At 36.6% G+C, this 72,089-nt stretch overlaps 3 protein-coding genes and 1 pseudogene across 5 annotated transcripts; 1 reads left to right on the top strand and 3 right to left on the bottom strand.

Annotated features, from left to right (window-relative positions):
* Window positions 1-20,932: 20,932 nt before the first annotated feature.
* LOC132613479 (CBS domain-containing protein CBSX6) lies at window positions 20,933-28,632 on the bottom strand. Of its 2 annotated transcripts, none has more exons than XM_060327504.1 (3): window positions 27,662-28,632; window positions 27,155-27,516; window positions 20,933-22,081 (listed from the first exon to the last, which is right to left on the bottom strand). In XM_060327504.1, exons 2-3 carry the CDS (start codon window positions 27,496-27,498, stop codon window positions 21,181-21,183), a joined length of 1,245 nt encoding a protein of 414 aa, XP_060183487.1. In that variant the 5' UTR covers window positions 27,499-27,516; window positions 27,662-28,632; the 3' UTR covers window positions 20,933-21,180. The 2 variants fall into 2 exon arrangements, with proteins under 2 accessions (XP_060183487.1, XP_060183486.1); XM_060327503.1 differs by having other exon boundaries at window positions 27,640-28,630.
* A 7,068-nt stretch (window positions 28,633-35,700) lies between these two features.
* On the top strand, window positions 35,701-38,415 carry LOC132615109 (receptor-like protein CLAVATA2). Its single transcript, XM_060329664.1, has one exon. The coding sequence runs from the start codon at window positions 35,874-35,876 to the stop codon at window positions 38,082-38,084; it is 2,211 nt and encodes a 736-aa protein (XP_060185647.1). The 5' UTR covers window positions 35,701-35,873; the 3' UTR covers window positions 38,085-38,415.
* A 1,110-nt stretch (window positions 38,416-39,525) lies between these two features.
* On the bottom strand, window positions 39,526-48,632 carry LOC132613803 (protein TRIGALACTOSYLDIACYLGLYCEROL 3, chloroplastic). 2 transcript variants are annotated; one of them, XM_060328044.1, is made up of 10 exons: window positions 48,116-48,632; window positions 45,844-45,972; window positions 44,871-44,966; window positions 44,674-44,751; window positions 44,505-44,566; window positions 44,271-44,346; window positions 43,858-43,965; window positions 40,645-40,820; window positions 40,476-40,560; window positions 39,526-40,073 (listed from the first exon to the last, which is right to left on the bottom strand). In XM_060328044.1, the coding sequence occupies exons 1-10, from the start codon at window positions 48,338-48,340 to the stop codon at window positions 40,032-40,034; spliced, it is 1,077 nt and encodes a 358-aa protein (XP_060184027.1). In that variant the 5' UTR covers window positions 48,341-48,632; the 3' UTR covers window positions 39,526-40,031. The 2 variants fall into 2 exon arrangements, with proteins under 2 accessions (XP_060184027.1, XP_060184026.1); XM_060328043.1 differs by having other exon boundaries at window positions 45,844-45,975; window positions 48,116-48,631.
* LOC132616265 (U1 spliceosomal RNA) lies at window positions 46,321-46,444 on the bottom strand (annotated as a pseudogene).
* Window positions 48,633-72,089: the final 23,457 nt, after the last annotated feature.

Raw genomic sequence — 72,089 nt, 5'->3', positions numbered from 1 at the left:
TTTTTCATATAAAAAGACTTTATTAAAGCCCTCAACATAATCTCAATAATTAAATTTGACGGGGATCTTTTGATCAGGATGTATATGATCCCTTTCCTTTAAAGTACTTAATCCCCATTCATTTAGAGAGAAAATCTTTTTTATAATGATTTTAGAAAAGTTATAAACTTTTTTACTATTAGCAGGGCAGAAATGTTGAAATTTTGCTGATCCTAAAGATGAAAGAACCAACTCATAATTCATACGGTATTTATAAGTAATTGCAGCGTATGACGCTTGATCAAAATACCTTTGCATTATTTGCCACGGTTCATTTCTCCATTGAAGGTCTTTATTTTCTATGAGAATTATTAACTCTCTATTGTCATTTTGTTCATATAAATCAGTATCCTCATGATCATCATCAGTAAGGGCACTGGAATATGAAGGTAGCATATTATCCTTCTTTTGTTAGGCTTCTATAAAAGCCAAATATTGTTCATATATAATTTGCTTCCCATTATTACTGGAAGATCCTGTAATATTATCAGCTATTAGCTTTTTGCTTCCTATTTGCGCGAGAACAGTGCCTTTGTCTGTTCCTTTGGATGTTGTTCCTCTACCTCCCCATCCTCTATTAGAGTTGGGGCTAAATTGCGGCCTCATCCTGCAAATAAGATGAATAAGAGTTATCAACTCAAATATTCTCTGGTGAGAAAATCAGGGAGACTATTATCTGACCCTTTTTTATAATGAATTTCGAAATCAAATGGGGCTAATAATGCCTACCATCTTGCAAACATTTGTTTAGAAACATCATGCTTACAATCTTTATTAAGCATAAATTTAGCTACTTGGCAGTCAGTTTTTATTAAAAACTTTTGATTATATAGATCTCCTTGAAATTTAAGAATACATTTTACTATAGCTAGAATTTCTTTAGCCACAGTAGCATAATTTTTTTGGCTGTTATTCCATTTACCAGAATAAAATTGGATCAAATATTCTTGTTTATCATCTGGAGAATATTGTTTCAATATTCCTCCATATCCAATATCAGAGGCATCTATTTCAATAATTTTTTGCCAACTAGGATTAGCTAGTGTTAGACAGTGGCAGCACTTTCAGAACCTCATTCTTAAAGCTGAACTTAGCACTCCACGGTTTAACAATGACAGGCTTCGAATTTATCATATGGGGTCCTGTATAGAGCAGCTCATCCCTATCATCAATGGACTTGAATTTTACAACAAAGTAGTCATCGTTGTGATAAAGATATCAGGCTTACTCGAGAACTCCATGGTTCCTAGGAACCGAGCAATGGCAGTAATTGTTGGGGACATCCCTACCACATACAGAATCACAGCAGATTTCCATTGTGTTTCTTCTTTTATGGTCTCCTCTTTATCCAATTGCACATATTTTATCCCATCCCGCACCACCGGTGGAATAAACTGAAGCTCCATGCCCTTTGCTCCCATCGTGTTCCCGTAAAAAAGGCTAATCCATGGTTTATCAGCATTAGGCAGGTTGAGTTTCCTTTGCGCAACTGGCGGCACCAGCTCCTTTTCAACAACTGGCTCAATCGGAGGGTTTGGATGCTGCGCCGACGCCACCACAGCTTGGGCTATCGGTGTAGCATAAAACGCCATCGGTGTTGTTGTACTCGTACTAACTACTGTCACCCCTGGTGTCTTCCCTGTATTTTCTGGTAGAGTATGAGTTTTCCCCACCACTCACTCGACCGGGATCGTTTTCTTAGCTCGCCCCCTCGCCATTGGCGGCGGTGAACAATTGCAATCATTGCTATCGTATACCTATGCTAACATGTGCCGGTAGAGAGAGAAAACGTTTTATTTGAGACTGATTATTATAAAAGCCTTACTGCTAAGCATATTAATAATATGCTGAAACAACAAAATTATGCTAATATTTACATGAATATTTATTTGAGAGTGATTATTATAATAGCCTTACTGCTAAGCATATTAATAATATGCTGAAACAACAAAATTATGCTAATATTTACATGAATATCTTGGGCGAACAAATTCTTTCACTTCATGATAGAATTGACAAACTATTTTCTCATATACAATTACATGATTCTACCCTTAATACGGGAAAAAAAAGCAGGAAATTGTTGCTACTCCAAGTGTACAGCCTCTACCTGAAATCAAAGATTTTAAATTAAAACCTTTTTCAGAATTAGAGCAAATGCTTGATGAGAAATTCAAAGGTTTAAATATTAGTCCTTTAATAGCAAAGGATGATGATAATTTTCCTAATATGGATTACAAGGTCAAGGTTGCAACAGATATTAATAAAATTGATGAATATTAAGCCGATAAACCTATGCAAAGGATGTACTACTATCCTAGGCATATTCCTCAAGATGTCTTATTAGAGGAACATGAGTTTATCATTACCAATAGTTATAATGGTATCTATGAATGGAACATAGATGGTTATAGTGAAAGAGAGATTTATTGTACCATACATAGAATGTTATGTGTAGTACGATCAGTAAGGTTAATAAATATAATGAGCGAACTATCGCAGATATGATTATTGCTGGTTTAACTGGCCAATTAAAAGGTTGGTGGGACAATTATCTAACCTAGGAACAACGTAGTAATATCTTCAATGCTATAAAAAGGGAGCAAGGAACTTCTCAAGAACCAATTATAGTTCCAACTGTTGTTTATTCATTGCTTATTAGTATTATAGAGCATTTTTCAGGTTGATAGTCGGATAATAATGAGACCATTAGGACCATGCTTCAGAGTTTAAGATGCAAAACCCTTACCTCATTTAGGTGGTATAAGGATGTATTCCTTTGTCGGGTTATAGAATTACCTGAGTGCAATGACACTTATTGGAAATCCAAATTTATAGTTGGATTACCAGCCCTTTTTGCAGAAAGAATTAGAAAGGCTCTTAGAAGAGGAGAAGCTAGCAGCAATTATGATGACTACACTTATGGTAAGTTAATAGGGACATGTATGCAGGAAGGTTTAACCTTGTGCAATGAGATCAAGCTGAATCAACAGATTAAGAGACATGGTCTGAATGAAAGACAACAATTAGGAGAATTCTATGGACAATTTGGTATGGATATGCCACAGACCAAAGCAACTCATAGGCACAAGAAAAAAAAAAAGAAAGATTTCCAAGTATGGAAAGAAAAACGCTTGCGAAAGAAAGCAAGGTGGAAAAAAGAATTCAAGAAAAGAAAGATTATGTTAAATCCAAAAGCCTGTTATAAATGTGGCAGAGTTGGTCATTATTACAAAAATTGTAAAGTCAAGGAAAAGATTAAGAACCTTGATATTGATGATGACCTAAGAGAATCGTTATACAAACTTTTATTGAATTCAGAACCAGAAGATTCAGGTTTTGAGTCTGATAATTCGGATGACTCTTCATCAAATGAAGATCTTAGAGTTATTGAAAATGAGAGTTATACCTCTACCAGTTCAGATGAAGAATGTGCACCATGTCAAATAAGGCAGCCATGTACTAGCAAGGGTAATAAAGGAGAGGATGAATTTTATAATCTCTTCTCCCAATGTCAATGTTTTAGACGGTAATAACCTGAAAATTCAGACTGGTATTCAGATACAGAAATCACCAGGTTTATCCACCATGTCAGAAGTTAAAAAACTTCTTCAACAAAGGAGAAATATCATAACTACTCCAGCCACAACTAAAGATTTGGAAAAAGAGATTGATAATCTCAAACATGAGATTTCCACCCTTAAAAAACTTAATATGATTCTAGATGAGAGAATTTCTAGAATCAAGGACTGCGGGAAGCAAGTTATGGAAATTCCAGCAGATAATATTCTAGAAAACACATCTGTGGAAGGAAGTACCAGTAAAGAAGGAGAATTTTTTAAAACTCTGAAATTTATTACTTCCCAAAAGTTTTTTTTTTATATATAAAAGTTACTCTTTTAATTGATTATAATTTCAAAAAAGAATTTACTGTTCTCGTTGATTGCGGAGCTGATTTAAATTTTATTCAAGAAGGATTAATTCCTTCAAAATATTTTCATAAAACTACCCATAGTCTTAGATCTGCTAATGGGTAGCAAATGGGAATTACTTTTAAATTACCCAAAGCTTATATTTGCCAAGACAAAGTCTATATACCAGAAAGTTTTGTGTTGGTAAAAGATGCTTCCAATCAAATAATTTTGGGAACCTCATATTTTCAAAAAATATTTCCTATCCAGAGATGAGATACTAAAGGTATTATAGGAACCCTTGAAGGAAAAGCTGTTGAATTTCAGTTTATAACTGAACCATTTTCAAGGATTATAAATAAATTCAAAGATAGGTTGATGAATAAACATCAACAAGTCTATTTTCTAAAACAAGAAATTTATACTTCTAATATTGAAGAGATTTTGCAAAATCCTAAATTACAGCAAAAAATAGATTTTCTAAAAAATCAGTTTTCATTACAAATTTGTAGTGATCATCCTAATGCTTTTTGGGATAGAAAAAAACATATTATTTTTCTTCCATATGAAGAAACGTTTTTGGAAGAAAATATTCCTACTAAAGCAAGACCATGTCAAATGAATTCCGAATATATAGAATTATGTAAAAATGAGATTTCTTCTCTTTTACAAAAGGGTCTTATAAGACCTTCAAAATCTCTATGGTCATGCACATCTTTTTATGTTAATAAACATGCTGAATAGGAACGTGGAGTTCCTAGATTAGTTATTAATTATAAACCTCTTAATAAGGTTTTAAAATGGATTCGATATCAGATTCCTAATAAAAAAGATTTATTGGATCGTCTTCATAATATTATTATATTTTCTAAATTTGATTTAAAATTGGGATATTGACAAATTCAAATTGCCGAAGCAAATAAATACAAGACTGCTTTTAATGTCCCTATTAGGCAATTTGAATAGAATGTTATGCCATTTGGATTGAAGAATGCCCCTTCAGAATTCCAAAAAATTATTAATGATATTTTTATGCCTTATAGTAACTTTATCATTGTTTATATCGACAATATCTTAGTATTTTTAAATACTATAGAAATGCATTTTAAACATCTTGACATATTCAAGAAAATCATCATTCAAAATGGATTGGTCATATCCAAGCCAAAAATGTCTCTTTTTCAAATAAAGGTCCCTTTTTTAGGCCATAATATTGAAAAAGGAAAATTTATTCCTATTAATAGAAGTATTGAATTTGCTTCTAAATTCCATGACATTATTACTGATAAGACTCAGTTACAAAGATTTCTTGGAAGCTTAAATTATGTTTCACCATTTTATAAAGACTTGGCGAAAGATACATCTATTTTGTATGATAGATTGAAAAAGATTCCAAAGCATTGAACTGATGATCATACTCAAGCAGTTCGCAAAATCAAGGAAAGGGTTATAAATAAATCGGTCGAAAATTCAACCCAAAAGTTATCCCCGAGCCCCCAAGTTCGAAACTAGAATTTTATCAAAACATCATCTTATGTAGCCCATAGGCTCTAAATTCCAAAAATCATCCAGTTCCATCAATGAATCGATGCCCAAATCAAAATTTTGCATTATCTTAAGTTAAGGGCTCAAAACCCCAAATTCTCAATCAAATCCATGGATAAAAACGTTAATTAACTGAAGTAATCATGGGGAATCATCAAAATAAAGATTATTATCTTACCCCTCCGCGAAAACAAGAAGATAGCCTCCAAGATCGCCTAATATCGAGCTCTAGAACACCAACAACGGTGAAATAATCTCAAAAATTCATCATTGCCCATTTTTAACACCTGAAGCCCATTTAGCGCGATCATGGTCACCCAGCGCGATTGCTCTCAACCCGGCTTCAAATGCTCATTGCGGTTGCGCTGCCTTCGCGCTTAAGAGCCCCCCCACCACGGGAGGTGAAAGTCTGGGTGGATGGATTATATATAAAAAATACTTCGGATCAAATCTGGTCCAAGATAAAAGACAAGGATCTTAACAACACCATGCAATGGGGAACCATTCTATTGTTTTGTATGTGGCACATATGGCTTACCAGAAATGAAAATCAATCCAATACTTCCAAAATTGCCATAACTACTAAAATGTCATCATATGTGTCACCGAGAACGCTATTTTTACCAAAATGGTGAAAAAATTCACAATACCAAGATCGTCAATTTAAAATGGCAATCACCTCAAAGAAACTAAATCATGCTCAACTTTGATGGCTCTGTAATGGGAAATCCAGATAAAGATGGAATTGGAGGTGTTTTTAGAAATGAAAATGGAGATTAGATACTAGGTTGCACGAAGGGCCTCCAAATCAACAACTAACACGAGCATAAACACTTGCACTACTACAAGGCTTATGCATAGTAGCTAAATGAAATTTTTGCTCACTAGGAATACACACTGATTCTAGAGAGGTAAGAAATCTTCTGTTGAACCCCAGTGACACTTTCAAAGAATAATTAAAGGAATGCAGGTTGCTACTGAAGAGGTTAAGGGCAATTTAAAATTGATACATGGACGATAATTTAGAGAGACAAAATAATGGGAGAATTCTTTCTACTTTGTATTCATCATAATGACCTCCTCGTATACAAGTAAGGTCCTCCTTATCCTAGTCTAATAAGGTAACCCTATTAGAATAAAACCACAAATCCTATATTACCATAATTACAAATTCACCATAAATAGACCAAACATATTACAATTATACTAGAATAGGGTTTCTACCGACGTAGGGACTCACCGATGTGACCGGACAAAATGGTCTGGTCACATCCAGTCTCAATACCCTCCCCCTCCCCCCCCCCCCCCCCCCTCAAGTTGGAGCATGACAGTCCAGAATATCCAACTTGCCAAGCAAATATTGATGCTGCGATTTTCCCAAAGCCTTTGTAAACACATCGACCAATTTCTCACTGGTTGACACATGACTGGGAAGTACTAGACCGGATTGGAGTGCGTCCCGGACATAGCGGCAATTGATTTCAATGTGTTTAGTCCATTCATGAAAAATTGGATTTTCATGAAAAATTGGATTTCATGCAATATATAATGCCGCTTAACTATCACAGTATATTTTTCACCGGAGATTTATGTTCAACGCCTAAACTATGCAAAATCCCCTTTAACCATTTATATTCACGGACTGTCATTGTCGTTGACCGGTATTCTGCCTCCGCTGATGAGCGAGAGACAACGTGTTGCTTCTTGGTTTTCTATGATACGGGTGAATTCCCGAGGGAGATAAACCAACCGATAAGTGATTTTTGAGTCAACAGACATCCGGCCAGGCCAAATAACACCATCCATACAACTGAAGATCACAATATTTTCTCATCACAGTGCCTTTTCCTGAGTTTTTCTTCAAGTAGCGCACCACATGGAGAGTCGCGTTCCAGTGTGTTTCCTTCGGTTGTTGCATGAATTAGGACAGAACATGTACGTAATACGACAACTCAGGTTGCATAAAACTGAGGTATATTAATCTACCGACAAGACGTCTGTATGGTTCCAAAGCTTCCAAATTGGCTCCTTCGGCCAGCGCCAAACAGTGATTCTGTTCCATGGGAGTATTGATTAATTTATCTCTAGTAATCCACACTCAAAGATGATATCCAAGACACATTTCTGTCGACAAAGAAATAACCCAGTTGGTCCATGTGCAACTTCAACTCCCAGAAAATACTTCAGAGGGCCCAAATCCTTTATGTGAAAGCATGCGTGAAGGTAGTCTTTGAATCGTTCAATGGCACTATGGTCGTTTCTGGAGATAATCAAGTCATCCAAATCGACTAAGACATTAAGTTGCATACCTCCTTGGTGCATCGTGAAGAGAGAATAATCGAGTATGATTTTTTGAACCCATATTTCATCAAAGCACTTGACAATTTCGTAAACCAACACTGTGGGGGTTGTTTCAAACCATACAAAGATTTTTGGAGTCGACATACTTGGCTTGGAACAAGATCACGAAATTTCGATGGCAATTTCTTATAAACTGTTACACCCCGAAAAATTTCGTGTTACCAGGACTGTAGACTGCTTAGTATGAGCTTAAGGGAGAGCAAAGTTATACAAGGATATATATATTCTTATACTCAGATCATATAATCTTCATCCCTAATCCTTGTATAAAATATATATATATATATATATATATATGACATTTGGAGACCGTATGGAGTAAATCAGTTAACACGTTACTTGATGAATAGCCCTCGTAACTGTAAGATAAGGTGGGGCCCGCATGTCGGAGTTTGATAAAGGACATATGAAAAGTGATATGAGTAGTAAATGGGAATTTGATCAAGTCTTAAGAAGGACCCTTAAGCCAAATATGTGCATAAGCCCTCCAAAAGGATGATTTAAGGATACGTTTTCGGATGATCTGTATTGGAGGGGCCAAAATGCTATTATAAGTTAGGAATTTGGAAACACGCCAAAAATTAAAGTTGTAGATAATCGAAATAGCTTTCCAACCATAGGTCGTGGGCCCTCATAAGATATCGGTATCAAGACTTATGACCATTTTAAGATAAAGACTCCAAGCTACCAAATGGCTTCCGCGGGTCCCACTTGAGAAGGTCGGTGGAACCGACTTATGAGGAGTATAAATACCCCATTAACTCCATTTTTTCAGCATTTTAAATTCTCAATAGTCCTAGAAACTTCTCAACACAACCCCCAAACATTTATAGCCAATTAAATCAAGAATTTAACAACATTACACCAAACTAGTCCATGAAAGGTGATTGTTCTTGCTTCTACTTGATGTTGTGGTAAGTTTGGTCTTGAAGAAAGTCGGTGTGGTTGAATTTATTCAAGTATAAGGTATGTTCTTCATCCTATCTCTTATGTTGAGTTGATTTGAAGGTTTAGCAAGTCTTAAAAGTGAAAATAGTTATGGAGGAAAGGTCATAAAGTGTCGTGTTGTAGTTGTTGTGTTTATGGAATATTTTGAGCATGTTGTGGCCGTGTGGCTGGGCGGATTTACATGTATAGAGATGGTATCTAATGTTGTTGGTGTGTTGATGAGATTATGCTCCTTGATTGGGAAGAAAGGAAGTGTATATTGTTGTTGTATGTTGAAAAACATCGTGTGGGATGTTTTATGCAATATATTGGTATTGATAATATTGTTGTTGTTGTTGTTGGTTGCCGAATTGTGATTTCGGGCTAGGCATATAAACAGGAGAGATGCTGCCCGATTTTCGGCAGGATATAATATAGTTTGATTTGAAAACTTAGCACAAGTATACAACAATAAGTCTAACGATAGTTGAATCCTCTTAAATATAGATCGACGAGCTGGGAAAGACAAGCGTGCAGTAATTAGAGTAAGGCGACCGGGAAGGTATGTAAGGCTAAACCCTTTCTTTCTAAAGGCATGATTCCTATGTTAAGATTCCATATATGTTTCCATAACCTTCTTCTTCCAAAAGTTAGAAGTTCGTTATTCTTGAAAGCTTCTTATGATACTAAAGATGATACGTTTTCTATGATGATGATGATTTTAATTCTAGAAATTCCAAAGCTTATGATTTAATGCTATTATGAGATTATTGAGCTTATGTCATGATTTCCTCGATTTTATTCATTGTTGTTGATCTCACCTTATGTTACTTGTTCCTTCAAGGTGAGACATAGCGATGATGGTTGTTCCATAATATAAATCGGAGATTACCGACCTTACATCACTCCGCTAAAGTGGTAGCATATGTTTGAACCCTCATGCATGCTATGAGTATAATATGTGTGTAAAGCTATTTTGTGACATTACCAAGTTCTACTATTTCATTTTGTTGATGCACTGCACTCATTCTCATTCTTCATGTACATATAAAAGGCACAGTTGACAGGGGGTGACGCTGTGGCCTTTGTTGTGATGTATATATATAAAAGACACAGTTGACAGGGGGTGACGCTATGGCCTTTGTTGTGATGTGTATATATATAAGGCACAGTTGACAGAGGGTGACACTGTGGCCTTTGTTGTGATGTATATATATAAGGCACAATTGACAGAGGGTGACGCTGTGACCTTTGTTGTGATGCATATATAAGGCACAGTTGACAGGGGGTGACATTGTGGCCTATGATGTGATGTTTATCTATAAGAGGCACAGTTGACAGGGGGTGATGTTGTGGCCTATGTGGTGATGTTTTAGAGGTGACGATGTGGATTATGTTGTGGCATTTCTATAGATATATGTGTTTTCTTGATATAGCCATACTGATTCATTTATCTTGCACATTTATTAACATGTCTCAAATGTCTTCCATGATTTTATGTACATGTTGATCTCATGCCTTACATTCTCAGTACATCGTTCGTATTGACGTCCCTTCTTGTGGGCGCTGCGTTTATGCCCGCAGGTGTAGATAGACAAGACGAGGATCTTTCATCGTAGGCTGCCTTCAGGTACCAGTTCTGATTGGTGAGCTCCACTTCTTCCTGGAGCACTGCCGAGTCTAGATGTATATTTATTTGTATGATTTTTGTTCAAGGCATGTCGGGGGCCCTGCCCCGACTTGTATACTTCAGTCATGTTCATAGAGGCTTTGCAGACAGTTCCTGTGTATAGCTTAGTTATGTTCTGCCGGTCGTTATATTGGCATCGTGGGTTCATTGGGCATATATTTATACATGATATTACGTTCATATCTAGCCTTAGTCTTATTTTGTCATTCAAGACATAGAGAACACAAGTTATAAGTTGGTTCGCTCGGTTTCCGTAAGGTGCCGGGTGCCAATCACGCCTTACCAAGGGTGGGGTGTGACATAAACTTCCTCCGTAAGGTCACCGCACAAGAAGCCATTATGAACATCCATCCGATGCAAATCCCAATTTCGCGCAGTCGTAACTGCCAGGAAGGTCTAAACAGTTACTACCTTGAAAATTGGAGCAAACGTTTCATTGTAGTCAATTCCTTCCTCTTGTTTATTTTCGAAAATAACCAACCAATATTTATGTCGCACTATTGTGTCGCCAGAGTTGTACTTAATCTTGTACATTCATCGACATCCGAGCGTTTTCTTATCCGGTAGCAATGTTTCTAATGTCCGTGTTCTATTATCCTCCAATGCTTGGATCTCTTGCTGCATGGATTCTCTCCAATATTCCTTTTTCACAGCCTCCAAAAAGGTTTTTGGCTCGATTCCAGTGGTGATTCCTGCAAAGAAGCTTTGGTGTCACAAGGAAAAGTTATCACAAGATATATATGAGCTAAAGGATAAGGCGCATATGAGGGTTGCTAAGGATCTGGCGGACGTGTTGATGGACTAAATTTCCTAATGTTTCAGTGACGTAGTCACGCAACCGAATCGATTCATGCTTTTGATGTTTACCCTGATCTAATTGTTCTTCCGGTGGTATTTCGTTGGCCCGGACACCTTCTGTCTGTACTTCCTCCACGTTTTCTCTATCTAGAACGACATCTGTCCGGTCTAACTGTGGTTGATCCGTAGGTGCAGTATCTAGTGTTTGTACTTCGTCCATCCGAGTTTCGTTCGTACCTACATTATTAGTCTGGTCTTCTTTGAAGTTGTGTTGGTTTCTTTCTCCCTCCATTTCATCCGGGATGACTTCTAAGTTGTCGACCAAGTTGTCCGATCCTATAGCAAAGGGTCCTACAACAAAGGGGAACTTAGTCTCGAGAAGTCCACATCTCTTAAGACTAAATATTCATCGTTCTCTAAGTCATACAATCACCAACCCTTCTATCCGTAGGGGTATCCAATAAGACACACCTATGACTCCGATTCTCAAACTTGTCCCTTGTTCTTCCCTTTGTGTGTGCATAGAATAGTGACCTTATCACCCTTAAGTGATCATAACAGGGCACTTCCCCGTATAACATTTCATATAGGGTTTTTCCCTTCAAAATCGACGATGGTGATCTATTGATCAAATACCCTGCAGTCAAAACACATTCTCTCCATTGTTGCCACCTAATTTTTGACCTCCCGTAATTTATTTTAATTACCCCGAGTCCTTGGATATCAAACAGAGTGAAATATGTATTTTTAGAAGTCAAAATGATTTTTATAAAGTCGTTTAGATAATATTTTACCATTTTTATTTGGTAAAACAATTTATGTAATATTATAAATCATTTAGAAATTAATTTGCGTATTTTCACAAGTATGATATATTTGCTAAAATTGACCAAGAGAAAAACAATGTACAACAATTATTTATTTAATTGTCCAAATTGTTAAAATTGATAAATCATCAATTAATAAGCATTTTAGTCTATTTAATTCAAGGAATTTGATTAATTAAACAAAATAATCATTTTTACCCCTCAAATCTTAAATTTTGCATATTCAATTTGTTAAAATTCATCATAATTAACCAAGTGTTTAATCTTGGTTAATTCCATAAATTGTTAAATGGCTACAATTGAAATAATCAACTGCTAGTTTAATTATGACCTTAATTGAAAGTCGATCTTCATGATTTAACCTAATTAAGGTCATTATTGCAATATTAGCCATTATTTGATTAAGTTAAAATTTGGCCATATTTGAAACAACCAAATTCATTGGTTTAAAATCAATTAGGGCCATTGATACAAATTAGTTTTAATTATGTCTGTGGTTGAAATAACCAAATTTATGGTTTAAATTTGACTAAGGTCATTTTTTGCAAAATTGGCCTCTTATGGGCCAAATGGATTAGATGCGGCTATAATTGAAATGGCCAATTGATGGTTCAAGACAATTAAGGCCACAATCGCAATTTTAGTTTTACATAATTAGTCATGTTTTAAATCGGTTTAATTAATTAAAATTGGCCACAATTTAAATTTTTAAATTAATAGACACTTTGATTTGTTTGGCCATTTATTTAAAAATGGTCAAAAGGCCCCATATATACGAGTATACACAGATATACACGAATACACTTGTATATCCGCGTACACAACATATATGGGTATAGCATTTTTGGGCCACACAATTTTTTTAGCGGCCGAGTCCAGCCCAACAAGGTCCAGACCCGGCCCAAATGCCTCTTAGTATATAAAGCCTATCACAGAGCCAAACAGAACCTTTAGGGTCATTTGCTCTTCGTCATTAGGGTTTCCTTTGGAACCCTTTGCGCCGCCTCTGTTTGATTTCTCTCTCTTGACATCATAGTTGCCGGAAATGGCAACTTTGTGGCCCCGTATTGGTTTACGGTTTTGGTAAGCTTGAGAATGGCAAGAGCATTTATTGCTCTGCCATTTCTCAACCGAAACCACTGCAAACAGCCCCAAACACGGTATATCTATCCCCTTTATCTACTTTTTCTTCAAACGTTACACTGTAATTTTTAATTGTTCTTATTTGTTTGCGATTTTGAACTCTGGGCTTTCATTGGCTCATAGAGAATCAAGGGGATTGACCCTTTTTGGGTCGATTTCAACCCTTGATGTACTTGCATGCGTGGATCTGGACCCTTGATGGTCAGAACAAAACCATTTCTCACACTTTGTGTTTGTCCCACATCGATCTGGGAAGAGAGTTTTTGAGATTTGGGGGTTCTATAAATAAGAACCTCACTGATATTGTTTAACAGAGGAATATCATGCTATTCACACACAAAGAACTCGGAACACTTAAGTTTTTTGGCACATCTGCTTTAAAAAACTTTAATCTTTCCTGAGTTAAGTTAAGTTTTTAAATATTTTCTTTTTCTTTTGTTCGTGTGGTTTGAGCAATTTGGGTTTGAGGACAAAAAGCATCTTCCAACTCCATTCTCAACGACGGGCTGCACTTTGAAAAGGTAATCCCCTTTATTTTAATTAATTTTTAGTATTTATGTCTTAAATTGCTATTATGTGAGTTTATTAGCCTGTATTAGTTTAATTTTGTCTTTGGTATTAGTTTAGGCCTGTTTAGGTGTTAATCGTGTTATTTGATTATTGTTATGTTTAGATTAATTGTTTATTAACCACGCTTATTTGTTTAACTGGATTGGGTATTCATAGATTTATTGTTCAAATAGGATTAGGAGTTTATAACCTCCATTAATCATGTCTAAGCACTTATCTATTTAGGATTAGCTGATTTATAACTTGTTAATCATGCCTAAGTATCTGCCTGTGTAAGGTTAGTTGGCTTATTGTTCCTATTAATCATGTCAAAAGGAGTTTGCTTGTTTGTTTGAGATTAGTTAACTTGTTAGTTTGTTAGTTTTGTCTAAAAGTCCTTACCTATTTCTAAGGTTCATTGACTCAAAACTGTTGATCCTGTCTGTTTCTTTAACTTGTTTAAGTTAAGTGAGTTCATGCTCTTTGTTTACCATGCTCATGCACATAACTGGTTATTAAGAATTGTTTGGTCTATTTTTGCCTCATGCTAGTCTGCCAGATCATGGTTGGAGTTTATTAGAGTTTGTTTTGTGTAACAGTTAAACCATGCTCATCAGTTTGAGTTTGTGACCTTTGCTTTAAAAATGCTATACCTGTTTCAAACTTGTAGCTTATTAACTGTGTATTGTTTAACTGGTGTCTTTCCCATTAGGGATGAAAAAATACTGTGATCACATTATATGAACCAATAGATACACTATGTCCCTTTGGAATGTGGTCCACCTATGAGCAAATTGATATTTTGCAAAACAAAAAAAAACTAGTTTGTAGCTTTGTTTGCCTTCACTAGTGGTCTGTTAAAGGGTATCCATGTTTTAAAGCTTTGAGTCTATGAAAAATTGCTATTTTAAAAAATGCTTACTTGGCTTACACAGAGCTAGAAATTTGATTGCATTTGAGTAAATGGAGTGGGATTTGAAGGTCATTATCAAGAGGTGTCACTTAAAGGCATGTTTGACACATAGGTGTGACTTACCCAGGTCTTGAGAGAGAATTGACTAGGCTTTGAGTTTCTTGTCAAACTCAGCCTAGTCATCCTCTTCTCAATAAGTTGGGGTTCCCCGATGCTAGAACATACCTTATGGGACCCTACTAAGAGATAAAAATTAGTAGAGCTCTTGAGGGAATTATTATAAACTGTGTTGAAAATTCTAAAAATGGCACAAGGTGTTTGCTTTGTTCCCTAAAAAGACTCTTTGTTGTGTTGAATAGTTGATTTAATCTAGCTATTCTAATTACATAAGCTATTGGCCTAGCTTGAGTTTGTTAAACTATGTTCATATGCCTCATTTAGACCTCATTCCTATAATTCCACTTTGGTCTTATTTAAATAGAATCAGAAGGTATAATGTCTAACTGGTATAATCAGAAACCTGCTTAGCCAAGTTATTTTTGTAGTTTGATCTTATTTTACATTATGAGTCTGTGTGGTTTTTGCTATTGATTTCTTTTAAGTCTATTGTGTTATGTTCGGTTCATGTTTGCCATCTTTGGGATCTGGTTTACAAATCTAAGGCTAGTTTGTTTACACTCATGCAATTGGATAAATTGTTGAGTCCTAATGGCTTAATACACAATACTAATTTGTATTTAATTTGGATATGTATCACTATCTGAATTATCCTAATCTGTTATAATGGATAGATTTCATTTATGCTTTCTTCTATACTGTGATTGATGTCATGCTGCCACGTTAAGTGTATCCAGGGTATACATGACTTGTATACACCATGGTGTATACAAGGAAGTATACATTGTATACTCTTTGAATAAAAATTAGGAGATTGGGTATTCATGTTAAGTTTGGGTCAAATTTGTCTTTTCTTTGAAATATGTTTTATGGGTCCGTCCTGATGTTATATTATTAAACTTGTTTCTTTTTCTTTTTTCAACCCTAGATTTATTTGGGCCTATTTATGTCTGCTCCTTTGGGCTTTGAGAAAACTGTATTTGTTATCTTTGATTAAATTCATCAATATCACATATGGGCCATGTATGAATGGCTAAGTATTTGTGCTCATTCTAGTATTTACATAGCCTTTAAATCTCTTCTTAGCCTCATAATGTAGTATAGCTACTCTCTAACCATCGATTTCCCTTTTTCTTTGTTGTGTTCACATGTGAAAATGTTGCGGGCCACTTAGGCCATCCCTTCTATCAAACCTTTCATTGATCGAGTCCGAGAGATGATAAGGGAAGCAAATATGATGAAAGCCCATCCATTGGGTGAAAATGGAGGCTGGTGGGTCTGGTAGGCCCACCAGCTTAATTTTCTTTCTTTTCAATGTCAGTTTATATATCATATATGTATATGTAGTGTATATGTAAACAATTATGTGAAATATTGAAACCCTTATGCGTGTAGAACTAGGAAAAACACGTACTATTTAGGAAGTTGCCAAATGATTTTCAAAGAAAACTCGGATGATAACTATTTTCGCATGAACTGGGAGCTTAACAACAATTGTTTAGTCTAAAACTATTTTAAAGGCAAGCTTAAGCATAAAGAATGAAGAACGGGATTTGGTCAAGTTTAAAATTGGTTCAAAAACAAGGCAGAATATTTCTTGAAATATTAAGTAACAGATTTTGGGCCTCAAGCCCGTGATTCGAATGATAAACTGTTGGATAATTGTGTGTTTTCCAAAAAAATTGATTTAAGGAATGACTTGATTGTAAAAATTTGTAATTTGTTGTGTACCAAAAATGAATTTTGGACTTGAGCTAATCTGGACAATTTTAAGAATTGGATCTGGATTTGAACGAAATTCTGAGAAAAATAAAGGCTATTTTGGGCCTGGAAGCCCAGTACTGATCTTAGACCAAAAAAAAAAATTGTTGGGCAAGTTTGAGATTGAGACGGTTTGGACTTAGAATATGGGTGATATTATGAGCTTCAAATAAAAGGAATTGGACTTAAGCAAAAGTTGTATTTACTTTTATATATATATATATATATATAGGAGAATACTCCATTTTCTTATACGTATAATAAAACCCGTAAGACCTAAATTCATCTTATTGGACTAGAATAGTAGTGACTCTATTCGAGAGAAATCCATATTTTCTTATACGTATAATAAAACCCGTAAGACCTAAATTCATCTTATTGGACTAGAATAGTAGTGACTCTATTCGAGAGAAATCTCGGGTATGTCCTAGTCCGACAATAAAGTGAGTTGAACACTTTTGCGGATTTTTGAACCCAAAAACCTCTTTTCTAAGGGGATTTTTTGCCGAATTTTTTCTTGAATTTATGATATAAATGAAATGACATTTTTGCGGAAAGTTAAACATTTTAGCAAATAAATACATTAGTCACAAATTGAAGCTCGTAGGTCAACCGCATTCTACGGATCTTTAATACTGGGGTGCGTAAAACCTTCCCGAGGGGATCACCAGAACCCTTACCTCGAACTTTGGTACCAAAAAGATTTCTCTCTTGCTTGAAAAATCTTTTACCCGTTTTTCCTAGTTTTCCTTTAAATAAATTAGGTGGCAACTCTAGAATACTAAAATCCAATTTAGAACACCAACAACCTCGTAGTAGCTTTTATGCACTCGCGTAAAAGTGAACCATAACACCCATAATTTGATTGGAAGATGATCCCGAAATCTCAATGCTCGCGCCACATTAAGAATGTGAAGGTGTTTTCTTTCGACTCTTCCATTCTGCTATGGTGTCCCTGTGCAAGATGTTTGGAAAAAAATTCCATGTTCAAAGAAGTAAGTCTTCATACATGTGAACTCAGTTCCGTTATCACTTCTAACAATCTTCAGCCTCTTACCAAATTGCCTATCCACCAAGGCGAAGAAATTTTTCAAGGTTTGGGACACTTCTTTCTTATCGACTAAAAGAAAAATTCACACGGCTCACGAATGATCATCCACAACAGTAAAAAAATACGAAGCACAACAAGAAAAAGGGATTCTATACGGTCCCCATAAATCACAATGAATCATTTCAAAAATATCCAAAGCTATATTATCACTTAAAGGAAAATCACTTCTTGTTTGCTTTGCCCTTTTGCATGTATCACATTATTTATCTAATCTAATACTACTCTCCTTTAGGCCTAATGTCGTAATGGACTTCATTACTTGTGCAGAAGTTGACCTAACCGTTTGTGCCAAAGATCGAACCAATCGACAGCCTCTGCCTTCATAGCTCGTATCCACGGTACATTTCAAAAATGGTAAATATCACCTGGACGCTCATCCGTTCCAAGCAGCTTCCTCGTGGTGGGGTCCTGTATAAAACACATAATTTTGTTAAATTTTACATTACAATCTAAATGTTCAACAAGTTCTGACATAGAAATTAAATTGCATGTTAAATCCGGAACGTAAAAAACATCCTTCAACCAAATCCTATTATTTAGCCTGATTGTTCCTTCTCTCGTGGCCACCGAGCTACTTCCATCCGGAAGCCCAACCGGACACTCCGGAATGTCCCGTTGATTGCTCAGTTCCTCCGAATTATCTGTCACATGGTTGGTAGCTCCGGGGTCAATAATACAGGATGAGTTTTCAGTCTTACCATTCATCTTGCCGTTCAGGTTTGTTCCTTGAAAATTCAACACGTGAATCACAGTCTTCCGGATCTCATCGCTCACATTATAAGGTCTTGTCCAACCTGTGTTCATCGGTCCTATCTTCTCCTGAGTTCCTTCTTTGGCAACCACGGCATTAGCTCGATAGTTGTCTCTACCATGATTGGATCCTGATCCCACCCATCTGCTATTGTTGTTGTCCTTGTCCTCTTCCTCCATTTTTTTAGTCTCCTTTTTTATTTTTGGGCCACCAATCCGGATAGCCATGAGCCGAAAACATCCGTCAACAGCGTGTCCGGGTCTCTTGCAATGTGTGTAGAATTCACAATTTTTTTTCTCTTCACCTTAATCACGGTAAGAATTTCTCCCTTGTACGGTAATAGACATGGTTTTACTTCAGTCCTCTGTTTTCCGTGTGACTCCTCACACACACTATTCTTACACCAGCTTCGAATAGACCTTGTCCAATGATGGCAACCTTTCTTGGGCTAGTATGTTCGACCTCACCGTTCCATTCATTGCTTCATCCAATCCCATAAGGAAGAGATGCACATCTTCTTCTTCTTCTTCTTCTTCTTCTTCTCTTTTGGCTTCTAGGGCCGTTCCTAGATTGCATGTGCACTTTTCGCATGTACCAGTTGGAATCTGATCGTAATTCACCAATTCCTCCCACATCTTAGTGAGTTTTCCATAGCAATCCACCGTGGTTCTTCCCTTCTACTTGCACTCGGCAAGTTCTGCCTTTAGTTGTTGCATCCGAGGGCCGTTAAGAACGACAAACCGCTCTCAGATGCTCGTCCATAATTTTTCTGCTTCCTCTTTATGTGAAATCCTTGAGCGAAGAGTTGGTTCTATGGTGTTGTGAATCCACAACACAAACAGTGACTTTATAGTCCACTAGTCTTCTAAGCCCGGTGACTCTTCTTCTGGCTTCTTGATTGTACCGTCAACGAAGCTGAATTTCTTCCTTGATCATAGAGTTGTCCTCATGGATCTAGCCCATTATTCATAATTTTTACCCTTCAATTGGACTTGTGTCACCACAATTCGAGGGTTATTGTTCGACATAATGTCATAGGGAGAGATTATTTTTCATGGAGTTTTATTTTCTTCACCAGCAATTCCTTTGCCTTTATTGTCGGTTTCTCCGCACCTGCCATGGTTTTAGGGTTTTTGTGTTCTTTTCAACGTGGCTCTGATATCATGTTAAAATCAAGACATGGACGAGAATTTAGAGAGACAAGAATTATGGGAGAATTGTTTTGACTTTTATATTAATCATAATGACCTCCTTATATATAAGTAAGGTCTTCCTTACCCTAGTCTAATAAGTTAACCCTATTAGAATAGAACTACAAATTCTATATTACCAAAATTACAAATTCACCATAAATAGACCAAACCTGTTACAATTAGACTAGAATAGGATTTCAACCGACGGAGGGAGTCACTGACTCATCGCAGTTTGTCCGGTCAACAACCGATCTCAAGAGGCAAGATCTGTTAGCCATAGCTACATGGAGCAGAATCGGGTGGCAGATGTGCTGGCAAAGGAAGGCGGTTGAAGGTCTGAAGACCTCTTTTTGGATGAAGTTCCTCATGTACGTCTGGGCAAACAAACTAGGAATTACTTTTGCTAGCAAAATGTCAAACAAGAGTTGTAATTAATCTTGATATAATTTACTTTTATACTCCTCACTAAGCCCAGGGCGGCCCAAACAATGATTCTGCTATTTTTGCTTACACACTCACAAAAAAGAACCGTGACCTTTTATCTTTTGCGAATAGGTATTGAAGTAAAACTCCCGTCGATCTTAATTCATTCCCATTCTTATAATTTCCTTGTTCTGAATATTCCACGATATTAAGTAGTCATTCTAAGTTACTTTCAGTAGAAGCAATTTTTTTTTCCCATCCATGAACCTTTGATTCTTCTAAAATTCCAAATCCTATTATAAACGGATTCATAATTTAAACTTGTTCGTTCTGCTTTGAGATTCTTGCCTCTAAAGTACCCATTTTGGAGATTTGCAATTATGTGTTTATAATTTACTATTTGCTGAAATATGATGAATTTACACTATATATCTATGTTTTGCGTGGATCTCGGTTGAACTCATGCTCCATCCACTTCTGCACTCCTGCATCAGCTTTTATGGAAATTAGAGTATTATTCAAGAATCAAATTAATTTGCTTCAAAAGTGGAAGATATCAATGGACTTTATGAAATGATTTCACGCAATTCTGCCTCTTGTTCCAAAAGTCATCAATTTATTAAGTCGTGGGAACTTACAATAATGTCAAGAAAGAATTACATAGTATATGTACTTCCAAAAGCCATTGAGTCATGGGAACTTCCAATTATATCAGGAAAGTAAGTACTATTATTTATACACATTAGAAGGGGTCTGTAAATTATCTAATTCATCTCATTCTTCTTTCCATAGTACAAATATACAGTAAAAGAGATGGAAAGGTGCGTGAATCAAAATCATTGTGTGAACAAGAAAACCTGTATAAAAGACAAGTTGAAAAGAACAAATTGTTCAATTTCCATCCTTCCAACTTATTGAACTAGTAATCATATCACATATTCACATTTAAAGTGTACAACACATAGTTCTCACATTAAGAAATCTAAACCTCAAAGCAGATGCAAAACATGAAAAGAAGCATAAATATAAACGGGCCGCCCACGTGCCAACATTATTCCACTGATCAATCAGCATAATGGAGCAGGAACAACCGAAAATGAGCAGGAAATGATGATGGAGACTCAAGATGTCTGAGTTTCGGGATTGGTGGGAGGAAGGGGTTTAGTAACAGCAGCTAAGATATCAGCATAACCAACAACTCCAACTAAACAGTCCTCATTCTCGGCATCAGTAACCCATACATGAGTTGCCCGATGTGACAACATCTGAGCCATAACAGCAGCCAGTGAGCTTGTCTCCTTACATGTCAATGGCGCACTTCTTCCACGATACATGCTCCTAGAAGCACTTAAAGATGAGTTTGTTGGATTGCTGACGAACCCAATACTTCTGCTGCTAAATGTTTTTGACCTAGCTGGACCGGGCCTATTGGCAGTATTTGCATCTGTTACCATAGGATCATTGACTGCAAAATCAGGTAAGGATCTTGAGGTGATAGTATCCTCAACACCCATCACGAATTGTCCTGCTGAAAAATTAGCCAAGGCCCATGCGGCAGCCAAATAATCACACTTCCACAGTTTAGTGGCAGAAATCTCGCCAATGATTTTGTTGTAATCATCTCCCATAGGCTCGATGACTGCAACTGCAGGGGGATCCTTTGGCAGTTTTTGTGTGGCATCCATCGCTGCTCGTGATGCTTCTATTGAGCAGTAGTTTGGGTTAATGACTCCAAGGGAATAGATAGAGGAGAGAGGTATAGGGGCTAATGCACCAAGGCAACCAATAATAAAACGGATGATATCTTCTCTAGACAGACAACAGAACTTGTCACGAATGGTCGTAGGGGAAGAAGTTGATGGTCGGTTGGCATTGGCAGCAGGATTAGAAGTATCAATATTCTTTAGCCATTTGCCGTTATAAAGAATTGAAAATCTCTTGCTCATACCTCTCCATACAACAATTTTAGGAACTAGGAGCCGCTTCACACCTTGTTTCATCATCTCCAGTGCGTCTATCAACCTGAAAGAACAATGGATCAGCAATATACCAGTTTAAGGAATAGTTCCTAAAAATTTCCATTGTCATCTCACTTTCCAGGAGAAAAATCATTGTATAATCTAACTGTCCTCTTACCTTCACAGGGAAGAAAAGATACAAATACGTGCAAAATTGTTTATTATTTTCTTTCCTTTTGTACCTTGTATATGAAACAAAAATGAAGATAACTACCTTGATGATCTACTTCACATATTAGTTGACTCTTATAGGTATGGACGCAAATGCACATCAGGAACCCAATGTAATGTTTAATCAGTGATTTCATGAGCCAAGGAAAAATGGATTGCACACAGAGAAGTCGAGACTAGGATCTCCAATCGTCCTAAGATTGTAGATACATAACTGACAACAAAAACATACAACCACCACACCTTAATCCCAAGCAGGAAACTACAGCAGAACAATTACACAAATTCCGTGCAAAGATGTTCACATGCTTTCACAACAACCACCACCCCTCCTCCCCCCCCCCCCCCAACCACCCCCCCAGTCCCTCCCTCTTTCCCCTTCCCAGTCGTCCTCAGATTGTAGATATATAACTGACAACAAAAACATACAACCACACCTTAATCCCAAGCAGGAGATTACAGCAAAACAATTACACAAATTCCATACAAAGATGTTCACATTCTTTCACAACAACCACCACCCCTTCCACCCCCCACATCTACCCCCTCCCGGTCTCTCCCTCTTCCCCCTTCCCAAACAGGTTAATGCAGCTCTTTGGTTGAGTGCAGAGTACTCATGGATCAAGATCCTTCCTCATCTAGTTTCTTTTCAGGAGATCTTTTTCTTTCTTACGTTTCTTCTCTTCTAGTAATAATTATTTTAAGGGGTGGAAGTAGGGTCGTATGCTACTACAAACCAGAGACTAAATCTACACTCTGCAAAAGTACTAAAGGAGAAGTTACTCAACAAGAGTTTTTGGTACTCTTCTTAAAATTTTCCCGGACCATTTACAAGATAGATAGAAAGACTCCTCCAGTTGGCTGGATTTATTACTAGATAGAATCTAGTCAAGTTAAGTGTAAAACTCACAATTTTACATTCTATTATGAATGAACAAGGTTCACGAAACCAAAAGCTTCCATTCTACTCTTCATTCTCCAGGTATGAACCATGCGACAACTGAGAGAGACCCAGAATTAAATAATGATATAACCAGCTGATTAAAAACGTACATACCTAAAGCTATCCAGTCGTAGCGGTCCGAGAAGAATATAAATAATCAGTCTTTCCAGCATGAAAAAGCAAAGTTAGAAAGTTCAAATACCTAATTAGAATATTAGTTTTTGGTAATGTGTTCTCAACATATGGGTAAGTGTGTCAAGAAGAAAGAGGATTTGACATCGGGTACTTGTTCAAAAGAAGAAAGAGGATTTGACATCAGGTACTTGTTTCTCAAGTTTTTTTTTGTTTTTATATTTACGTTTATTAATATCAGATACTCCGATTCAGCCAAAGAGGTGTATAGAGAATTAGTCCCCTTACTAAAATTCACAAAACAATTCACAATGACCTTATAAGCTAAAAAAGCAGTTGCTATAGAGGAAGTCAAGGGAACAGAATCTTTTTTTTTAATTTTTGGATCAAGTAAAAGTATTTTCCGTCATAAACATTGCCACAACAGCCGTATACAAAGGGTATACCAAAAGATCAAGAATCTACAAACTATGATTCTCTACAAACTCCACCCAATCCTCTATACAACAAGGAACTTTCTGTTTACACCAATCAAGGGAACAGAATCTTAGGATAAAAATTTCACATGCAAATTCAAAAGGTACCCAAATCATAGTGGTACCCCGTTTAAGAGAAGGTAATCATGTAACAACCAGCAACATTGTCCCCCAAAGAGGGCCATGACAGAGTGATCTCCGGTCACCATTACTATTTACTGGTGATGAAGACACTTTGTCTTGAGCTTAAAACAGCTGCAGAACTTGGCTGGATAAGAGGCTTCAGAATTGAAGGAAATGGCAGGGACATGTTAGAGGTTTTACACATGCTATATGCAGATGATACATTAATATTGTATGATGCTGAGAAGGAACAACTACAACATCTAAAAATGAACTTGTAGACATTTGAAGCCGTTTGTGGACACCACATAAACTTGGCCAAAAGCAGCATATTCTCAGCGAAATGAAGACAGTCAAATTTCTGAATTGGCTAGAAATTTGGGCTGACAAATGGTTGAATTCACTGGAACATACTTGGGTCTTCCACTAGGCTCCAAGTACAGAGACTGCAAAGTGGGGCAAGGAGTGATTAAGAACAGAAAATATAAGCTAGCACCCTGGAAGAAGACCTATCATTTAGTGGATGAATGATACTTATGAAAGTGCTTTAGACGGAATTCCAACATAAGAAGGCACTTCTCATGGGATGACGTCCAGGAGAGAAGATTCATTTGATTAGTGGCCTAATGTATTAAAAAGAAAAAGGAAGGGGAATTTTGGGAATCAGAAATTTAAGCGTAGACAACAAAAGCTTACTATATAAACCGGCTAAGGAGATTTGGGATGAGAAGGTTGAAATGGAAAGTGTCATTAGAGGAGACACGGGCATGGAAGATCAATGGTGCTCCAAACCTGTGACTAGCTCATAGGGGTCATTTGGTTGCTGGTTAGGAAGGAAGTTATCCATGTATTATTAGCATAGCTAATTCCATGTTTGGTAGCTTTTTAGTTGCTTTGTATAAAATTTTGCACACCAAATACGGTGTTTGGTTATCATTCTACAACCCCCCCCCCCCCCCCCCCCCCAATAAATAAAACATCTATATGTTATGAGTCAATTTATGTGTTAATTTTTTGCAGGATAAAAGATGGAATAACTAACACAAGAATAACAAAACCCTGCATAACTAATCCCTGCATTACTAATACTTGCATAACTCTAACTAGCAACCAAATGACCCCATATGGTACAGGTATATGGAAGCACATAAGAGGTTTATGGGGGCAGTTTGAAAACGGCACAGATTGGAAATGACATCATGACCAAAAATGACCAAAATGTGGCATGATATATGGATAAACAAGGCCCCACTCAAGGACATCTTTCCCGAAATTTATGCTCTGATATGTACAGCTGCATAAACTTACAAAGACAGAATCCGGGACCTGAGCTTAAGGAGATACATACAAAGATTCGGAGTTGGGAAGTATAACTCTTATGTTGGAAATGTTAGAGAACATGCAACTTCTGGAACCAAAGACATACAGGAGCCTTGGAATTCAATAAAAATAGCATATTCTCGCTCATATTATCAATGATCAATGAAGAGTGGTACAGATGAAGCAATTCAGCTTGCTCGAAGATGATTTCAAGATACAAGATCCACCAAAAGTCATATGTTTGGATGGATGGTTTCATAGTAAAGCTATCTGAGGAGGAAAAGTGGATTCGATCTATGTAATAGATGCCTTTTATGCAAAGATATAGCCCTGAAACTGGAGAACATTTACTTTTCTATTGCAAGGTAACAAGGCAAATTTGGAGAATTTCCTAAATCCTTTGGCATGCAATGGTTCTTTCAAAGGAATCCCAGAGAAACAACACTGGCATGCCAACATATGAAGACAAAGAAAGAGCAAAGACTTATGGAGGACCATCGCATTATGCATTCTTTGAACCATGTGGTTAGATAATAATCAAAGATGTTTTAAAGGGAAAGCAACAGCCCCATAGCTGTTGTGAAGTTTAGGTGCATTAAACGTTTGACTCTTTGGTGTAGAATGAATCTTGCGATGATTGTAATATTATTATAGGCTTATTAGGTTCCCTCAATGTCTACCATATAGAAGTCCAGTTGCTTATGTGCATTTGGAGTACCTTCTTGGTGCTCAATCATTCAATAATAATTATTCTTGATCATTGGAAAACACTAGCAAACATGGAAAACCTCACGTCAGAAGGCAGAAGGAAAGAGAGGTGCACAAAGTCCCCTAGAACATCCTAGGCTATTACCAAACTTGAACAGCAGAATAATGCAGCAGGTGTTCCCCCTTGATGCTTTTAGATTTCCATATCTAGAATCTTTTTTCATATAATGAAGTAATCCGAAGTTTCCAGTTTTAAAAAATGCGTTGGAAATGGGCCTACCCCTCGACACTTCTCCACTCAAATACCTGGCTTGGGGTCTCCAATATCCATGTCATAGAGTACAACACAGCAACCAATACGTCCCATTTCCAACCCAGTAGCTACTTTGCTAAAGAGAGAATCCCAAATCTTGAAGTACTCTGAACTTCTGCTCGGGTTCTAAACAAAGAGACATCTCATAATCGAGTGTGTGTGTGTGTGAGAGAGAGAGAGAGAGGCCTTTAACTTTCTTCAACCAAATTGTTACTTTGATCAGTGAAACATAATTCCTTAAAATTGATTCTTTGAAGCATATTTTACCTAGTTAAAGTGTGAATTAACCTTGCCATATCGCGTTTCTGTTGTAGTCTTGTAGAGGAGACATAGATAAATTCAAATTTAATCACATGAAACACTGCATCAGTCAACTCTCCAAAACTTGAACCAAGTTTGCCTAATCCCTAACTTACAAATCACACAAGGCTCCACCGGTCAATGAATTGACTATTGGCAGATCTATCGGGCCAAGTAGACACCAGAAATATACACACCCCTACCTCAGACACACTATTCAGTACTATTCTTATAGATAGTAAACCATGTCATTAGCAAAACCACTACTGTTCCTACTCTAATATACCCTATTCACTACCATTTAGAAATTATGCAATGCATGTTATTTAATACAACAAACCAGACAAACGATAATATAATGCTAGCATAACTAATCCCAACATTACTAATCCAGCATTACAAATACAACCTATTCAGTACTATTCTTATACACCCTACCTAACGACCCATAATAGAATTTATAAGACAATAGCATCTTAAACTTTATGTAAAATCCAGTATATAGCACATCAGTATTCCTAAGCAAGCTCCTACAACTCCCTGATCAAACATAAAGGATTGGCATAAACAATGAACACAATTAATTCTAACCTTGTGGCAGGGTCAAGCTCCTTGAGCAAAGAATTATCAGGAACGACAACCTCAGAAACAGGAGTCTTCATAGCTTTCTCCTGATCAGCCAAACATCCCTCTCTAGCCAAGAATGCGACAATATCAAGGGAATTAAGAATACCCACAAACCGTTTTCGCCTCATTTCCGCATTCTCAATCAAGCTCTTTTGAGATCTCATCTTCCACACAGGTATCCCACATTCTGTAGACTCCCCAATAGCCTTTATAGCTGCCTCCACTGTTTGTGTCTCTGTAAATTCCACTAACTCAGGCTTTCCCACTGTTAGATCCCCCACCACATGGTACAAAAACACAGATGCCATTGGCTTCTTTTTGCTTTTCTATTGAACCAAACAGATAATAGATCAAGGTATCAGTAAAGGAATGATAATTAATCTCCTACAAGTCCCATAAATTGCAACAAATAAAAGGTCTAAAATTGAGATAATGATCAAAAAGCACACCTGAACTATGCGAGTTGCCTACCTAAACTACCAGCTGTTTGTATTTCCTGTCTTAACTATCACCAACTATTTATCACCTGACTAGACCAAGTGTTTTGAATACGATCGCTTAAAGGCATGTGACAGCTTAATTTGTAATTTCCCAAGATTTATCTGAATCTTTACCAAAACTTTTCAAGAGAGATCCGGATTTCCCTGATGGAGAAAGAAAAGTTCAAATATAATAAAGGGTATCCAAAAAAGTGCAATTTTGTCAACTGGGGTCAGAGGAAATTCAAAAAGGAATGATGATTAATCTCCTACAACTCCATAAAAAAAAAGTTCAAAATTCTTTAATTTTTCAAGCTTTATCTGAAACTTTTCAAAAATTCTAAAAAAAAGATCCGGATTTCAGTGATAGACAAAGAAAAGTTCAAACTTTGATACAGGGTATCCTAAAAGGTGCAATTTTTCCAACTTGGGTCAGAGGAAATTCAAGAATGGAGAATTTTCCACGTAACCAAACAAAGAATAGCAAAAACAAGAAATATCCTTTCTTATAAGAGTGAATGGAGAAAGATAAGGAGAAGATAGAAACGTGTAATGCGGAATCTAACAACACTAGCAATACTAAGAGGAGTTACATATAAAGCTACAAAATTGGCCATAGAAGAAATGGAAGTTCAACAAGGCAAAAAGCCAAGCCCATGAAAACAAGAAAAAAGAAAGATTCTTGATCTTTAGGAACAGATTTTGTAATTTATGGTAGAATTTTTGGTAAGTGAAACTAGTTAGTGATTTGTGGTGGAAGAATGTAAGGAGATATTAAAAGAGGGTATATTTATTTATTAGTGGAGAGAGTTTAGGGATGAGGTAAGGTCAAGTGGTCTAGACAGACTGAGATGTGTGTCCCAATAATTGGGTAATCACAGAAATTATTCAGATGTCCGAAAATGGGAAAAGATAAGTATGAATTTTGACACGGGTTTATTGCTTAGGAATTTGATTTGATCTGAGTGATTGTAGACAAATTCATAAAGTTAGCATCCGATTAAGATTGTTTATGGGATGTTTTGTTTTGATATGCCCGATTTTATATTCGTGAGATTGTTTGATATACCATGAAATCTTGTTTGGATTATTTTAGACGGTTTGGTAACATATATATTTGGAGTTTCTTCAAGATTTTTTTAGAAAGTCAGTCGATCTTAGCTTCAACCCTAGACAAACGGATAATCTTATATTTATGGGAGTGATTAAATTTTAATTTTGTAACAACCTGTCCGGTCGTTTTGAGTATTAGAAATGTTTTTCCCCAAAATGACCCTTTGTGTAGGTTCAACGTGTGTTTTATGACTCACGGAAACATGTGGCACGGGCCCCGAGGGACTCAGAAGCGTTTCGGAGGAGAAAACCAAAAACTTGAAGTTGAAACTTAGAAGTTGATCAAAGTTAACATTTGGGGTTAACAGACTCGAAATCGAGATTTGAAAGTTCCTATAGATCCTTATGGTGTTTTAGGACTTAGTTGGATAGTTTGGACGAGTCCCGAGGGGCTCGAGAGTGATTCAGACGCGTAAGTTGAAAACTAGTGAAGAGTTGACCACGGTGATATTATTCGGGCAAACGAGCCCGGGTTCATGATTTGAAGGTTCCAACAGGTTCATATGATGATTTTGGACTTGTCCGCAAGTTTTTGTTAGATTCCAATGAGTTTTGGATGGGCTTTGATCGTATTACGTTTGTATTTGATGTTTAAACGTCGTGTTGAGCATAAACAATACCACAAACAATACCACACGAAGCAAATGAGCTATGAATTATGCTTTTATTGAACCATTAGATTCGTTTTGTGATTTCGGAATCACGGCAACAATAATTGTCGAATTCCGAGGTCGTATGAGAGAGTTATGGTGATTTTAGCACAAAAATCTGTTGTTGAATCTAGTGCGACCGCAATTGCAAAGTTTGGTCGGCAATCGCGGTCCCACAAAAGCGAAGGGATTCAAGAATGCGGAAAAACAGACAGCAAATGCGTAGGTTGGGTGGCAATTGCGAAGAACCCTTTGTATAAAAGTTGCCACATTTTGGAATTTTTGGTATTTTCTACACTTTGGGAGTTAAGAAGCTCGGATTGAGATGATTTTTTCGTATAAACATCGGGTAAGTGATTCTACATCAGTTTTGATCGTTTTGTCAAAATAATCATTATTCTTCATGCTTAGATTCATGAATCTGAATGGGAAAGTTGAGATTTTAGCCCTAAGTATAAAAAGTACAAATTTTGGGGATTTGAAGGACGTTTTGATATAGGATTTGAATTTTGAGCGTAGTTGAACTCGTATGAGTATGGGTAACATGTTTTTGAAATAAAGTTACGATTTTAACCCCGAGGTTCGGGTTTGACTTTTTAGTTCAAATTATTTTATATATCAATTTGGGTATTGTTAAAGTCATTTCCTGTAACACTCTGTAAATTCGGGTGAGGTGTGAATATGTTAAATGAGTATTAGTGTGACATTTTAGCCATATGAAGTCCCATCGAGATGAACTTGGGTGGAAATAGTGGTTTTAAAAACAAGGCGAATAGTGAAGTGCATAAGATTCGATAGAATCGACTAAGTTATGATAGGTCTGCATTCAAGCCTGATTTCGAAACAATCCGTTGGAATTTGAGAAAACTTAAAACATGAAAGTTGTAGCGCTTTGAAATACGTTTCCATCCATATATGGTGGAGCTCAAACGGAGATTTGTGCTAGGAGTTATGACCATTTTACTGAACACTATTGATAAAGTTAAAAAATGTGAAATTTTAACTAAGTGTGAGATGGACCTAGGAGCTCGCTGAGCTAAGCTCAAAGCGAGATAGGGTCATGCTATAGACCTCACTTCAGCGAGGTGTAAGATTCCAAAATGCAAAATTCAGAAAAATTGGCTAAGTATAAAATGGGACCTCGGAGCTCACTGAGCTAAGCTCAAAGCGAGCTAGGGTCATGCTATAGACCTCGCTCAGCGAGGTGTAGGATCCAAAATGCCCCCATCCTATAAATTCAACACCTAACTCAAAAATTCATTTGTTAGATATTCCAACTTCGCAGAAAACCATTAAAGGACGATTTTTCTCTCCTCTCAACCTCCCATATCAAGGTAAGAACATCTCTACGATTCCTAATCAATCCTAGCGCTAAATACATGATTCTTAAACAAAAACATAGGACTAACAAGTAATTCTTCTCCAAAGATTCAAAGCTGGGGTTTGGGTGTTCTTCGTCAGAGAAGCAAGATAATTCATTAGATTGGAGCGTTTACAAGTATGTAGGGCTTCTATCCACGTGTGGGAACATCTTTGTTCTTTTCCACACTACGTTTGATTCATGAACAACATTTTTCCACAGATCTCTAAGGTATTTGGTCTCAATTCATGATAAATTCTAGATACACGTTTTTATGAAATTATATATAGTATATGTCATGGTCAAACATGTTTCAGTATTTATATTCATGAATTTCATTTGGACTTCCATGAATCCGTCTGTAATCCATGTAAACTCATGATTGAAGTCCATGAGTTCTTAATTTCAAGTCATGACCCCATGTTACTCTACTTCAAGGATTTTACATGTTTTCCATGTCTCATGAAAATACATTTGATATATATATATATATATATATATATATAAATCATGTTTATGAAATCCATGGGCTTTTAAGCCAACCATGTTCATGTTATTTACTGAGAAGGTTTAAACACCTAAAACTACGTATGTCAACATAGGATAAGGATCGCTCCGCCCAGTTAGGACGATTCCTTTATGTTTATTGATTGAATCCATTAATGTCATGTTCATGTCTCATACCCCGGCAAGGTATGGGATTGCTATGCTGTTGGGCCAGGTACCAGACTCCACGTGCTCACGTGGTGATTTCATGTTGTCGATTATACTATGACTCTCCTATAGATATATATACTTAAAAATGTTTTACTCATGGTACAGCTTGATCATGCAGATCATGGTCATGTCCAGGTTTCAGTTACAATTACAGCTTTACAGTATTTAGCTACGGTTTCAGTTTTAGATTACTTATATATCCATGTTATTGATTTGGCTGCCCATTCCCCGAGCACCCCACTTACTATTTTTTCATTCAGCTGCTTTACATACAGGTACAATTTCAGTGTACTTACATCCCTTTTGCCCAAATGCAGGCATCGATTTACAGGACGGCGGATCTACTCGCTAGTATTCCTCGTATCAGCTATTGGTGAGCCCCATTTTATTGGGGTGTTATCTTTATTTCATGTTTATGTCATGTGATGCAGTAGAGGTATCGTAGGGGCCTTGTCCCAGTAAACAGTTTAGCATCTAGATTCACGTTTAGAGGTTTCATAGACTAGTTTAGCTTGTCATGTCAGATACTCAGTTATATTTAGCCTTGTCGGCTACATTATCATGTTTTTCATACTATTTCGGAACTCATGATTAAAACGTTATTTTCTGACTCATGATCACTTAATCTCAGTTTCATTTAGACTTTTATGATTTAACTCATATTCCGCGTTAATACATATCTCATGTTGATTCAGCAAGCCATGTGGTTCGCTCAGTCACATGCAATCAGGCACCGAGTGTCGTGTTACGCCCAGGCCATGGTTCGGGGCGTGACATTTAACCTTGTAGAGTACTATTTTAAATTGATTGGACTTGTTCTAGAAGACTAAAGCTAGCTTTGCTCGAATCGAGGTAAGTTCATACCTTGATTTCTAATAGGTAAACATTTTCTTAATTAAGTATCTTGGATGGATTAAGGATAAGGGGATACCGTATAGTCTAGGTGATGAGAACTTGTGCGGTATTAGGGACCGGGTTCTGGTATTTTGTGTTTATATGCCTACTTTTTATTTCACTTATGTGTTAAAAGCTTAGCTGAGCACACCTAAATGATTGAGGTGATGATCGTAGCATTGTTCACATGCTAGTGTACCATTTCAAAAATATATTCTTGTACTTATCGATGCCTGAGTTGCATAATTTTTATTCATCATATATATTCAGATATTCTCATACTTTTTGAGTATGGCCCAATAAAATTTTGTTTTGGGCAGATTGGTATGACTATGATCGGTGACATTTGATTCTGACAAATATATGATGATTATTAGCACAATGTGATGTTTTGTGCGGGCGTATGGAAAGTCCTTTATGAGTCGCTGGCCGAGGAACCCCCAGCAACATAGTGCTGCATTCTATATGTTGTTGGGTTGGAATTGTGCATATTATCTATATATGCTGAATTTGTGAATTTCATAAAACTCAATTCTAAGTGTTGGGTTGGATCTGTGCATAACATCCTTATATGTTGATTTCACATTTTGTCTGTTGTTGGGATAACATTATCCTGTATTCTATCTTGATCTTATTTGTTGTTGAAATCTATGAGTAAGACAAGTTAAAGGTAAGTTTTCTAAAGGCTCATCACTATTTTATTAGGATAGGTCTATGATACTTTCTGCGTACGCGTTGTTTTTTTACTCATGCAACACTTGATGCCCTTTTATGTACGGGTTTGGATATGAGTACTAGCGGAACAAGCGAAGATGATTAGAGTCCTGCTACTTGGAGTTTCAAGGTGAGCTACTAGTCGATCCGTAACACAGGACTCCGACTCTGTTTCTTTTATTTTACTTGTCTCTATATACAATGTAATGTGTCAAATTATTGTATTTACTTTTGTCTTAGGTGCTCTTGACTCATACACCAAGTCTTAACGTATTTTGGTTGGATTTTCGCGCATTTGATATATTCAGACTTGAGACTTATTATTGTTGTTCACGTATGCTTTCATTATATCTGTTAATAAGGAATAAACGACTAAAAATGGAATTGATTGGCCTACCGACTTAGGAGATTGTGGGCTATGACAAATTGATAGCTCTAGGTTCATCGGTCTTATGAGTCTTGAGCAAGGTCTAGTAGAGTCTTGTGGATCGCTATAGAGACGTTTATACTTATCTTCAAGAGTTTGATAAGTACGTTGAGATTGTCTGTACTGCACATGGAGATCATTCATGTGGCGTATGGACAATGTGGTTCTCTCCCGTGGGTCATGCTCCCGGACACTCCGTAGAATTAGTGTGTACGCAGGGTTGGTGCAGAAGGCTTCGGACTTTGAGATAGTTATGGTAAGAGTGTGCATCACATGCATTGTATATTGCGATGGTTCATTCATATCATCCATATATTCTTACTTGGTGTATCTATTATGTTGTGTTGATGGAATTTGTGCATATCATCTATATATGTTGAATTTGTGAATTCGATGAAACTCGATTCTAAGTGATGGGTTGGATCTGTGCATAATATCTTTATATGTTGATTTTGAGTTTTACTTGTTGTTAAGATAATATTATCTTGTATCCTATCTTGATCTTATTTATTATTGATGTATATGAGTAAGACATATTAACGGTAAGTTTTCTAAAGGCTCGCCACTACTTTGTTAGGAGGGTCGGTCTATGGTACTTACTGGGTACGTATTGTGTTTGTACTCATGCCACACTTGTTGCACTCTTACGTGCAGATTCAGATGTGAGTACTAGTGGAGCACGCGGAGGTATCTAAGGAGTTGCCACTTGGAGTTTCTGGGTGAGCTGCTGGCTGATTCGCACCACCCGACTCTGATTTTTTTTTTTTCCATTATATCTTTCTTTCTAGTCCTAGACAACATATTATTCTAGATTTATGTACTTATTTTCAGTCTTAGATGCTCTTCGCTCGTATCGCCAGGTCATTGGGGGTATTTCCATTGTATATTGTCGCACTTGTGTTATTTCGAGACATATTTTATGACGTATCACTGATTACGTTTACTTTGCATCTAATTAATGGAATTTGAATAAAACTAAAATTGGTTCGCTTACCTAGTTGGGCATAGATGCCATCACAACTTAAGGGATATTGGGTCGTGACAGAAAGGAACTACTTCTTGATGTTAAGGGTAGGGTTGAAAGCAATTTTCAATTTTAATTTGAATGTATAAAGTGAAATTATTTTAACAAATTCTTTTCTGAGCTAAAGTACAGTTAATATGGAGTGAAATGGAGGGAGTACGTGGTTGAGAAAGTGAAAGGAACACGACCCTCAAAACAATAATTCTTGATTTGTGCTTTCACACACTCGCTTACAGATAATAAAGGCTGTCTTTGAAGGGGCATCAACAGAGAATTTCAAAAAGAAAGTTGAAAAGAAAAGAAAAGTAAAGTGAATAAGTTGTCTACTTTAGCTTTACACTTCTCCAGTCAGCAGCAAACACCTTTGGTTTCTCTCTCTCTCTCTCTCTCTCTCATTGGGACTGTTTCTTTTCTTTTCTTTCTCCAAAGAGGTATTTTCGTGTCCATAATATTGGCAGAAGCACAACCTTATCTGAAATGACATTATTAACCCCCATTTCATCACTAAGCTTTTGTTTTTTCTCATGAAAGAAAGAACCTATGCTTATTAAAAGTTATTACCATCTCATCTATGGATCCATTTTCTGAATTTTAAGCCATTGCACAGCAGACTAAATAGCCCCAGCTGATTGTAATTGACTTGCTTAAGTATATATACAGAATAAAAACGTATTGCCTATTTTAGAATAGTATTTTAAAAGGCGGAAGCTTGACACGAAGCGTTTTACTTAATACGAAGTAAGATACAAGTTTCGAGACAATGGGCATAAGCCTTGGAAATCTTTAGATTTATTTTATAAATTTATAAAACAGCAAAATAACACAAAAATATATAAAGTATATTAAAAGTTTAAATATTTTAACTCACAAACAATAATTTTACATATGCTTTCAATTCATTTTTTTGGCGTTGATTTAAAATCAGGAGGATTTATTGTCTCTTTCAAAAGGTGAATGAAGTACTGTTCCCACGCTCAAAAGATTTAAGGGTTAAATGGGATTTTCCTCCTGAAATATTGATGATACATATGTATTTAATTTTGGAAAGGGCATTACGGTACATTTGACCATGTAGAAATTATCAAAGGTGTGCCTCGATAAAAAAAGAGTGCACCCATATATTATTAAAAAAGAAAACAAGAAACAAGAAAGAATGTTGGTTCTTTAGCGGTGACTCTCAATGAACTACCTACTTTCAGCTCACTCTCTTCTCTATCTACATACACTACAGTAACTCACTTTCCCCTTCCTTAGCACCCACAAAAAACACACACACACTTCACAAATCTTAGCTCATTTTCCTCCATGGCAGAAACATGGGGTTTACTCATTGAGCTCAAAGTTTCAATCTTCTTGCTATTCTTGTTGTTTTCCCCTTTCTTGAACCCACTTAATGCAAGCGGGGTTGTGAATCTTGAACCTGTAAACAGTGACATGTCTTTGCTTTTGCACTTCAAGTTACACTTCCAAGACAACAACCCTTTGTTATCAAGTTGGGATGTTAATGTTCCTGTTTCAAACTGGACTGGTGTAACCCGGTCCAACCAGACAGGCCGAGTTACTGGACTCAACCTCACTCATTTCAACTTATCAGGGCAGGTTCATCCTTGTTTGTGTAATCTCACTTTTCTTGAAACACTTGTGTTGTCTCATAATAGCTTTAATAGTGAAATACCATCTTGTTTATGGAAGTTGTGGAGTCTTAGGAGTTTAGATCTTAGCTATAATATGTTCACTGATGTTAATCTTCCTAGTAGTAGTACATTTGCACCTATGAGCCAGTTAATTGAGCTTGACCTTAGTCATAACATGTTGAGTGGTGAAATAGGGAATTTTACCCATTTCTCAATAGCACTTGAAAAACTGAACTTGGGTTTTAACAGTTTTAATGGGGATATACCTAAGAGCTTGTTAAACTTGATGTCTTTGAAGTATCTGGATTTGTCTCAAAATAGTTTAACAGGAAATGTGGGTGATTTTCGCCAAGCGTTGGTGACGCTTAACCTTGAGTCTAATTTGTTATCGGGTACTTTGCCTTGTCTATATTCGTCAAGGGAATCGCTTACCGTTCTCAATTTAGCAAACAATTCGATTCTTGGAGGTATACCGACATGTATCTCCAGTCTTGGGGGTTTGACACAGCTCAACTTGTCACATAATGAATTGCGATATGGTATCTCGCCAAGACTGGTTTTTTCGGAGAGGTTGTGTATGTTGGACTTGAGTTATAACGAGCTATCGGGGAGGATTCCAAGTAGGATTGTCGAGGCATCAGAGAAGTCTGGACTTCTACTTCTTGACCTTTCTCATAATCGGTTCTCTGGTGATATTCCTGTAACAATAACAGAATTGAAGAGTTTGCAAGCATTGTTTCTGTCTTACAATCTTCTTACGGGCAAAATACCAGAAAGGATTGGTAATTTGACCTATCTACAAGTGATTGATCTCTCACATAACTTCCTCACTGGCTCGATCCCTTTGAACATTGTAGGTTGTTTCCAACTATTGGCACTGATACTAAACAGTAATAATCTTTCCGGTGAAATTCAGCCTGTTCTTGACGCGTTGGATAGTCTAAAGATATTTGATATTGGAAACAACAAGATTTCTGGTGAGATCCCACTGACATTGGCAGGGTGCAAGTCCTTGGAAGTTGTTGATTTGAGCTCTAACAATCTCTCAGGATCTCTAAATGATGCAATAACCAAATGGTCGAACCTCAAATTCCTTTCCCTTTCTCGGAACAAGTTCAGTGGATCTCTGCCAACTTGGTTGTTTACATTTCAGGCTATTCATACTTTGGATTTTTCTGGAAACAAGTTCTCAGGATATATACCGGATGGTAACTTTAACACTAGTCCAAATTTCTACAATGGCGACATTGGAAAAACCATTGGCGCAGCACCATCAATTTCAGCTCGAAGCCTAGATATCAAACTTTCCCTTGTTGCTGATGGAACTAGTTTGAGCTTCAACTATAACCTCACAACCACAATTGGAATTGATCTGTCTGAAAATTTGCTTCATGGCGAAATTCCGGAGGGTCTGTTCGGATTACATGGTTTGGAATACCTTAATTTGTCATACAATTTTCTTGATGGTCCGGTTCCCGGGAGTTTAGGCAAGTTGCAGAAGCTAACGGTGCTTGATTTGTCACATAATTCTTTATCTGGCCACATCCCTGAAAATATTACTGTCCTAAGAAATTTGACAGTTTTAAATCTGTCATATAATTTCTTCTCTGGTGTTGTTCCTACAAAGCGGGGTTATTCAAAATTTCCCGGAGCATTTGCTGGCAATCCAAACCTATGTATGGAATCATCCGGTAATGTCTGTCAGAGAACTTTTCCAGTAGAGCCAGGGAAGAAATATGAAGAGGAAATGGAAGAGGGACCATTGTCAGTTTGGGTTTTCTGTATAAGTGCTTTAGTTAGTTTCTATGTTGGCGTCGTTGCTTTATTTTGTTCATCTCGAACAAGAAGCTGTATTCTGCAGACAAAAAGTTTAGCAGGTTGAAAGTGAAAAGAGATCATTGTACAGCAACTTATGAATTGTATCATATAGCAAAAACTGCTTCAAGCATGTCTTGTTTACTAACCAGCCCTTTGTTTTTAGTAGTTAACTATGGTTCATGTTGATTTAGTCCTTGGAACAGCTTGTATCGTATTGGTTTCATCGAGAAATCAGCAAGGAACCGATGCCACTAACAGTTAGTTTCTCTTTGAACTTAATGTTCAGAGTTGTGTGTTAATTAGCACATGAAATCTTAGAGCTGTTGGAGTTGTAATGTTATTTGAAGCAAAAATCAAGTATGCAAAATTCTATGAAACTATATATTTGACTTGGATCATTTTCTGCTATGCTACTTAGGATGAACAGTTTTTCTATGGCTTTGTCTAATTGAGAACAATCAGAACCAGGGGAATAATTGTAAGTATGCAAAATTAATCCAGCTATGAGACTTCTAGTTGATAAGTGGAAATATTTTGTTTACTCTTTATTCCTGTCACTTTAACTTGAGACAAGTAGGACTGCTTAATGATACAGAAACTAGAATTTCATCAATTTTTCAGTTCTTTTGATATCACACACATTTCATGGTGGTGTTTTTCAAACAAGTAATTCCAAAAAGATTTCAGATTTCATTCTGCAATTTTATTATCTATGCAGCACCTTCAGACTTTTTTTTTTTCGCTTTAAGCATCCAATAATCGGAACTCACTGGTGCGACTAATGAATTTGCATTGGGTAAGATTCACTTGGCATAAAAAGACATAATCTAGGGGCGGGCACCAGGCGTCCTACACTTGACAATATTCTTATTTGAGCTGCCATACCATCAAGGACATGGAAGGTCTTGAACCACCAAAGTCCAAAGAGTATTCCGATTTTTTGGTATAACCATCTAATATCCGAATTTTACTGGCTTGAGTAATTCAAATTTGCGCTGCGTAAAATTCATTGAAGGGGAAATGCTCCCTACTCTATTTCTTCATTTGAACGTTTCACATGTATATATTAGGAGTCATTGTCATGTTGTAAAGAATTTAATGGCTCCAAATCAACTTTCCAATTCAATTGCATAACATCTGTTCGATGTCATATATTCCTACTTTACCTCAATATCTTAAACAAACATAAACTTTTTCGCGATAGCTTCCAAGCATTTTTACATCATTCCAAGCATATCAAATCATCGGTCTTCAAGCATGGAATTTATTTTCCTTTTTGTAGTGTCATGGAACTTATTCCTTATAAGTGTTGCAGGAAGAATTTGTCCTCATCCTTGGAATAATTGGAAGTAGAGATAAAGTAATAAAAGTTCTATCATGCATATGATTAAATTAAAAAAAGTATAGCCATTTCGACTTGATTCCTTGCTATCAAGATGCCATCATGTTATACAATTTGTAGTGATAAAAGGAATCAAAGATTGCTATAATGTACATAACGAAGCTGAAATAAGATCAGAGTCATTTATACATGATTCCTTGCTATAAAGTTGCTATTATGTTGTACAATTTGGTACTAATGATAAAGTAATCAAAATTACTATAATCCATATAACCAAATCGAAAGAAGAAAAAGATCGCAAGTCGTTTCAACACGATTCCTACTATCAAGTTGCTATCCTGTTATAACATGATTCCACAGTTGGATTTCTCAATACTCTTAATATGGAGGCCAATTACAAAAATGAATGTGAAGAAAATAAGAGGGACGAAGAAAAGTGAAATAAAACAATAAATTTCTTCTATGACGTGCAGATTCACGGGAGCAGGCCCAGCAAAATAAGAACTGCAAACGCAACTACTTTTCAGGCTAACACCTCGCGTTGATCTCCACCGTAGCTTGAGAACTGACAAGGTCAGCCTTAAAGTAGCAAGCTGGTGTACGAATAAGTAATACCAACTCTATACGAGTACAACCATGTATTTCTTGTATTTGATGTGGCAGCCGAAGCTAAATATATCTAATAGGACCATCCAAGCTCCCTGATGCAAACTGACAAGCAATGAAACAAAGAACGGCTTAAAATCGCACCCAGAAGAGGCAAATAACTGAAGAAACCATGTAAATTTTCCATCAGTGGATCTCTTTATCCATTCAAACAATCAATTAATATTCCCTCTGTTCCCAAAATGCTTGGAATTTTCTGATAAGTGAAATTTGAGTAGCAATATTTAGAGTGTATACTTAACAACTTCGATACGGACAATTTCAACTTATACTACCTTTTGTATAGTTTCTAAATATTGAGATTTTAAGTTAAAGAAAATTAGGACTAATTCGTAAACAGAAGGTTGATTCAGATGGCACGGTAAGTTATATCTTACTCCATGCTTGTAATATAAGAAATCAGCATACAGTTTTACTAAAACAAAATCTAACCATGACCATCATTACCTGCCGAACAATAGGATTAGCTGATGTGGAGAATTCATGAGTCATGCCTTGCCAGACGACCTTCCCTTCATAAAGAAATATTAGCCTGCACAAAGGGAACCTCGAAGTTAATAATGGTTTGTAGAATAAGCAACAAATAAACATGTCTAAAAACAAGAAGAATCCGAACCTGTCAACCGCTCTTTTAATAGTACTGTGTTGATGTGTGACAACAACATAAGATGCAATATTCCCAGGCTTCCCAAGTGCATCCTTGCCTGCCACGTGAACTGAGCGAATGAGATCTTCCACAACAGTTGATGCAATCGGATCAAGCCCAGCTGTTGGTTCGTCATACAAGAGCACCTACTCAGCAATGCATGTAATTGAGATTACTTGGTTGATCATGCAGTAAATATATTCCAAAAGTACCATTCATTTCCAACCAGCCTGAAAACATGAGGGAACCAGCGAGACAAAGAATTTTCCAATGAAAAAGAATAAGATACATAAAACCGCAACGGCATGGTTTTTCATCCAAAAAAAAAAAAGGGGTTATATAGGGTACAGTGTGACATCATGAAGAAAGTAGAAAACAACATTGCTTGCTATCAAACTATCCCATCATGGGGTACCCTAAACAAATTCCATCAGGAGACAATGAGCACCCCACCATATATACCAAAAACTTGTTTCCAAAGGATAGAATCATCGATGTGTTCTGTTACCTAGAGATCACATTATGTGCCCTCTCATTTCATATTCTTGGTTTAATGTTTACTAAACCCAACCCCCCCCCCCCCCCCCCACCCCCCTCCCTTCCTTTTGAGTTCTTTTTTTTTCCAAGTCCCTTCGAGTTCTTAAACATCCTGTCCTATGTAAATGGTTGATTTGCAGCATATATCATAAACCTAATAAAGAAGCCCCAACTTTTAACAGTTAATTTGGCTGATGCATAAACACAGCATGTATCGATCTGAATTAATAATGATGGACCTTTTATAAAAACTAGGATGCTCAATGATATGGACAAAGCTGGTTTGACTACACCGTTCTATTGGAATAGTCCACTATGTTACTACAGAAGAGCCAATGTCCAGCGTAGAAGACTCAATACCTAAAGCAGTCCCGCTGATTGTTGTTATCACCAAGGGTTTCAGTTTGACCTCTCGTCTATCCATCTTTATCTGGACATTGTTAAAAAGAATCTCTCAACTTTGAATTAAGGAGGCTGATCTCCAGGCTTACCAGAGATAGAGGTCTATCAAGCGTGCTACAATTAAATTGTCCAGTGCACTGTGAAGTTAAAAGACAGGAAAGGTTCTACTTATTGGAAAAGGAAATAACAGAGTTAATTACACATACCATCCCGTGGTCTCCCTTGAAGTTCATATTGAATAAACCTTCCTCCTTCCAAGTCCGTATAACAAATCGGATATATTTGCTCCTTATACATTAACCTATTCTTTTGTATAATAAATATATCTTCTCTTATTTTGGTGGATATGAATCTAGATCCTACAATCCCTCATTAAACTTCTTCAAATAATTTTCTTATACTTCCAAAGAAAAACAAAATTAAAGAGGTTACATGATGAGTAGGCAAATACAAGCTTAAAAATGATCAAACTAATAGACTTTGCTTGGTCACTTTGTGGCTTTTAGTTCCATTTTTTAATTTGTTTTAATGGTCACCGTTCGTGCAAGTGTATTATTTAAAGAATGCAAATAACATGAAAGGAACGATTTTACGCTCCTAATGACTTCAGAAAAACAAAAAGGTACTTTTGGTACAAAACTAATAGAAAAAGGCAAAATTCATACATAATGGGCAAATATTTCGGATTTGCATACTGCAAAGGGATTCTTGTGTAACAAAATATGAAAGAAAATAGGTATAAATAAAATACTTGAAACCACATGGGGATGTGTGTTACTCCTACATGATAAAACTTCAATGTAGTATTCTTAACTCCGAAAAACAAAACTTAACAACAACAAAACGACCCAAAAGAACCATAGAGAACTGCATCTTGAGCAAACTAGAGAATTTCGTACTTGTCACTCTAGAAGGAATGAATATACGACCTGTGCGTCAATACATCCACCATGGTCAGGATATGCACCACAACCCTTTTGCATTATAGATTTTTGTAAAACAGTTACTGTGTTTTTTATTATGTTTTTTTAAGTTAGAGCACTGCATCTTTTAGCAAACATGAACACTTATTTTGCAGTCTAGGAAAGGTATGAATATGCGATTGTGTGTCTATACATCTATGAGGATCAGGATACGCATCATAACTCTTTTGCATTACAGAGTTGTGACTCTTTTATTTTTTTAAGTTAGAGCACTGCATCTTTTAGCAAACATGAACACTTATTTTGCACTCTAGGAAGGTATGAATATGCGATTGTGTGTCTATACATCTACGAGGATCAGGATACGCATCATAACTCTTTTGCATTACAGATTTTTGTAAAACATCCACTGATAGTTTTTTAAAATATAAAGATCCATTGATATTTTTTCAACAAAGAAACTATCAATAAATACAACAACATCGATTACGCCTCAATCCTTAGCTAGCTGGGTCGGAATCCTGACTAACTATGCCATCCATTTAGACATGTATAGCTGCAACATCTGTAATGTAAAAAGGGATGGCAGAAAACATTTATTGACAGTTTGACACTGCACAATCAGCAATAAACTGTATTTGGCAGGCATCCTTTCCTTTTGCTTGGAAATTACACTCATATCTTCTTTATGGCGTAAAATTCATCAATCATTAAACTTGCCTAGAAGATCAGATGTGAACTTCACTTTGTTTTTCCGTCTATAGTATGATTCTGAACAATATTACAATACCAATTGGACACCCAATCCTTTTCTCAAATCTCAACAGCACAAACAGAGTCAAAGGAGTAAGAGTGAACTCAACCAACAGTAATAAACGCTTTCTTGATTACATAACTATAACGAGGTTCAGCAAAGGTATTCCAGGAGAATGGGGGCACCTCAAGTTTAAAAACATCACATCCCTTCGACAATTAATTCAGTAGTGCTATCTCCATAATACGTTATCCATTTTTCCATTTTCTCGTGTCATTTAGACCACCTTTATGAGTTAAGTTGGAAGTCAATAAATCCTTCACTTAATTTTTTTTTTTTTTACCAATTCAGAACCACATGAAAGACACTACAAGTTGACTCCCAAAACCCAAAGTGGACGATGATTTGGGACAAAGGGACTAACATGCACAGATGCTTGTAGCATTCAGACCACAGAGAAAGCACGAAGAAAAAAGAGTTAACTAGATTACAACAATCCATGTAGCAGAATTACAAACGCTAGCAAAAAGGAACTGATGATCATGTCATAAAGCACCTGTAACATACCTCTGGCTCTACTACGTCTTTCGTGGTATCAAAAATTATGGAACGAGCTAGAGCAACTCTTTTCTTCATACCACCAGATAATTCAGAGGGTAATCGGTCTTCAACTTCCTGCATAGAAATAGAACTAAAAATTGGCATCTACAAAAAATCAATCATCATAAAGTAAATTTATTACTATAATGATGAATCCTCTGTTCCCTTCTTTGATTCACTCTACCCAAAGAACAGAAGAGCAAAAAGCAGAAGGCATCTCCCTACTGCGAGAGAGTGGGAGATACTTGAAGTGATAATGCAGATAGCACTTTCAAAGTTAAACTATTTTCATTGACACACTAAGTTGGAAGCCTGGATGCATTTATTTAATGAAAAAATGGACATCATTATTATATATATATGTCTATCATTGCCCATACCTTCAAACCAACAGCAGCTAAAGTTTCAGTTACAAGCTGTGCAATTTGATCCTCTGGCATAGTTGAATTCTCATATCTAAAATTCCAAGGAGAAGATGATCCAGTTAATCTATGTATGCATAAACTGGATTTTCTGATTTCTAATCAGTATAGCTAACAGAAAAACTTCAGAATTCAGTAGAGCTGAGAATATCTTTTCTTTTTGGGATAATAAGAGCGTTGAGAGTATCTTACAGCAAGAAACCAACATTTTCACGAACAGTTAATGAATCAAAAAGCGCAGCACTCTGAAACACCTGTTATGGGGATGTATATGTTTATAAGATTACAAAAAAATTCAAGAAGTATCTCCATAGTACAACTTCACTGGACATCAAAAAAGAGCTCGGAACATGTAACTTACTAAGCCAATCCTAAGCCCAGAAATTTCCTCATCACTCACTAATCCATTACGCAGTTTACCTCGGATTAAAACCTCCCCCTGCATTCAGTGAAGCCTATTAGCAGAGATAATGGGATCAAAATTCAAAATTTTCAGATATCACGCAGCTGTATTCTGAGACAAACACAGGCCACAAGAGAACCATAATGCACTCATACTTTATCTGGAGCAAGAAGGCCAGCCATTATCTTTAAGATTGTTGATTTCCCAGTGCCAGAAGGCCCAATAATTCCAACAGCCTCACCATGTCTGATCTGTAACAGAGGGTAAAGAGCGGTGATTAAAGGTTGTCAGCACTTTCACAAATGCAAAGAACGAGAAATCATGAACATAGAACCCAATAACTCAGGTAACGAAATAAAAGCAATCAGTTTCAGTGTAGCCAACCGAGTTTCTTTCCTCAAGTGAAGTTTCTAACTTCTACATTTATTGCTATTTCAATCATAATCCATAAAACTTAACAACAACAACAACAACAACATACCCAGTGTGATCCCAAAAGTGGGGTCTAGGGTATTCCATAAAACTTCTAACAGAACAATTAGAAAGTATCCCAAATTGCAAGACCCAATATCTCAAACAAATTGAGAGTTACAAAAATTAACTTCACCCCTAGGAACTCTTACTTATCACAAACAATTAATTATAAACTACTGGTTTATCACACATTTGCTTTACACATCTTTATCAGCTAAATCGCTACCTCAAGCAAACTTATGCAATCTAACTCTATCGCTCTTATTTTGGAATCTGTAATGCAAAGATTGCATATAAAACCGTTTCTAATAACATAAATAGATTTGCATCCTCTCTTGCTGGCCGGCACAAGTAAGCAAGAATACAATATCAGACTAGCAAACACAGGAAAGAAAAAGATCCTTTTTAACCAACCTAAGAAGTGGGAAGCAAGGCAAGTTTAGTGTAAACCATCAATAAAATTATTCATTATATCAACTTTCCAATGATAACACATAAGTAGGAAATCATTCACTAGAACACCTTCCAGTCATTGTTTGCATGAAAGCCCCTGATATAATATCACCTTTCTTCAGTCGCTGAAGTAGAATAGACAGGATTTAAATGCCCAAGGTGCATACAAGCAGTTGCCAAAGGAAATAAATGAAAGTTCACCTTTAAGCTCACACCTCTTAAGATATGCTTGTCGCCAAATGACTTGCACACGTTTCTACACTCAATAAGCACATCTGACTCATCTTCAGGCTCTCTCAACAAGCTCACATTCTCCGATTTAGCAGATTCCTGCTACTCAAACAAGACGAAGAGCAAAATCAAGGAAGATACAGTAAACTACGCAGGATTCAAATGTTGTCACCATCTGCTAAATGCAAAGAAATTCATCTATGTTCTAATAAAAAAATATCCAGCAGACAATCATTTATCTGGAAAAAAAAACATGCTAGCACAAAAATTCGCTAACGCAAAGATTCGCTCGTTGAGAATGGTGTAATAAAAAGTGCCATCTAATGAGATTCCAACAAAAGCAACAAGCATTATGTATTTATAAGTACCAAAATTTAAAAGATATCCTGGAAGAGTTCTCTAAAATGGGAGCCCAAAACCGCATGCTTCTTGGGTTCTTTTAATGCTGTAACGCCATAGGCTCGACCACTTGAGCCAATCTTAGAGTGGTACCTCTCCCAAGTTCAGTGGAGATCACCAACCTAGGTCATGGACCTTCTTGATCACCCATTGACCCTGACAAGGTAAGTAATGCGTGCTCCATGATAGCACTGTCTTTGGGCATGAAAATTAACTTTGACATCCTAGTGGAAAAGGTTTTGACTTGAGTATCTAACAAAAGGGATACTATTAGCAACTTTTGCAATGAGAAATCAAGTCTCATCACTGTTTGAGCACCCATGGCATATCCCGACTCAACCAGTTATTATAGGAATCCCTCATCCTTATTTGGAACTCTCCCAGACCAACATAGAAGTCCACCCACATTCCCCTTAGCCCACCATTGTTCAGTATGTGTTCTGCCTACTCAGGGTTCTTGTCTTGGCCTTCTACTCTTTCCCTTCTGGCTTCTGCTTCTCTCTCTCTCTCTCTCTGGTCTTATTTCTGTGCTTAAATATTTAAAGCACTTGTATAGATCCAAAAGATGAATTTAGGAGACCATGATTTCACCAACACTGTACTTGTTGTCCATATGACTGCTTCTCGTGGAAAATGCTTTAGTAAAGTCCTCTAAACTATTTTTTCCTCCCTCCATTTCAATTTGTATGTCTTAGTTTGACTCAGCATGGAGTTTAAGAAAATAAAGTGCCCTTTGAATCTTGTGGTCTTAAATATGCCACATAGGATGTTGATTGTAAAGAGTTACTAATTATAGAAAGTGACATACTTTTTTAAACAGACTAAAAAAGAAAGTAAGACAAACAAATTGAAACGGAGGGAGTATGTTGGTTTGTCCATGAAGATCAGAAAAATGTAATATTTCAGATTAGTGCTTTTTTGAATAGATAATTAAAATTTTGAAATAGTATTTCTGATTAGTGTTTACAGTAAAACCAGTGAAAATTAGGGGAATATGTATTACATCCACTATGAAAGGTCACCTTTCTGTATTTGATTGAAGTCAATTTTCCCATGTTTAAGACAACAGATGTTGGGAATAGCTCACCAGCAGAAACTATTTTTCTAGTACCAAATGGAGTCCAAAAGAGAAGTGTGCCAACAAAGGCATTAGCATTATGGAACCACTAGCATGCAAAAGATAGACCTTTTCTACTTTGGCACTCCAACTTATACTTCATTCTCAACACTCGACCACCTTGCCTAGGAGAACCAAAAAATCCACCGACACACACAGCAATTTCAGAAACTACCTTAATCCAACATGATTCATGAAACTCTGGCACATACTACTAGTTCTCTCACTATCCCAAATTATATGACATCCTTTCTCTTTTGGGGTGGCCTAAAATGTACTACACCTTCCCATTTCTATAAAAGTTCCATAACTCCCAATCATTCAAAATTATTAAACTATTCAAATTTTAACTTTGATGTGATGTTTTATATCAAACTAATTATGAATCATTATTTTCTTCTGCTATAGCTAATACAAATTATAAATCCAATTCAACATCCTAAACTTTGTGTCCCATCAAATACCATACCCCTCCGTCCCAATGTAATGTCTTAGTTTGACTGGGCACAAAATTTAAGGAATAAAAAGAGACTCTTGAATCTTGTGGTCCTAACTTTAAAATATGAGTAATGTACTTGAATTGTTAACTTACTAACTATAAAAGGAGACACTCTTTTTGGGACACACTAAAAAAGAAAGTAAGACAACAATAGCAGCATATGCAGCAGAAATGCATATGTGAATTACAAAACATAACCCAAAAATCAAGAATCATTTTTATCTTACATTGAATCTTGTGTTGGAAAAGCGATCAGAATCAGCAGCTTTGTAGTCCCTAGGAGGTGCAACACAAGCACAAACAGTCCCTTTATCCTTCCTATAACTCACCAAGAATGGCTTTTCCAAATTAGAATTAGGAAAATATGTTTTCTTGTAAGAAGAGGGGCAACTGTTGCTTTTGCAAATGTTGAGAGTAGGTGACATAATAACAGAACCCACAATTGAAACCATTTGAGTGATGGGAAACAAAACAAAAACCCCACTTTGGAGAATTTATGATGGGAAATTCTGGCACTGACCCAGATTGGATTTGGAGTCAAGAACCATGAAAATTGGATTGAATTTGAAGGATAAATCTGGGAAATGATATTGGATTGGTTACTCTCAATAAGTGGTCAATGAAAAGAAAGAAAGAGGCTTGAGCAGCATTGCGGAATGCTCGGAGGAAGGGGGCATATATATTTGTTGGTTTCTTGCAACTATAGTGCTTCTTATTTTTTACCATCAAACAATCACCGACCCCTGGCCTATGTTGCACACTGGCACTATAGTATATTTTTCCTTTTTCCTTTCTCTATAGGCTTGATCCAACGGGATTAATATTAATTCAAAGTTGTAAGTTGTTATTTTTATGATATGATACATACCATTACATCTGTATTTGTTATATCGGAAGTAAAGACTATTTGATTGGACACGTAACAAGCGTAAAAAATGTTGGGGATCGAAATAATCAAAGCGTCATATAAAAGCTAATAATTGCAAAATTTGATGACGATAAATGTTAAAAAGGCATAATATTATAATATAGTTTGATCAACTGACCTACATATTGGAAAGACTAATATAAAAACATAAATCTATTGAGACAATAATATTGCCTAAATAAGATTTTTTTAATAATTACATTGTAGATGTTTTTCTGTGCTCTAGATGGGAAGGATGTCTTCAATTTATCGATGTTGGAAACTTTTCCTCCAAGACAAGAAATAGCCAAATATGGAAGAAAATTATGTTTTCCTTTCAAGAAAAGTAAAAGTAGTTATTGTAATACTTTGATTTTCATTCAACAGAAAAGTAAAACTCAAATATAGTAAGAAAATCGGGACAAAAACCCTAACAGAAAAGACTATAATTATTTGTTGAATCCGTCAACACCAGCTGGACAACTCGTTAGACCATCTGAGAATAGCGTGGAACCCGTCTTACTCACATCGAATAGCAAGACCCTGGGAGGATCCATCCGGGAAAGTTCAGAGTGCCCGGATAGAATATAACTCAATTAACAATCAGGCCTTGAGATATTTGAGATTCTATTTAATCTCACTTAACGCCACAATGTTAGCTACGTAACAACTAAAATGGGTGAGAATCACGGAAGCCATTACCATTAGCTATACTATACCCACTTCCCCACTATTGTAATCATCTAATTGTTATTTGATTATACACGACTTTACTTTTATTTTCTGTCAACTTTGTTGTTCATCACTGATCTTCAGAGATTTTCATCATTTGAGTCAATAGAATTATTTATCTCCTGTTTACTCAGTTATTTTACTTCGATTATACGTTTTATTATTCTTATTAGGTCACTTTCAATGCGTTAAATTTACATTGTAATTTGGATTGATTATGTTGTTTATGACCTCATTCTAAATAAGTTGACCGATTGACCTAATAAACGAATTTTAGATTAAACAATTTGGTGCCCATCATGAGGCCTAGCAATTTGATTATCCCAAAGAACTGTTAATTCCTAGTTGATTTTGTGTTTATTAGTTTTGTGAAGAACAATGATAGAAGAACATTTGGTTGGAGTCCAAAACGTAAATGGAGTCTAACGCAAACAGGGCCTTAAACGCAGTGGAGCGTCGGAGTAAAAGATACCAAATAGGTACAAAATACAAGATGTGGATGAAGAACAAAACGTGTTAGAAAAACAAAGTAGGTCACAGATGTCGTGATCAACTACAGTCTATTCTCCCAAGAATTCAGCACATTAGTCCGGCAAAGTCTCGCCTCGCAGATGTCCAGACAAAGAAAAAGGTAAAGTGCAACCTACCTTGAAAGACTTCATGACCTATCAACATGCTTGGAACCGGAAGTCCGGTGATGTGTTGTTAGCCTTAGTCGAAAATGTGAACACAAAACTATACAACTGAGAATGGAACCAGCTAAAGGTTTCCTAATACTGCATCTGGGAGCTCCAGTGTCGGGAGACTTCCTGACAACTCGGGAGTTAGAGGCTCTAGGATTGGAGTAGGAGTTAGAGGCTCTAGGACTGGAGTAATAGTCAAAAGCGTTGTTGCCCCTGAGCCACATAACCCATTCTTGGAGAACTTGTTACGACAAATTAAGAAGCAAAACAACCACATTGATCAGATCCCTAGGGCTCCATTCATGCTCAAAAATATCGAGGTGGAGAGGTACTCCTAACAACATGCAAGGCAAGTGTTTCCCCCCACCTATACCAAAGAAATTTTGGATGCCAAATCTCATAAAATACAATGGAAACACAGATTCCGAGGATGATGTCACAATCTGCACAACCGATCAGAGATATAATATGGTCAAGAAGTTCAAAGAAATGCTCACAAAAGGAGCATTAGAACCATTTGCAGAATTGACATATGCCTTCATTAAGGCTCATACAGGGTCTAGAAGGTAAAGAAATAGATGGATGACACTTTTTAAGATAAAGCAGGGAGCAATTGAGCTGCTTGGGGACTTCGTGGATCAGTTTCAATGGGAGAGAATATTGCTACTTGAGGTGCCAGACAACTGGGCCGTATTGACCTTTGCAAACAAGATGAATGTAACAAGTTTAGAAGCTACTGAATGCTAAGAAAAAGCCTTCGACCCTCCGAAAACCTAAAACGATATGTACTACCAATATAGTACCAAATTTAGGGTTAGAGAATATAAGCAGTATCTTTTATATTTCAAATTTGAACTCACTTGGAGAAGATTTTGGCGTTGAATCGTATGTTAGATTATTGAAATTCAAACAGTAAGTTGTTCCTGGGTAAAAATTTGTTCACCTGAACTCTTTAGATATAACCTTATGTGGCTAAAGTTCAAGCAAAAATAGTTTTTCATATAGATAATGGATGAACGTAAGTTATATGTGCATGAACTTTAAGCAAAAATGTCCGAACTTTGGGAAAAAACTAAACAACCATATGTGCTTGAACTTTAGGCACAATTGCCTGAACTTCAGCCATTCAAACTTAAGACATTTTTTCTGAAATTAGGCTTTGTCAAGCTTAACTTCATACATCGCTTGTCTGAAGTTACTTTGAAGTGGATAAACTTGTAAATATTTATAAATTTAAAATAGAATCTAAACAGAGGCAGATTAAGGATTTAAACTTTATATGTTCAAACTCATTATATCTATATTATATTAAAAGCATGAACTCCCTAACTTGAAAGTTAAATTACTTAAATACACCTCTATTAACTTAATTGATGCATATGCACAACCCAACAATCACAACTCTAGCATTCATTTTTTTCTTATTAACTTCCATATGTGATCTAACTACTTGCCGCAATATATTAAAGAATGAATTTTGGTCAAGTCTCTAGAGTCTGAAAGCTAACTAACAAGAAAAGAGTGATAACTTTTTATGTTTATGATGCAAGTACCAATTTACTGCTACAAGAAGAAAACTAAGTACACCTAAAAAGAGAAGAAAACTAGGGTTAACCTAAAAGGACAATTTTCATTCCCTGATTTGTGAAAACACTACAACATATATTCTTCTACTCTGCTCACTAAACGACAGAATAGTATAACTACCTCTCACGACTAAAAGTGACAATTACATTCTTTGACCAACTAAATATGTAAATACCAAAACTGTGAAATAAACTATTGAGGGACTAAACTGTATATCAACTAATACTTATTGACAACTCCTAGAATAACTAACTTAACGACTTAGTACTCCTCTACAAGCGTCTAGTACAACCTCTTAAAGCCACAACAATTTCCAAATCGTATCAGTCCTTTCCCCTTAAGAAATTCCTTGACCTTAAGGAATGAATGCTGGAAACCTGATCTTGAATGCATTATAGTCCTCCCAAGTTGCTTGTTTTTTGTCTAACTGATCCTATTGCACCAATACTTGAGGAACAACCTTATTTCTCTTTTGTATCATCCTTGTATTCAAAATTTGACCTGGTTGATGACAGTAGGGGCTGGACTGGTCGATGATAGGAGGATGAGAAATGACAGAGGGTAATGTGTGGCATGGTTTCAATTGGGAAACATAGAAAGTTGGATGGAGTAGCAACTGATCTGGTAATGAAAGCCTATAAGCTATTGGCCCTATCTTCTCCAAAACATGATAGGGTCCATAATATTTGGCGGATAATTTAGTGAAACTGCCCCTAGATAAAGTCACCTGTCTGTATGGTTGTATCTTCAAATACACTCAATCACCCTCTTTGAATTGCCTATCTGATCTGTGTTTATTTGCTTGGTCCACCATCCTCTGTTGTACCCTCTTTAAATAGTACTGCAGTAACTGCATTTGAATTCCCTTGTGATTAAACTCCTATCCACCTCTTCTATAGCAGAATCCCCAGCAACATAAGGAGGATGAATGGAGGGTGGTTGGCCATAGAGAGCCTCAAAGTGAGTAGTCTGAATATAACTGTGATATGTGGTATTATACCACCATTATGAAGCAGCTAAATAAGATAACCAGTCCTTCTGGGAATCAGAACAAAAACATCTTAAGTAAGTTTCCAAACACCTATTTACAACTTCTGTTTGTCCATCTGTTTGTGGGTGATAGGCAGTAGAAGTGTTCAATGTTACCCCTAACATAGCAAACAATTCTTGCCATACCTTACTAGTGAACACAAGGTCTCTATCACTGATTATATCCTCTGGCATCCCATGTAGTTTGTAAATTTTCTCCATTGAATGATTTTGCTATCTTAGTAGCTGAGTAAAGATGTGACAGGCCCAAGAAATGGGCATACTTGGTCAACTTGTCCACCACTACCTATATAACAGTCTTTCCCTTAGATTTTGGTAACCCAACCTTTCCACCACTACCCATATAACAGTCTTTCCCTTAGATTTTGGTAACCCGTCTATAATATACATGCTCACACTTCCCCATACTAATTTGGGAATCTTCAAAGGTTAGATCTACCCTGGATAATGGGAATTATCATACTTGTGCCTTTGACAAATATCGCACCGTTTGACATATTCTTGGACATCTTCCCTCATGTTCTTCCAGTAAAATAGTGCATACAACTTCCTATAGGTATGGTCAATGACACAATGTCCTCCCAAAGGTGAGTCATGACAGAGTTGAATTAGTTCCTATCTAAGCTGATCAACTGGTCCCACCACTAGCCTTCCATTCTTCTTTAACTGCACATGGATGAAGGTATAAGCTTTTCCCTCCTTTCGACCATCCTTGAGACTCTTTATCAACTCATGTAACATACTATCCTGCTCCCAATTTTGTATAATCAGTTGCAGCAGATCAATTTTAATGGTGTAGGGATCTAGTAGCTCAGTTGGTTGGCTACCTAAACTCTCACCTCGTTAGTGAGGGTTCGAATCCCCACATTGTAATCTCCTTCCCCATTTCCCCTTTCCCTACCCCCATGTAATAAAAACAATTTTAAAAAAAAAAGATCAATTTTAATAGTGGACAAGGTCATAGCACAAAAATTTCCCATAGGTAGTCTAGATAGGCCAGCAGTAGCCTTGTTCTCCTTCCCCTTTTTTGTATTCTAAGCAGAAATCATACTGCATAAGCTTGGTTATCTATTTCAATTGAGTGTCAGGGTGCAACTTTTGTTCTAGCAAAAGCTTAAAAGCTTTTTGGTTTGTCTTCACCACAAAGGTTCTTCCCATCAAGTATTGGGACCACTTGTTTATAGCCATCACTAGAGCTAACAATTCCTTGTCATAAACAAACAGTAATTGATGTTGAACTGATAATCCTTTGTTGAGGAAAGCAATGGGTTGCCCTTTTTGCGTCAACACAACCCTTATGCCAAAGTTACATGTATCTGTTTCCACCATAAAGGTCAAAGAAAAATCTAGAAGAATTAGAACTGGTGCTATAGTGAGGGCCTTCTTGAGTTTATCAAATGCTTCTGTTAATTGTTGAGTCCACTTTAAACTGTCTTTTTTAAGTAACTCAGTCAAAGGTTTGCTAATGACATCATACTCTAGAATAAATCTCTATAGTGTCTTGTTAGGCCTAGAAATCCTCTCAGTTGCTTAAGAGTTCAGGCATTGGCCATCCTTGTACAACTTCTATCTTCTTAAGGTCTCCTTCAGCTGAGATATAGTGCCCCAAATACTCAACTCTCCTAGCAGCAAATACACATTTACTTGCCTTGGCAAGTAGGTGATTTTCAACCAACAAGTCAAGTAATTCTCAGGTGCAACAAGTGTTCATCTACTGTTTTGCTGTAGATTAGTATATCGTCAAAAAATACCAGTATGAATTTCCTCAAATGCTTTTGGAAAATATGGTTTATTAGCCCCTGTAAACTAGAAGGAGAATTGGTTAGCCCAAAAGGCATGACCAAATACTCATAATGACCAAAATATCTTGAATGCAATCTTTGCAATATCTTCAGTTGCCATTCTTATCTGGTGATATCCTATCCTCAAATCAATTTGGAATAGATTTGAGAACCTCCACTCATCCAACAATTCTTCTATGATGGGAATAGGAAACTTGTCCTTTATTGTCATCTTTTTCAATGCTCTATAATCCACACAAAGTCTCCATGAACTATCCTTCTTGCCCACCAACACAACTGGTAAAGCATAAGGACTTGAGTTGTATTGTATGATGCCTCGATCCAACATTTCCTTCAATAATATCCTTCTGTATAGGTGAGTACTTATAGGGTCTGGAATTTACAGGAGTAGTACCATCTTTTATTGGAATGTGATTGTCAGAATCTCTTCTGGAAGGGGGTAATTTCTTTGGTTCACCAAAAATATCCTTGTACTCCTCAAGCAGTTCCTTTACCACTTCTAGTTCTTCATCTGTTTCAGCTACAACTTCACTAAACTCTTTTGATTCAGCACTTCTTACCTTAATCAGGAATATCTGAGAACTGGCCTCTGTTACCTTACTAACGACATTTGCTTCTATAGTTTTGAACTTGGGTTGAATACCATGCAAGGTTAACATTGTGTTCAAACTCCATCAAAATTTTCTGAAAGTTGAATTTGATATCACCCAAGGGACACAACTATTGTATGCCAACACCAAGTCAGTCTTTCCTATAGGAAAGATGAAAAAGTCATCTTGAAACATTGCACCTTGCATCATCCATTTAAAACCTTTACACATTTTATCAGTGGGAATCTCCCTTCCATCAGCTACTTGAACTAGTTGTGGTTTGATTTGCAACACCACACATCCCCATTTTTTAACAGCCTGATCATCAATAAAATTGTGGGTAGATCCACAATCTATAAAAACTTCTAGAGGTTTCTTTTCAGTGAACCCCTTAAGTCTTAGAGTTTTGTATCCCATAGTGCCATTCAAGGCTTGTAAAGAGATAGCACAACTCTCCAAAACTCCTTCAGTCAATTCTGCTGCCTCCATTGCATTCTCTTCACTTGTTCCCTCCTCTTCTAAGGCCCCAGAAAGTTCATCTCCTTTCTCCAATTCCGTTGAAAATAACTGCCTCTTAGCTTTACATTTATGACCTGGTATAGGCTTTTCATCACAAAAGAAACATAACCCCGTTGACCTATTCTCATCCATCTCAGCTGGAATGAGTCTTCTCCTCTTGCTATGGTCCATTCTTGTTGTAACAGGCTTCTTAAATCCTCCAAATCCACCTCTCTGTGAATTATTGGTATTACTACCAGTATTTCTTCTATGTTGTGAAGCCATCGATCTAATTGTTGTACCAATAATAGCCTTACTTTGAGCAGCAAAATCGGACTCATGTAACCTTACTAGGTAATAAGCCTGAGGAAGATTACAAGGGTTCCCAATCCTTACAACATCACTCAACTCAGGTTTAAGGTTGTTCAAAAAAATGATGATAACATGTTCCACAGACAAATTATTCTAGTCATCACACTATCAAATGCAACTTACTATTCTTTTACAGTTCCAGTGTGTTTGACCATTATGATCTCAGTCATTGGATCAGTATACTCAGCACCAAACCTATCAACCAAAGCATATAAATATTTCTCCCAAGTAGGTAAAGGTAACTGTGACCTTCCCTTCATATAACCTTGGTGCCACTGTAAAATATCACTATCAAAGTGGATAGCCACTAACTTCAACCTCTGATAGGAAGGTCACAGTTACCTTTTCCTAGTTGGGAGAAATATTTATATGCTTTGGTTGATAGGTTTGGTGCTGAAATGTCCTCTACTGAAAAGAACTTTTCCACCTTATATAACAAAGTCCTTAAATCATCTCCTTAGAACCTAAGGAATTTAATCTTGGTGTACGTGGTAAAGGATGGAATATCTAGTTGATTACTTTGGTTACTAGGTCCTGAGGAATATGGCAAGCTATTGATCAAATTGTAATTTGGGTAAGGTGACAGAGAAGCTGGGATCTGGTGATACATACAGGTATGTGAGTGGGTTGGTGACTATACAAGTTCATATTTTGATTGTTGATATTTGGATAGTTAGACCCTCCTGGTAATCCGTAAAGCGAGGATCCATAAGAATGAAATTGGGTAGGTTGGAACTGGAAGTTTTGATATGGATACATGGATGCAGAATTCGATAGAGATTGGGGAAAAGAAGATGAAAGTGATGGAATGGGGTGACTATATGGAGCTGAGGATGGAATTAGGTTAGGAACTGAAGTATATAGTTGGAATTGCATATTGAAATTCGAATTTAAAGGGTTAACAGATTGAATATTACCAAGTGAGCCATGAGTTAACTGATTACCTCTTGTAAGAGCTGTTTGCACTCCTGAAAAGGGTGTTGATGATTCACCTATTTTCAGGGGTGAATACAACTCTTCTTCAACATGGATGGTACTCGTGTCCCTTTTCGGTCGTTTTCCTCCATTGATAGCACCATGAAGCTCTTTAATCGACTATCCCTGAGCTCTACGATCCTGTTCCAATCTTCCTTCCATCTGATCTTGCCTGCTAGCAAAAGCCAATATATCCATGGACAATTTCTGAAGCACCTTCATCACCTTAGATAGATCGGAAGCCACAGATTACCACAGAGCCAAGAGATTGCTCTGCTACCACTGATGCAAGTACCAATTTACAGCTACAAGAAGAAAACTAAGTACAGCTAAAGAGAGAAGAAACTAGGGTTAAGCTAAAAGGATAATTTTCATTCCCTGAATTATGAAAATAGTACAACATATACTCTTCTACTCAGCTCACTAAAAGGCGAAATAGTATAACTACCTCTCAGGACTAAAAGTGACAATCACATTCTTCAACCAGCTAAATATATAAATGATAGGTAATGCTGTGTGACATTTATTGTTTTGATGATTTGACAAATATGTATAAAGAGCCAGTTACACTAATAGAAGAACATTGGGAAATATAGTCGGTCAAGTTCCTCTAGACCTGTGACATCATGAGCGATCAAGTGAGAGACCTAGTAAGGGATCAGGTCTTAGTCCGTACAAAGGTCAACTTTACAGCTGTAAACCTGCGGGCAAAACACAGTAGTCCAAGGCGTATAACCTGTCACTCTCACCTTGAAGCTCTTCATATATGCGCAACATATCCCAAGTGACATTTTCATTCTTGCACAGTCAAATTGCTCATATCCTAAGTGCAAGTCTCCACCTCTTGAGGTGCTCTCAAGAACAAAGCTCCAACAAACAGAAGGATCAATTCTCACCACTAAAGATATTTTAAGTCCTTAGGTTTGTTTGAGTCTTTATCGTTTGTTCTATAAATTGTAAACCTACTCTTCTCTTCTAAGAAGTTGTTTGTAGGTATTTTGAATTCTCAGAAGTTGTTTGTAGCTTTTGAGTGGAACACTAGGCTAGAGTTGGTCAAGGTGTATTAGTTGAATTCTCAGAAGTTATTTGTAGGCAGTTTACCTACTTAAACTTTTGAGTGGTACACTAGGATAGAGTTAGTCTAGGTGTATTAGTTCGCTTGGATAGAGGTAGTCAAGAGTTACTTACAATAGGGTATATTGTAAGGGTTGAGGGATTATGTGAGTTAATTCTTAGGTTGCAAGAGTTTTATTCTGAAGTTGATCGATGGTAGTGGAGTTGAAATCCTACGTGGTAGGTCGTGGTTTTTAATCCTTTGAGCAAGGAGTTTTCAACGGTAAAATCTTGTCTTATTTACTTACTGTATTACATCAGAGAACTAGTAGACAACCAGATCTTTCATATACTATTTGGTGAATGCACAACTTCTAACAATTGGTATCAGATTAGGTTCTTTCTAAAAGGTTAACACCTAGAAATGATTGTTCTCATGGACGCCTCATCAAATAAAGAAGGAAAATCTAGCTTATGGTCGTCAAACTTCGAGAGAAAATATAGTGAGACAAATGAGTACAGGGGCAACTCTTCATGCAAATCTGCAGGAAACATCTGGAATGCTCATTAGATGTTCACCAAAACATACGAGTTTTTCAAAATGAAGAATGGTGAATCTATCCAAAATATGCATGCCAGATTTACCTCAATCATAGATGAACTTCAATCTCAAGGGGAAATCATGGAGACAAAGGTTCTGGTTCACAAACTACTAAATGCACTCCCAGACTCATGGTTAAACAAAGTAAATGTTATTACTGAAACCAAGGACCTCCAAAATCTAACCATTGATGAACTCATTAGTGATCTCAAGAAACATGACCTCATAAGAAAGTCAGATCCAAGAAAGGATGAGGTATAGGAAGAAAAAAAGAAACGGTCTGGATGATGAGAGTGGAAGAGATTCAAGTTATGATGATGAATCAGAAATAGAGTATCTCACTCACAGACTTCAAAGACTGGACCGAAGAAGCGGTAGATCTCTAATGAAAAGAAGCCATGGCAAAAATCTCAAGCAGGATTACCCCAAGGATACAACCAACATGACAGCTGCAAGGAACCAGGTGTATGACGAGGGGTTCAGAAGAAAAGAAGTAGCTGAAAGTCAAATCAAGCAAGTTCTAACTGCTTGGAGGAATTTCATAAGAGAATCTGTAGATGAATCCTCATCAAAAAATTCAGATATTGCTCTCTTAAGACAATCTGGGACCGATAAGGATAAAGTGAATCCTCTTGATAATCAAGTAAAGCTAGAGAGTTATACTCACAAAGGATTAGTCTCCTTGGCAAAGAAGTTGATAAATAAGTCTTGTGGACTCATTACAGAAAAGGAGATTTTAACCAAGAAACTTTACAGTGCAGAACAAGAAAGAGATGATATGGTGGTCTATGTGGAAAATCTGAGGTAAAATTTTGAGGAAGTAAAATGAGGAAGCTCAATTCTTGATCACTTCGAGGGACCCAACTTGATGTTAGTTCCCAAACGGAGTCAGTAATCCTGTCAAAAGGCTTGGGTAAGAAAAGGGCTGTCATGAATAAAATTTCTTCTCTCACTCAAGAGCTTCCAAGGAGAGGGTGTGCTTCTGAAATGAAATCTATGAGAAAATCACTCTCCCATGACTCCCAAAATGATTATGAAAAGAGGAGAGATTTTTTATGGTAAAGTTCTTCCTTGTGGTACCTAACTCACTCTTAAAATATTACAGGTATACACAAAATGGCAGCTTCAGGACAGCAAAAGCACACATGACATTGCAAAATCAGATTAAATTGTCGAAACTTCAGCTTGTTAAGAGACCTGGTCTCTCTGAATAAGGCCAGTAGCATTTCTAGCATATACATAATTAGCAATTGCTTGAAGTGTCATGTCATTAATTGTTACCCACCTTCTTTTCGAACCTCTCAAAGCCTAACGTCTTAACTCTTTTGAAACGACTCAAACCTAAGAGAAAAGACCCTTTTTAACCAAACAAGATTAGTTTCTTCTATTTTCTTCTTCAAATCCAAAATTCTTATTTTCTCTCTACTCTCATCCAAAATCAATCTTACCTGAACTTTTCTTTCTTCTTCTCTCTTTTGCCTTTCTCTCCTCTGTGTGAACTGTTCTCTCACTCCATAACAACGAAAAATGAAAATGTCTCCAAATGAGTCTTCTTCACCCACTACTCTTAAAAAATAATTCTACTATCTCACCATCCAAAGATCCGACTTCAACAGACCTAGTGTCTCCAGACCCATCTCTAAACACTCCAAGCTCCTCAAACCAAAAGCCCTTTTTGTTATCCGTAAAATCTTTGGCTCCTAAACAAAATACCTCCCAAAATCCTACCATGGAAAGTCTTCAGTCTTGTCCGAATGACAAGGCAAATGAAAGGTCTAACTCAGATAATGGCTATCGATATATGACTACTTCACAATTTCTTCTCACTACGTAAGAATTAAGTGAAAAAGATGATGGGACAGAGGTGTCTAGTAAACTTGAAGATGCTGAGGAGATAAGAGGTAAAGAACAAAGTGATAGTGGTGAAAAAACTTATCAAAGTGGTGTGCGCAACACTGGCAACATCGGTGACACAATGACTCCTGAAAAGAAAAAAGTTTTTGAAGACATTCCCTCAAGTTTAGGTAATCCTGCTCCTTTTAGTGGTGATAATAGGTTAGAGGATGCGTATATAGTTGTTGATGAAGATTGTGTGAATGAAAACATAGATAACATGGGTATCAACAATGTTGATATACCAACTGAGGTAGTAGGTACAGAAAATTTGATCTTAGCAGAGTTAGGAGAGATAAATGAGGAACATGGTCCCTCGGAAGTAGAGCTGGCAGATGACTCTCAGGAAAGGGTTGTAACTATTGGTGTACCTTTGGGAAAACCTTCTTCTGAAGTGGAACCTAGTTCTCTAGGTCATGATCAAGATGATGTCGCCATTGATGAGCTTCGATCAAGCGCTATCCCTAAGAAAAGAACTCGGTCCATGAAACAGAGTGACAACATTCCCACTGTCTTCAGGACACCTGTCACAAGACAACAAAGCAGGGTTCAACATGATGTAGCTTAAAAAATCACCAAAGAAAGTAGCTCAAGAAAAGGAAGTCGGAGACTGGTTAGAAAAGGAGATCAAAAGAAGTTGATTGATGAAGAAGAGGGTACAATGGTACCAAATGAAGAAAAGAAACAGTTTTCCTCATAAAAGAGAATCACCCGGAGTAGCAGAAGAGAAAAGGAGAAAAACTTGACTGAGGAGATTGTTGAATCAGATGAAGGTGAAGAGTCTGAAGAAAAATAGAGTGTGTCCCAACACACCAGAAAAGAAAAGAATGTGCTATGCAGGAACCTGTCTCCTCCAAGAAAAGAAAACAAAGCAATGATGAAAAGAAGAGAAGGGAAGACAATATAAAGAATTAGAAAGTACTGTTGGGAAGGGTTATTGATCCTGAAATCATTGAGAGAGAAAAAATGAAAGAATTGATGGAGATTGTACGATTCCAAGAGTGGGAGCATTTGCTTGTCTCTCCGGCCCCTAATGTCTTCAAAGCGGAGGTAGCAGAGTTTTACTGTAATCGTGTATGCACTGATGACTCAACTCTAACATGCTCTGTGAATGAAGTGGTGTTTGAACTGGATGAAGACATAATTGGGAAAATTCTTGAAGTTCCCACAGTTGGAGTAAAGACAGTTGGAGGAAAGGCTTCTGAAGGCTTCAAAAATATAATAGCAAGGACTGAGGGTGCAGGGACAAGTGAGACACTATTCAAGAAGCAACTCAAGGGTTAATATCAGCTTCTGTTTGAGTTTGTAAACAAAGTGGTGCTTCCAAGATCTGAGGGGAGGTGCACCGCTTCAATCACGGACCTGGTCCTTTTAGAGTTGCTGGACAGTTTCAACTCCATTAGCTTGCCTGCTATAATGATTGAACACATGGTCAAGGTAATCGATGTTAAAAAAGGCAAGCATGGGTTGCCATATGGGTTCTTCCTGACAAAAGTCTTCATTCACTTCAAAGTCCCAACAGGCAAGGCTACCAAAGGAGATCGCAAGCGAATGTTCACAATATCTACACTGGAAAAATGTGAATGCATGCCAAAGGAGGATGGAACGGGCAACAAATCAATCATTTCCAGTTTTATTGAAGCCCAAGAAAGGGCCACTGCAGATATACACTCCTACAAGCAGAAAATGCCTTGCTCAAAGCTCAGTTGGTAAGACAAGCAGGAGAATCTGGGTCAAGTAGTGCAGCGTTGCTGAAAGCTGAGAACTGTAGATTAAAGGAATAGAATGAAGAGTTACGAGATTAAATAGTCAAATATCAAAGGGCTTAAAATGACTGAATTGATCTGCTCCTACTAACGTTCAAGAAACATTAATCTGTCTTATCTTGCCAATCTCTGCCTTTGTTTTCAGCGTCTCCTCCTTCCTGTCTAGCTCTATCCTGATCACTCCCCTCCCCTAATGACATTGGTACTTATTGATTTTGGTTATTTTTGTCACCTACTTGTTTTATTAATAGGCTAAGTTTAATCTACCCAAAAAAGGGGTCAAGGGGGTCGGTTAAAGGGGACCCCTTTAAAGGGGTTTATCACATATTTTTCCTTCGTTATTTTCTAAATTCTAAGACACCAAAAGAAACCCCATATGCTCTCTCTACAAACTGTTCAGCCCAAAACCTAAGGAAATTCTCAAGAAAACCCTCTTCTTTCTTCAATTAAGATTGGAGGATTAGTTCTAACCATGAAGAACCCAAGCAAAGGAGGTTGATTCTTCTCCAAGGCAAGTTGCTGCCCTTGTTTTGTCCCTTGAAGGTCTGATTTAGGTAATAAAGTCCTCTCTTCTTTATGTATTTAAGTTTATCTAAGTTCTAGTCAGTTTATGTGGTAAAGAATTTATGAAGTGGAGGCTGGAAATTGAGTGGAGATTGTTGTGGTGTTACGAACTGCTTGGAGTAGAATAATGTTATCATATGGCTAGTTCATTTAAGGAATAAATCAACTATATTGTGGTTAAGCTTACTGGAGTCTTAATAGGTTGTGGAAATAAGAATTGATGAAGAAATGACCTGAAAATCGATTTTGAGTTGCTATAACTTTCGGGGTTGTTATGAGGTCGCTTTAATATTGTGTTATGGATGAAAATTAGTAAGAATGATTAAATACATTGTGGTTAATCTTATTAACAAGTTCTGGAAGTAAAAGGGGTTTAAAATTATAGTTCGTTTAATCATAAACTGAGCTTGTCGCTCGTTGTACTATTGTTTGAATTGTTGGAATTGTTCTTACGTCGTTGAGGGGCTGAATAGATGGGACTGGTTGTGGATATTGGTAATATTGTTATTTGGTGCTTTTTTGGATTTAGAAAGTAAGGAAATGTAGGGGAAGTGCTGCCCAATTTTTTGTAAGAGAGCTACTAGCTTAGAAATGTGTTTTAAAGTTCTTCCATGACATTAACCATAGCTTTAATGTCTTGATGTAGGTTGAATTACTCCGGGTAATGTGTATATATATATATATTGAGTCGTTGATAAGCAACAAAGGTATGTTAAGGCTATCATTTCTTTCTGCTTGGCATGAATCTTATGAAAAGAACGAAACAAACGTTATCCGTAATGATTCCATTCTTAGAATGCTAGAAAGCTCATATTTATTTGGATTCCTGATGATGTTATTGCTTTAATTCCATGATTCTTAAGTTGAATTTGTAATCATAGTTTCAGTAAAGGTAAGACATGTTGACGATGCTAGCTCCATAAAGATATTCGGAGGTCACCGACCCTACGTCACTCCGAAAGGCCCAAAAGTTGTTACTATGAGTTATTCACGCATTGTATATTTATGTATACACTTATTTTACCACACTGAGCCGCGCTATAGTCGGCCAGGTACGACACCTATTATGCACACCACTGCAGTTAGGTACGGATAACACCGAGCCTGTCATGGACGGGTACGGATAACACTGAGCCTATATTATAAGGCTGGGTACGATATTATTCATATATGTATATGATTTTCAAATATGCATGCACATGATACGCCGTTAGAGGCACTCTCAGTTATATAGCATTATACAGATACATTCAGATGCTCAGGTTGGTTCCTTACAGACTAATGTCAGTCATTTTTACATTACTTTCTTGCCTTACATACTCGATACATTATTTGAACTGACTCCCTATTGCTTGGGGGGATGAGTTCATGCTCGCAGGTTCAGGTAGACAGGTGGACGACCCAGCTCAGTAGGATCTTCACTCAGCGATTGTTGGTGCGCTCCACTTGGTTCGGAGCTGCTGTCTATTTGGTATGCTATTTTTGGTGTACATATGGGTATGATGGTGCCCTATCCCGCCTTTTCTACAGTGATGTACTCTCATAGAGGTCTGTAGACAGTCGTATGTACTTGGGATGTTATATAGCCTTGGTGGCTTCTGTTTTTGTTGTACAGTATCTACGGCAGGCTGGTCGGCTTGCGCTGTTGCTTTCAGTATGTATATATATATTTATTCTATGCATGATTCATTATGCTTTTCACACAGAAGTCAGCATAATACAGCTATGAGTCATATATGGGCTACCCTTTCCACCTTATGAGATCTAGACGCATGTATAGGAGTGTCTAACGGGTAGAGCTCGAGCACTCGTGATGACTCATCGGTTTGGGTCGTGAAAATTTTGTTTTGTGCTGTTAGACTACAAATCCTTCTGTTGTTTTTGTTGTGGTTCGACATTTTACTCAATTTATGCAACACTTGCTTATACGTTTTTGTTACTCTTGATTATGTTCATAATATGTTCGTTGTATGGTTCTGAGTTTCTGCTGCTAATTATTGGGGACCTCTTTTCGATGATGCGAAAAGGGGGAAGGTTTGCGGAAAGAAAGACGAATAAGTGAGATCTGGTTCTCAGGGGGAATGTTTGTAGGATATGCTTCTCAAGGGGAATATCAACTCTAAGTTTGTCTTCATCAAAAAGGGGGAAATTGATAGGTTATGCTGTGTGACCTTTATTGTTTTGATGATTTGACAAATCTGTATAAAGAACCTGTTACACTTATAGGAGAACATTGGGAATTATTGTATGTCGAGTTCCTCTAGACCTATGATATCATAAGCGATCAAGCGAGAGACCTGGTAAGGGATCAGGTCTTAGTCCGTACAAAGGTCAACTTTACAGCTGTAAAGCTGCAGACACAACACAGTAGTACAGTACTGCATCTTGACCAATAGTCTAAGGCGTATAACCTGTCACTCTCACCCTGAAGCGCCTCATATATACGCAATATATTCCAAGTGACATTTTCATTCTTGCACAGTCAAATTGCGCATATCTTAAGTGCAAGTCTTGAGGTGCTCTCAAGAACAAAGCTCCAACAAACAGAAGGATCAGTTCTCACTACTGAAGATATTTTAAGTCCTTAGGTTTGTTTGAGTCTTTGTTGTTTGTTCTATAAATTATAAACCTACTCTTCTCTTCTAAGAAACTATTTGTAGGTATTTTGAATTCTCAGAAGTTGTTTGTAGCTTTTGAGTGGTACACTAGGCTAGAGTTCGTCTAGGTGTATTAGTTTGCTCGGCTAGAGGTAGTCAAGAGTTACTTACAATAGGGTGTATTGTAAGGGTTGAGGGATTATATGAGTTAATTCCTAGGTTGCAAGAATAATCTGAAGTTGCTCGATGGTAGTGGAGTTAAAATCCTACGTGGTAGGTCATGGTTTTTAATTTTTTGAGCAAGGAGTTTTTCACGGTAAAATCTTGTCTCATTTACTTACGGCATTGCATCAGGGAACTGGTAGACAACCAGTTCTTTCATATACTGTTTGGTGAACACACAGCTTCTAACAATAAATACCAAAACAGTGAAATAAACTATTGAGGGACTAAACTGTATATCAACTAATACTTATTGACAGCTCCTAGAATAACTAACTTAATGACTTAGTACTCCTCCGCAAGCATTTAGTACAACCTCTTAAAGCCATAACAATTTCCAATTCGTATCAGTTTATGTTTGGAACTCGTCAACTTCATTTACTTGAAGAAAAACATACGGTTGTGGAGCAAATTAGTAAATGAGATGTGCTAATATTGTATTTATATTCTCACTAAAGGATTATGAAACACACGCCGCGGGCATGGGCAATGGAACAATGATGGTCCAAACAAAAGTGGCATGTGATGTGAAGCTAGTGGGTTCGATCAACTTGAGAGAAAGTTTTTGAAGGATTATGATTTTTCCCTATCTTTTAGGACTTAAAATAGAAAAGATACACAAAATACTCATGTCTTTTTTTGTTGACGTTGAAAATATATAGTGAAATTTCTTTTAAATTTTGATGATCTTAAATAGAGATGTGCTGATTGTTTATGCAGCAAATATTTTGTACTTTATACCCAAATGCAAGTGTAAAGTTGTTTTAGTAATTATATAAGAATGGTCCAGTTTTTTACCACTGCATGACATTGTGTTTAGACTTGGTTCTGTTCGAATTTATGTGGTACCGTTCGAATTTTAAAATTTTAAATTTTGACTATAAATTCAGACATGTAATTTCTAGGTTTTTTTTTTTCATATTTTGAACTTCATAAAACAAAACTATAAGTCACAATAATTAATAATTTAAAATATTTAAAAGGCATATTAAAAAAATTCGATAAAAAAAGCGTTTGACTATCAAATTTGTGTCACGTAAATTAAAACGAAGGAAGTATACAGTTAAGGTGAAAAGTGATAGATAGCACAAGAGGGCATGACGTGTGCAGTGTGCAGTTTAGTGTAGGAAGGAATGGTTATAGAGAATATAAGAGTAAATGTAGTTAAAAAATAAAGTTGAACAACAATTAAATAGAATAAAAATTATAAAAAAGTTACAACTATTTAGAATATCTAACACCTATGTAGGTTCAAACGATATCTAATCATCTTGACCTACATAAAAAAGGTATCATATGACAACTAATATTTATCCTTCACTGAAATTTGTACAATATATTCTTTAATGTATAATTATTTACTCAATATTTTATTTTAATAATATTAATATTATTTACAAAATTCTATACTACATGACTCGACATTCACGTGCAACAAACGTGTCGAGACACTAGTATTTAAAATTATGGGTTCAGACATACTATTTCTTGTAATTTTAGTCAATTTTTACATATAAATTTATGTTTCGTGTTGAAAGTATTGGATTCAGAATAATTAATAGCCTGTTTGGCCAAGTTTATTTTTCTCCAAACGTACTTAATTTTTCCAATAAGTACTTATTTAAAAAAATGAGGTGTTTGGCTAAACTTTTGGGAGAAAATAAGCGCTTCTGGGGAGTAGCAGAAGCTCTTTTTCAGAAGCTAAAAAAAAAATAGCTTCTGCCCAAAAGTATTTTTTTGAAAAACAATTTTGAGAAAAATACACTTAGAAGCACTTTTTAAAACTTGGCCAAATACTAATTGCTGCTCAAAAGTGTTTTAAAATTAATTGGCCAAACACAAACTGCTTTTCGCCAAAATTATTTTTTTGAATAGCACTTTTGAAAAAATTATTTTTTAAAACAAGCTGATTTTAAAAGCTTGGCCAAACAGGCTATAAAACCTGAACTTTAACTGTGGTCCCAAAATTGGATATGTGTGCACGTCCCTCAAAGGTTTAGTTTTTCATTGTAGCAATTAAAACCTTTTTCTAAATTTTATTAAACACGTATACCACCTTGAAGTAAAAAGTGGACAATAAATTATGTTCTTCCCAAGAAGTGGTACAATGGGGAGTATGTCTACTCTTCACTAGTACAATAGGATACTATACAATTAAGACCAAATGGCGTGGCTCCCAGAAATAATTTCACTCGGCTCACTAGGGAAAGCATGGGAGCACATGGGCTTGGTAGACCTCCTGATTGGGGAAACCAATTGGTTCTCAATGAGTTGTCTTATCTGGAATGTGAGGGGCCTAAACGTGCCCGTTAAACAGAGGGAGATGGGAAATTATTTAGGAAAACATAAGATTAGTTTGGCTGGACTGATGGAGACTAAAGTGAAATAGCATAAATTTAATGCCAGTTTGAAAAGAGTGGCAAAAGGGTGGAATTTCAGTAATAATTATGCACATGCCTTAAATGGAAGAATTTGGCTATTATGGAAGGATGCAGATGCTATTGTGTCAATTCTGGCAACTCATAGCCAATTCATTCATTGCCAGATTACTAATAGGAGATCTAATTTTACTAGCTATTTGATAGTGGTATATGGTAGTAACAACAAGTGGAGAAGCAACCACTATGGGATAGTTTATCCAGAATTGGGAACAACATGACTGAACCATGGTGTATTTGTGGTGATTTCAACTCCCCACTTAACCCTGAGGACAGAGCTGGAGGGCAAGTAGTTTCTGATGCAGAAACTAGGGATTTTCAACAAACTATGGATAGTTTGTGCTTAACTGATATGAAAGCTGCTGGGAAATTTTTCACCTGGACTAGTAGACATGTTTGGAGCAAAATGGACAGAGCCATTTGTAACTCACAATGGGTGATTGCATATGGCCATCACTGCTCAATACAAGGAAAATCACTTTTCTGATCACTCCCCTATCCATTGGAGATAACACCTGTTGATACACATAGAAGGAAACCTTTCAGATTCCTTAATGTGCTTATTGATGATGAGAAGTTTATACCCATTGTGACACACATTTGGCAACAAGAGATACAAGGTACTTATATGTATAAGATATGGAGTAAATTAAAACTGTGTAAAGGGCCACTAAAGTAACTCAAACAGGTGAACTTGGATAGTGCAGATATGAGAGTGGAGGTAGCCAGAAATAAGTTGCAGGACATTCAAGAACTAACACAACCAGTAGTACTCCTGAACTACTAGAAATGGAAAAGGAGGCTATGGTGGACATGAACAAATAGCTGCATACTCAGGAGAAGATCTTCAAACAGAAGTCAAAAGCACATTGGGTACTATCTGGAGATGGCAACAATAGCTATTTTTTCAACTGTATGAAATCAAGGGCAAGCTCAAACAACACTTCAATGATCAAAAGTGATGATGGTAGAGAACTTGCACAGCAAAAGGACATAGAACAAGCGATACTAACTTTTTACAAAGGGTTGATGGGTGTTGCAGCTGATAGGGTTCCAACTATTGACTATTATGAGACAAGGGCCAAGAATTACCCCACAAAAACAGAGGGATATGCGTGCAAATGTCACCAAAGAAGAAATGAAATGATATTGATGACAACAAAGCACCAGGGATTGATGGATTTAGTGCAGGTTTTTTCAAAAAGTCCTGGGAGATTATCCAGGAGGATCTTTTCAAAGCTATTAAGACTTTTTCCAACATAATAAGTTATTGAGGGCTGTGAATACTATTGTGGTCACACTCATCCCAAAAGGTAGTCATACAGAAACAGTGAAAGACTTCAGATCTATAGCTTGCTGCTCTATTTTGTATAAGATAATTTAAAAATCATATCTGCCAGAATTAAGGGAGTGCTAGATGATGTGGTGGGAACCAGCCATTCAGCTTTTGTTCCTAGTAGATTAATCTCTGATAATATTATACTAAGTCATGAGCTTGTAAAGGGGTATACTAGGAAACACATATCTCCTAGGTGCATGATAAAAGTTGACCCACAAAAGGCATATGATTCAGTTGAATGGTACTTTATTGAACAAATGCTAAAAGAGATTAGGTTTCCTAGTACCATGGTGATTTGGATAATGACATATATAAAAACTGTCAGCTATACTTTCCAGATTAATGGGGCCTTAACTGATACTATCCAAGCTAGGAGCGGGCTCAGAAAGGGATATCCAGTGTCTCCATATATATTTGTCATTGTAATGGAGTATCTGCATAGGTGCCTCAATTCACTTAAAGAGGATCCTGATTTTAATTTCCATCCAAGGTGCCAAAAGCTTGGTATTGAGCATCTTTGTTTTGCAGATGATCTCTTAATGTTTACCAGAGGTGATGAACAGTTTGTTCAATTACTTAAGGAAAAGTTTACACTATTCTCTGAGTCATCCGGACTCAAAGCAAACTTAAGCAAGAGTCAAGTATACTTTGGAGGTGTTCAATTCAGGAACAAAGTCATATTCTGAACTTACTTGGGTATGAAGTAAGAGAGTTAGCTTTCAAATATTTAGGAGTCCTTTTGTCCACTAAGAAGCTAACTGTTTTGCAATCCAAGCCCCTAGTCAACAAAATAACAGCTAGAATCACAACATGGATGGCAAAATGTTTGTCTTATGCAGGCAGGTTGCAACTAAATAAGATTGTGCTATTTAGGGTACCAACATACTGGACTCAATTGTTTCTCCTCCTTTAAAAGATGATCGAGCTGATAGAAGCTATATATAGGAGCTATCTCTAGGCTAGAGAAGCTACAATTACTAAGAGGGCCCTGGTTTCATGGGAAAGTATCTGTTTGCCTAGAGGAGCTGGTGGTTTAAACATTCCTAACCTGAAAATATGGAATCAAGCTGCAATATGTAAACTCTTATGGGCTCTAAGCTTGAAGAAGGATAAATTGTGGATCTCATGGGTCCACACCTATTACATAAAGCAGCAGAACCTAAATGACATGAAGATTTCTGCTCAAACATCATAGATGGTTAGAAAGATTACTCAAATGAGGAAATTCTGGGTGACATTGGGACCAAAACACATTGCTGCATAGAGGTAAATTTCACATATCTGAGCCTATAAAAGACTAAGAGGGGATGTTCCAAATGTGGCATTGAAGCAACTACATGAAAGATTGAGAACCAAAGATTTGCTACTCAAATGGGGAATTCCTGTTACTGTCAATTGTATTTTCTGCTCAAATGTTCCTGAAACTGCTACTCATCTCTACTTTGAGTGTTCTTATACTCACACCATCAGGAAGAAGATACTTGATTGGAAAAAATGGGATAGGCATATATTGAACTGCGAGGATTAATGGAAATGGGTGAAACAAATGGCTAGGGGCAAGGATGCTAGAGGTACTATACTAAAGGCTAGTTTTGCTGCTATTGTGTATGATTGGACAGAAAGAAATGCGCGAATATTTCAGCAGAAGGAGAAACCTCTGGAAACTTTACTCCACCAGCTCAAGCTTGCACTTTGCATATGGGTTAGGAAAAATTGTAGATTGATGACTTGTATTGAAAATTTCTCTTAGTTGGTTTTGTGTTTTCTCCTCTGGAGGTAGGGGTTAAATTTAGGCTTTGGTTTATTTTGAGAAGGGAGGAGTAGGATTTTTCTCCCTTGGCATTGTATTTCCTGCACTTGGTGATTAATAAAAATCTGTTTAATTGCAAAAAAAAAACTATATTCTTCTTTTTGCCCGAGACCTTTTGTTCCTAAGAGATGATTTCATCCCATTTACATATTCAGGTTATTTTAATTTTCCTTTTTTTTTAAAGAAACACAAAAATGGCATAGTTTGTGCCAATGATGTGGTTGGTAGTGAGCTTTGTTGTCCTCTTACAATTTGAATAGAAGAAAATGACATTTTTATATCTTTTATGTATTCTTTTTTCATATCCCTTATGCGTAAAAATTGAGGATTCTTATAAAAAGGTCATAAAACTATTTTTTTTTTTGGTAAAGAACTAAAAATCCCATTTCTCCACAGTAAGAAATTCAAGAAAAATAGAAAGAAAATATAAAGAGTATCGCTCTACCATTCAAGTTTTTCTTCTCATGCGAGTTGACAAGAGGACACATTGTTAAGGGGAAAAATATAGGTAAAATTTATCCTTATTTGATATTTATATTAAAGTGTACAAATTAATTTATCATAGACAAAACATAAATTAAGATGAATATGTGTGATAATTAACTATGATTTAGTGATAAGAGTACATTGAAGACATGCGCTATGTATTTATTGATTTTCAGTAAACAAAGACTATGGGTATATTTTTACCCAAAATAGTAGTATGTTGGGTCTATTATCCA

The sequence above is a fragment of the Lycium barbarum genome, chromosome 10, assembly GCF_019175385.1.
Source record: "Lycium barbarum isolate Lr01 chromosome 10, ASM1917538v2, whole genome shotgun sequence".
NCBI classification, from domain to species: domain Eukaryota; kingdom Viridiplantae; phylum Streptophyta; class Magnoliopsida; order Solanales; family Solanaceae; genus Lycium; species Lycium barbarum.
This window is presented reverse-complemented; position numbering and strand designations above follow the sequence as displayed.

Bases quoted from the DNA above. Each gene is read 5' to 3' on its own strand.
- LOC132613803 (XM_060328043.1), bottom strand. From the start codon at position 48,340: ATGGTTTCAATTGTGGGTTCTGTTATTATGTCACCTACTCTCAACATT. The intron at 44,567-44,673 runs GTAAGTTACATG...TCCCCATAACAG, and splicing joins CTGGGCTTAGGATTGGCTTA to GTGTTTCAGAGTGCTGCGCT. The intron at 43,966-44,270 runs GTATGGGCAATG...ATTTCTATGCAG, and splicing joins TAGCTGCTGTTGGTTTGAAG to GAAGTTGAAGACCGATTACC.
- LOC132615109 (XM_060329664.1), top strand. From the start codon at position 35,874: ATGGCAGAAACATGGGGTTTACTCATTGAGCTCAAAGTTTCAATCTTC.
- LOC132613479 (XM_060327504.1), bottom strand. From the start codon at position 27,498: ATGGCATCTGTGTTTTTGTACCATGTGGTGGGGGATCTAACAGTGGGA. The intron at 22,082-27,154 runs GTTAGAATTAAT...TTGTTCTTTCAG, and splicing joins GAGCTTGACCCTGCCACAAG to GTTGATAGACGCACTGGAGA.